This window comes from Micromys minutus, assembly GCF_963924665.1.
Source record: "Micromys minutus genome assembly, chromosome: 1".
Classification (NCBI taxonomy): domain Eukaryota; kingdom Metazoa; phylum Chordata; class Mammalia; order Rodentia; family Muridae; genus Micromys; species Micromys minutus.
Genome location: NC_137969.1, coordinates 71,966,161 through 72,037,831, shown reverse-complemented (window position 1 = coordinate 72,037,831; position 71,671 = coordinate 71,966,161). Strand labels below are relative to the sequence as shown.

The following is a 71,671-nucleotide window of genomic DNA, read 5'->3' as shown; positions in this document are numbered from 1 at the left end:
TGTCCCAAAAGACAGGCACACTCCTGTATATGAAAACGAATGTTCCTCTCTCTACATTCAACAAATAAATAAATAAATAAATAAACAAATAAATAAACAGAACATTTCTATGGCCTGATGTGGGAAATTTTCTTCATATCTCTATTAGGTTTCTATTGGACGCCAGACTTTGTCCTGTAAATCAATTATGGCATAGCTGATGGCATCAAATCCTACAGATTTCCAGTCCCATTATCAGCCCAGCCTTAGCTGCTTTTATGAGCAGTCACGCCCACTGCCAGTGAGCATGCTTTAAGTCACATTTCCCTCAACACCTTCCTTGAGTTTGGCTCATTTGCTCGTTTGGCACAGGGTAACGAGGATAGCACAATTATTATTTATGACAGAAGGTACTACAGAGACCACAATCATCTGGACGAGGAGGAAGAGGGTAAGTTATGGGGATGGGACAGAGAGTCACCATACCTATGCACGGTCAGTCTCCCTGAGCACCCCTACATATATGTGCTCAGTGAGCTCATACTTCTGTGATGTTATGAATTTAAACACAAAAGGGTTAAACTCACTAGTAAAAGACAAAGTAACATTCCACAAAGAGGAAGAATGTGATCCAAAGATGAGCTATGCACATGCTATCCATTTTGTAAAAGACAGTCATTAGAGAAGGATAGTCAACTCAACTAGAAAAGATAACGCTCAGTAAAAATCTCTGCACCCATGCTCATCCAAATATACCTAATTAAACACACAAAACCCCATGAAAGTAAAAGGAATACTTTCTAGAAAGAAGAGGTTCAGCAAGAGGAGTACAACAAGGCAATAAATTCGGTCAAAATACAGTGTATGCATGTGTGAAATGTTCAAGGAAAAATTTAATTTTTTTAAGAAACAAATGCAAGAGAAAAATTGTATAACATACAATTATGAAAACTGAATAAGCATTCTCTGTAAGTCTCCATTATGACTGGTTCTGTGTCAACTTGATAGAAGCTGGAGTTATCACAGAGAAAGGAGCCTCAGTTGAGGAAATGCCTCCATGAGATCCAGCTGTAAGGCATTTTCTCAACTAGTGATCAAGGGGGGAGGGCCCAGCCCATTGTGGGTGGTGCTGTCCCTGAGCAGTAGTCCTGGGTTCTATAAGAAAGCAAGCTGAGCAAGCCAGGGGAAGTAAGCCAGTAAGTAACATCCCTCCATGGTCTCTGCATCAGCTCCTGTTTTCTGACCTGCTTGAGTTCCAGTCCTGACTTCCTTTGGTGATGAACAGCAATATGGAAGTGTAAGCTGAATCAACCCTTTTCTCCCCAACGTCTAGGAATAGAAACCCTGACTAAGACAGTCTCTAACCATCATGTCCGATGCAGGAGCTTGACATCATAGAGGAAACATTTGGGGAAAGAAGGCAGATGTGAAATAAGAGAGAAAAAAAATCAAGCTATTTTCCAAGCTGGAAGAAGGGGGAAGGACTGAAGCTGATGTTGGTTCTTACGGTTTCTCTCTGATGGGAGAGAGGAAGGAAATAGAGGAGGGCAGAGCAACTGCAGGTCCAGAAGCCACAGGAATGAAAGCAGCAAGTAAATGTGTGGGTTCTAAGGGATGGCTGGAGCTTCACTTTCACCTCTTATCTCTCACAAGTAGCTTTTCTTGTGCTCCAACTGGTGACCCACTGGGAGAGGAATCTGGAAATGTGAAGTTCACTTTGGTCAAGCTGACACATTACAAAGCCACTTCAATGCATAGTAACTCCGTAAGGGACTCCTGAGTGGCTTTCAAAAATACTTCTTACTATTTTATCATCAGTAGGTTATGCAGGGGTGAGGTGCCCCAAATTCTCACCAAGGACCATTATAACTTTTATACTTTAGTCACTTGAATATATTTGTTGTAGCTTTTATTGTGATTCTGCAGATTGCTGGTAATGATGAACTCACTTATTGTGTGTGTGTGTGTGTGTGTGTGTGTGTGTGTGTGTGTGTATAGATGCACATGTGTGCACATGCACATGTGTACACAAGCTCATGTAGGAATGCCATGCCTGTGTGTTGGTAATCCTATAACAACTTTCTGAAGTCGGCTCTCTCCTTCCATCATGTGGTTATCAGGGATTTAACTCAAGCCATGCAGCGGGGCAGCAAGTACCTGTTGTGATAATAATTAATCTTAATCAGGGGTTCTACTCTGCCTTTGGTCATTCAGTTCCCAGATAAGAGACACAAACTTTTATATTTCTAATAAGCCCATATAGCACTAGAGCTGGGCGACATCTACCCTCCATGTTCTTATGTCTACTTCCCTGTCAATAACCCGGGTGATAACTTGCTGCGTTCCCTTTGGGCTGCTCTTTATTCCAATTGTCCAGCTCTCATGGCAATGTTTCATGACTTACTTACCCCATGGTGTCTTCTCTCTTCACCTTCTTCCCTACCTCCTCCTCATGGTCTCTCCTCAGACTCCACGAGTGGGAACCAAAACCTCACCTTCCTCTCCTCTGTCCAGCTGTAGGCTGTGGGCATCTTTATTTAATCAATAGTTTTAAATTAAGAAACGAGGTCTGAACAACAAGAGCTTATAAAAGTGAGAATTCACTCATGGGGCCTAGACCTTCAGGTACAGAATTTAGCATTACAATACATAGCAACAGACCAAATCTCAATAATTCCCCTTTTTGTCCAATAAAAAGGTTCTTTCTCTTATAACAATAAACAGCATACTGTAGAAACAATTATAAAGATTAATAAATAGCCATCTCACCAGCCCTGATAAGCACTTTTAAAATGCATACTTATTAGCTATTTGTGAATTTTTCTTGGCTCCATGCTTGTTCATGTTGTAGACAGTTTTAATGCCTTGCCTTTTTATTGTCAAAATGAAATAATTCTATTTATATTCTGTGTGTATAACATTTGTCAGGTTTATTTCAAATATTCTACTGGGGTATAGCGTGCCTTTCTAATTTCTAAAAACTAACATATACTAAGAAGAATTTTTAAATAATATAAAATCACTTCCATTATCCTTCTTCATGGCTCATGTCCATGTGTATGTGTTTAAAGGATCTTGATCTAAATCAGGATAATGAGAATATTGTGGGCCCTAAATGTGTGGGTCCCACAGGCAGGGTTGCGAGTTGGTGGTCATTCAGAGGATGGGGGGAGGTGGCAGTTTGTTAGTGGTTGTGCTCAAAAAAGAAACAAAAGGGAAGAATTAGACTCATGTATCTCTCTCTGTCTCTTGTCTGTCCCTGTCTCTGTATCTCTCTCTTCTCTCCTTCTCTCTCGTTTATCTATGGTTTGAAGGAGGAGGTCAAGGTGCATTTTCATTCATGAGCATACTCAGCCTCCACAGCACCTTCCGTTGAAAATGCTTTCCTCTTCTTATTAGATGTTTTTAGAGTCTTCCTGTAAGCTGTACATCATGGAGATACCTTAATTTTAATTTGTTCAATTTGTATATATCACTATGGAAACAGTATGAGCTTACTTTTATTTCATATTTAAGTTTAAGAATAATATTGAATATAGGCGTGAGAATTGGTTTGCATCCATCCCCCAGTATGTCACATGGTTTTCCTCATAAATACTCACCAAGTTCTGATGGGACTGTGCCATAATAAACTTACTGTATATTTTAAAAATCATCAAGCAAAAATGTGTCTAATAAACCGTCTATAGAATAACATAGCTTATTTCAGCCCAACTCAAGCATACAGTCTAGGGGGTCTTGATTAGGTTCATTTTTCTCTGCCAATTAAAGAATTAAATAGGCTAAATAAATAAATACATACATACATAAATAAACCTGGAGCATGCCAGATAGCAGCAGAGAACCCAGCCAGACAGGGTTAGGATTGAAGAAAGGTATTTATTACAAGTGAGGGAAACACAGGTGTGTAGCAGATGTACAGAGAGAAAGATCCTCAGAAACCCAGAAAACCCGGGCCAGGAGAGAAAGCCTCTGTAGAGTTTTTCCCCCTACTTTAGGGTTGATCTGCTTGAAGAAATCAATGGTTGATTGACCCAGAACTGTTGTGTGACATGTCCTGAGCAGGCCTTAACCTCATGGAGAGAATCCTATGGTGGTTTGAAAGAGAAATGTTGTCAATGGTCTCAGGCATCTGAACACTTGGTCCTGAGTTGGTAGCACCATTGGGAGGTATCTGAGAGGTATAACTTGCTGGAGGAAGTATGCCCACTGAGGGAGGGCGTTGAGATTAAAAGCCTTATCTCTGCCATTTTCTGTTGGATCTCTCTGCTTCCTGCCCTTGCCTTCAAACAGAATCTTGCTACCATACCTCCCTGCTAGAGCAGACTTCCCCTCTGGAACCATAAGACAAAAAAAAAAAAAAAATTGTTGTCTATAAGTTATTTTGGTGATGATATTTATTTTGTTGTGTGTAACATTGAAACACAATCCATGCTATTGCCAGGTATGCTCTAGTAATGCGGCTTCCCCTCCCCCATTGGCAGATGCAAGCCTTGATCTTCCCTGTTCCCTGTAGTTTACCTGCCTCTGAACTGCTTGCTATCTTCCCATCCATCTGCCCCCTATGACTATCTGTCACAAATCCCCATAACCCAGGAAAAAATAAAAACTCTAAAGGCTTGTAATTTATCAGTCAGATTTGTATCAGTAAAATTCTCAACCCACAAAATGCCCACACAATGAACCCAGAGCCAATTGATACTGATACAAGCTGCCCACCTAGACTGAACAAATGGTCCTGTATTATTCCATCCCTTCTACAATATTCATAGCTCCTGTGGCTATTTAACGTCATGTGGATCTGGTTCTTCCTCTTCCTCTATCTTTTTTTGTCCTCCTGTCCTCTCTGTTCCTCTCTGTCCCATCTCTAAAATTTTCAGCTCGACTTCTTTCAATTCCCAATCACTATTTCTTTAGGTGTTATGGGATGGTTTAGATGGTTTATCTGATCCTGATTTAACTTTGGTATCTGGTATCTGTGTAGAAATTTATTTATTTCTTCTAGATCTTCCAGTTTTTTTTTTTTTTTTTTTTTTTTTTTTTTTTTTTTTGAGTATAGGCTTTTGTAGTAAGATCTAATGGTTTTTTGAATTTCCTCGGTTTCTCTTGTTATGTCTCCCCTTTCATTTTTGATTTTGTTAATTTGAGTACTCTCTCTGGGCCCTGTAGTTAGTCTGGCTAAGGGCATATCGATCTTGTTGATTTTCTCAAAGAAACCGCTCCTGGTTTTGTTGATTCTTTGTATAGTTCTTTTTGTTTCTACTTGGTTGATTTCTGCTCTGAGTTTGATTATTTCCTGCCGCCTACTCCTCTTGGGTGTATCTGCTCCTTTTTGTTCTGTCAAGCTGCTAGTGTATGCTCTCTCCAGTTTCTTTTGGAGGCAATCAGAGCTATGAGTTTCTCTCTTAGTACTGCTTTCACTGCATCCCATAGGTTTGGGTATGTTGTGCCTTCATTTTCATTAAATTCTAAAAAATTCTTAATTTCTTTCTTTATTTCCTTCTTGACCATGTTATCATTGAGTAGAGCATGGTTTAGCTTCCATGTGAATGTGAGCTTTTTGTTGTTTTTATTGTTATTAAAGACCAGCCTTAGTCCATGGTGAATGAATATAGAAAATGTGGTACATTTACACAGTGGAGTACTACTCAGCTATCAGAAATAGCAACTTTATGAAATTCCTAGGCAAATGGATAGAACCAGAAACTATCATCCTCAGTGAGGTGACCCACTCACAAAAGAACACATATGGTATGCACTCACTGATAAGCAGATACTAGCTCCAAAATGTTCTGAATACCCAAGAAACAATTCACAGACTTTATGAAGCTCGAAAAGAAGAAAGGCCTAAATGTGGATGCCTCAGTCCTTCTTAAAAGGGAGAACAAAACACAGGAATAAATACAAGGTCAAATAGAGGAGCAGGGATTAAAGAAAAGATTATTCAAAACCTGCCTCACCTGGGGATTCACCCCATATACAGCCACCAAAACCAACCATATTGCTGATTCCAGGAAGTGCTTACTGGAAGGAACCAGATATGGCTTCCTCCTCAGAGTCTCTGCAAGAGTCACACAGATACAGCTGAGCATGCTTGCAGCTAACCATTTGACTGAATATTGGGTCCACAATGAAGGTCCTAGAGAAAGGACTGAAGGAGCTGAAAGGGTCTGCAACCTCATGGGAAGAACAAAATTATCAACCAACCAAACCCCCCACAACTCGAATGAGCTAAAGCACTAACCATTGAACACACATGGAGAGACCCATGGCTCCAGTTGCATAGGTAGCAGAGGATAGGAGTGTCTGGCATCAATGTGAATAGAGGCCTTTGGTCCAGTGAGGGTGCATCTTTCCCAGTGTAGGGGAATGCCAAGGCACTGAGTTGGAGAGGGTGATTAGGAGAGGGTGCACCCCCTGGAGACAAGTTAAGGGAGAGGGAGAATAGGAATGGTGGTGGGGGGGATAAAACATTTGAAATGTAAATGCAGAGAGTATCCAATAGAATAATTAAAAAAGAAACCTTACTCTGTAGCCCAGGCTAGCCTCAAACTCACACTACTCCTACTTCTGTTTCCTCCCAAGTGCTAGAAGTATGCGCATGCATCACTATGCCCCTTGTCATTTTTAAAATAAAGACAATACTTTAAAATTTTAGTTTGTTCAAAGATTTTATGATGATGGAAGGATGATTGTTTTTCAAATACATTTCTGATAGACACATTCTTTCTCTTAATTTAGTAATGAACTGTGAAAGCTTTATGGGGCTAAATCACTTCATATTTTAGAATAAATATATCTAGGATATGATGCTAATTTTTCTCTTGTGAAATTTATTTTGCAATCAATTATTTTGGCATTTTTACTTTTGTTCCCATGTATGATACTTGCTCTTAATTTTCCACTGTTTTATATTCTTGTACCAATTTTTGTGTCAAAAATATGATAACTGTAAACTATGCTTAGAAGTGCTTTCAAAAACCAAACCAAAACAAACAAACAAAAAAAGAACAACAAAAAGAAATGTTCTCAGTTTGTGTGTATTTGAGAAGAAATGAGTGTGATAGGATTTGTTTGTTCCTTTAACAATTGCTAGAGTCTACCATTGGAAACCCTCCAAGAGTAACTCAACTGGGTTATTGCCTTTGAGATGCCTTAGGGTTTTAACTTCTCATGAGCTATCCTCTTGTGTTTTCTGTTAGGAGTGATGTGTGTTCTGGAACATTACATGGTGACTTAAAATGTTTCTCATCACATTTCAGTATCTTCTGTTTGTAGTTGTCACAAACACATACGTATTTTTTCCTGAAATCACTGGGTTATGCTCTCTTTTGGTCTTCCATCATGCATGAATTGGGTTTCTTTTCATTGGCCTTTAAAAGAAACCAACTTATTGGCTTTGCTGCTGGTCCTTATGGCTTAATTATTCTCCTCCACTGGTGTCTGCTATAGCTTAATGACAATTTTCTTGTTACAGTCTATCTGTTCTCTCTTTTGTAACAGCTGAAGTTGGATGTTTATCTCATTATTTTTTGCTTTCATCATTTTTTTAAAATTGTAGCTTCTAAAGTGATGCATCTGCAACGTACTTCTTCAATGGCATTATGCAAATTTTGGTAATAATAATTTTATTGCTATTTAATCTAAGTCAACTTGCTTTTCATTACAGTTTTCCTTTGCTAGCTGTTTGACAGCGTGTGACTCAGTTTCCCCATGTGTTACTCTCATTATTCTTGTTCTTTATTTTCTACCCACTTTAGCTATATTGCTTAATTGTGTGTCATCGAAATTTGTTGAGATTTATTTTTATATTATAGCACAGTGGTTCTCAACCTTCCGAAGGCCGTGGCCCTTTATTTCTGTCCTTCATGTTGTGACGACCCTCAACTATTTGTGTTGCTACTTCATAACTCTAAATTTGTTACTGTTATGAATTGTGATGTAAATATTTGATATGTGGCCCAGTGAAATGAGCCTTTGACCCCAGATGGCTCAGGACTAACAGGTTGAAGACCACTGTTGTATCATAGGGCAATTCTTGGTAGATTTTATAAGGTAGCTTAGCAAGTAGAGTTATTATCCAACATGTTTTTGATTTTGAGAAATAGGGAAGTGTGTTTAGGGTTTTTGGATGGGGAAGTCTAGGCTCTTAAATCACATATGCCTTCCTTAGGTTATTGTGTAACAAACTAATTACCAAGAGAAAGAACAATAAATCATGGAGGAACTTAAATAGACCACTGACAGAGAACAACTATATAATGTGGGCACAATGAAAAATAGTGACTGAACCAATCAAACTGCTGGGAAAAGAAACACTCCGAGGGGGTGTTATATAGATGCCCACACCCATCCATTGCAACTTCCCCCTAGAGAATATGTGGATTCCTGTTACAGCATCCATTCTGAAAAGAACCCAGAATTGTTCCTGTCTAAAGAAAATGCAGAAAAAAAAATGGAGCAGGGACTGAAGCAAAGGCCATCCAGGGACCAGCTAAACTTGGGATCCATCCCATGTGTAGGCACCACACCTGACACTATTACTCATGCCATGTTGTGCTTGCAGACAGGAGCTTAGCATGGCTGTCATCTGAGAGGCTCTACCAGCAGCTGACTAGGGCAGAAGCAGATAGTTATAGCAAACCATTGTACTGAGGCCAGGGACCCCTATGGAAGAGTTAGGGGAAAGATTGAAGAAGCTGAAGGGGATGGCAACCCCATAGGAATTAAAACAGTATCAACTAACCTGGACCTCTCAGAGCCCCCAGACACTAAGATGCTGGTCAATGAGTATACGTGGGCTGGTCTGTGGCCCTTGGCACATATGTAGCACTTATGTCTGGCCTCAGTGGGAGGTGATGAACCTAATCCTGTAGAGACCTGATGTCTTAGAGAAGGAGGATGCTGAGGGTGGGGTGAGGTGGGAGTGAGTGGGTACATAAGGTATTGAGGTTGGGGAGCACCCTCTCAGAGCAAAAGAGGAGTGGGAAGGGAAGAACAGTGGGAGGAGGAACAGGGAATGGGGGATAAATTTGGAATGTAAATAAATATAATAGTTTAATAATAATAGAAAAGGAGGCAAGATAGCCTAGAATTTCATAGCCTGATCACTAAACTGAGAAAAGAAATTAAGGACGGACAGAATTAGATAAGCCAGTAGTTGTGCTAAACAGGAAGGAAACAGCAGAGAAAAAAACCCGACTATATTTTTCCAGGGAATGGTGATAGGCTCCTGGAATGGGAGCCAGGAACCCAGAACAATGCACCTTGAATCTGCTAAGGATAAAGAGTTTACAAAAGAAAATTATGTCATAATTAAACTATCTTCTAAATTTAGTCAATGACATAATTTTCCAATGATTTTTACATACTTTAATGGCTTCCTTTGCTATTAAGACTGACTCACTTCGATGTGTCTTCACGTATGATCCAGGCTAAATTATATTTTTACCATATGGCTCTCCATTTCTTTCCAAACTACTTAATAATCATGTTTTTTTTTTTTTTTTCCCGACTGATTGGATTCTGCGTTTTGTTGAAAACAAAACTGGTGTCTTGAAATAAATATAACTCAAATCAGCCAGACATCCTGTTCTTCCTCTTGTTGCAACGCTGACCCCCCTTCAGGGCTCTCACTGAACTGTTTCCCCTGAGTTAACTTGGCCAGACCCCAAACCTACTGCTGCTCCCTTTTCTCTGCACACTAACTCCTTCTGTCTGCAAATATTGTGTCACTTTAATTTTAATTTGATCCATCAACCTTTTAAGCCCCTCTACAGCTACATCTGTCCAAACATCTAAGTATTCCTTTAAGAGAAGGAAAGGGTGTAGATTTGTGTGGGTGGGGAGGAATGGAGAACCTGGGAGGTATCAGGGAAGAGGAAAAAATAATCAAAATGTAGTGAATGCAAAACTTATTTTCAACAGAAAACATTAAAATTATTTATTTAAAAAAATATGTTCCAGGTTGGATAGATGGCTCAGCAGTTAAGAGGACGGGCTGCTTGTCCTGAGGTCTTGAGTTCAATTCTCAGCAACCACATGGTGGCTCACAACCATCTGTAATGGGATCTGATGCCCTCTTCTGGTGTGTCTGAGGACAGCTACAGTATACTCAAATAAAATAAATTAAAAAAAATTTAAAAATCAAACCATACTGTTGAAGTGGGCCCTATCACCTGGACATTCTTTAAAAAAAAAGAAAGTTTCTCTGAGCTGAGACAGTCTCTTCCGGATCTGTTTGCTCCATTACCCATACAACTTTCACAATGCAGCCTGAGTGGTCTAAAACAGATGTACACTGTCATACATGTACTCACACATTTTATACACACACACACACACACACCATATGCATACATACTCATATACCACATACATCAAGCATATACATATGTACACACATATACCCACCCACACATACATGTATATACACACACAACACATACATACCAACATATATGTACACACATATATCCTACATACACACATACCTGCATGCACATACGAGATACATAAACACACAACACATACATACATGCATGCATATGCCCCCATACACCTATACCTATACACACACACCACATATATAACATATACCCATAAGCATATACACGCTCTGAGTTAAATTTTTGATTAAAACATTTTAAAAACATAAACTAGCTTAGAGATTCCTGATACCTTTTCATCATACTTAGAATTAAACCAAAGCATCTGCCATGACCTGCATGCTGACAGCTCAGTTCCTGCATGTCCATCCTTGCATACTTTCCCTCTAGTAAGCATCCCACAGTTCTTTTCTCCAAGCTTCTGTATCTGCTTTTCTTTCATTTCCTTTTTGTTTTCTGCCAGATGTTCACATGGTTCACATTCTTAGTTCTGGTTTTTGTCCAACTATTCCCTTTTCAGATACTGTTATTAATTACATATATCAATATATATTGCTCATCTCACATATTTGCATCTGATATCTAAAGACATTTTAAAGTATGATATTGACCATTCTACTTAAATACAAATATACTGTCTTTGACATTCTCTATTGCATCTTCTGGTAAATCTATCCAACAACAAACCAGACCCACTGTGTGACTGGCTCATGATGAAAGCTTGCTTTCCTCCAGTAATGGCAAGACCTTCTTAGTTGTATGTCCTTTAATAACCTTCTTCATGAACGTTTTAATTTTCCTGAGCTCAGTAGATTCTAGGATTAGAGAATATTCATTGGATTTGAAGTTTTGATATCATTGAATGTGCTTCTAGTTTTCCATTGTCAGGACTCTGAAATAGAATTGTCTTGAGATGGAATATTAAACTCATTTGGAATGATAACATCCGTCTGATAGAGGTCTAGAGAGAGTTACAGTGTGAGAACTGGATGCAAGGGGCACCAGAAAAAACCAACATCTGAGTGAGCAACACTGTATCACATCAGTGCCTCTAATGCAAAGCCCAACAGGCTCTTGAGAAGATCAAGAACATCCTTGTGGTTTTGCTTCTTACACACCTTCAAACATATCACATGCTTTAGAACTGCTCCTAAACTCTAGCCTGCGACCTTCTCTTTGGGAAGAAACTGTGATTATCAGAAAAACACACTGACAAGATTGAATTTAGAGGCAAAATTCTTCAAGTATCACTCAACACAAACGAGGAAAATGACATAAATTTTATGCCCAAGAAATACAAAATAATGTATTTTGACTTAAGAGTGACCTTTATCTCCATATTTTATGATGTTACTGTTTTCAATGTATGGATGAGTCTCATATATAATTTAAAAATCACTATAAAGAAAAATACACAGAGAAGTAGATTTGGATGCCAGAGGACTAATGGAAGAAGATAGAAAAGGGTATTCCTGGGTAGTTTGGTAGAGGGGCTAAAGTAGTTTTAAAAATGGGGACATTGAATGTGGGATTTTACATTTTATACATTTTCAAATTGACCAGCTCAACTGCCTCCCAACATCTTCAGTAAAATCTTATATACATTGCTTTTGAATAAGCTCTCCCCCCTCCCTCCCTCCCTCCCTCTCTCCCTCCCTCCCTCTCTCTCTCTCTCTCTCTCTCTTCCCCCCTCTCTTTCTCTTTCTCTCCCTCTCTCCCTTCTTACTCCCTTCTCTTCCTTCTCCCATGTGCATGTGCATATATGTTCCTGTGTGTAATTGTATATACCTGTGTTTGTGAGTGCAATGTGTGCATGTATGAGTGCAGATACATGTTTGTGTGTATGTATGCATGTATGTATGTATGTATGTATGTATGTATGTATGTATGTATGTACGTATGTATATATGTATGTATGTGTTATTTAAGAACAAGGGGGAAATTCTAGCTAATCTGTGAAAGGAGAAAAAAACAGCTGCAACAGATTTAACAAAGCACCAGACAGAACTAGGAATGGTCCCTTAGTAGGGTACACAAAGAACTGTGTGAGGGTAATAATCTTAAAGTGCTACCTGAGTTTTAGGACATTTTTTTATTGATTATGATTTCATCTACAGGAGAAGAGTGCTTTAATCAATACAATGGAGATTCTCACTGCCATTTTATGTATCAACACAAGCTTCATGTGAATTCTATCAGTGTGAGTAAGAATAGGCCACCATCTGGCTCGGTCTAGGGTTACCCTTTGATAGTTTGCTCCTTCTGGGCCTCAGTTTTAACTTCTGCAAACTGGAGACAATAGCAATAAGATTAAGGTGGAAATAATTACATGAGATCTGATTTTTCAAAGTCTTTAACACTTTTCCAAGAATATAGCAAGGTCTGGAGGAAATCCCGGCTCACCTTATCAACCTTTGCCAGTGACTTCAGTCCTGAGACATTCTTAAGTGCAGGGTAGTTTTTTTCCTCCACAGTGGAGTCACAGTGAAAGGAAAGAGAAAATTGATGAACCCCGTTGCCTCTAGTTAAACATTGTATTTTTGATGATTTCTTGTCCTCTTTCATGGCCCATGGATCAAATAAACACGTTCAGTCTGCGCAGATATCTACTTGCTTATAGATTATATCAATGGAAATCCTAAGCATCTGGGAGAGAGGAAAGTATCCTCTCTGCCTAGAGACCGAGGCTCTGGAAACGACTGATATATGCGCGGACTGGGCTGTGAGTGGCCCCAAGCCTGAGGAGAAGAAAATCAGGGCCATTAGTTTTGTAGTAACATCTTACTGATTTCTACATTTTAGCTGAGGTTCAAGCTGGCGTAGGCTCGGCTGACTTCACAAGGCTCAACACCGCCACACGGCACTCTCTGTCACATATTGTTCCCTGTTCTGCATGAATACCTGTCATGCTGTTGCCACCAAACCCCTTGCCGAGATTGCTGAGCACCCAGAGAAGCCTCAGGTGATCCCCCACTTTCTCTCCACTGACTATCTGGGGAGAGACTGCCAGGAACTCTCAAGGTGCAAGGATATTGGAGCTGCTTGGGAACGGACTGTCCCTACCCTCATCTGTGCCCAGAGCCAGAGGTGGCTCTGTTCCAGGGCTCAGATAGTAGGAGAGAACAAATGTCAACTTCGAATGTCCTCCGATCTCCACAGGTACGCAGTGGCTGGCATACCTCATCCCCTCAAGTTTAATTTTAAATCTTATTTTAGATTTATAAATTAAATTTTAGAATTGATAAAATTGTACTGTCTTATTTGCTAATCTTTAAGGGTAAAACCTATGTAAATGTGAACTGCAATTTTAAAAACATTTTATTGATTCTTTGGGAGTTTCACAACATGCACCCCTCTATCCCACTCATCTCCCTGTCCCTTAAGATTCACCCTCCACCCTTAAACCTTCCCCACAGAAGAAAAACCATAAGCATCTTGTCAAGGAATCCGTAGTGTGTCACAGTGTGTCCCCCAGCATACCCTTTCATCCACACATCTTTCCTTGCAAATGTTCCCTGCGATGAGTCACTGGTCTTGTTTGAGGTCCGCAGCTTCTCTTACACTATCAAGACTGGATCCTCACTGGGATGCCTCTCAGATATCCTGTTGCTGCCCTGTGTCCTGGAAATCCTACAGCTCTGGGTCTGCAGGACTGACCCCTTCACGTACTTTAGTCATTCATAGATGGGGTAATATTGTAGTGGGCCAACCAAAAGCCCTGGATCTGGGCCTCGGATTTAGCTAAGTTGGTCAACCTGTCAGCTCTCCCATACTACCCAGGTGAGGGATGAGACCATGTTTCCCATCTTGCCCAGGTGGGGAGGCAGGGCCATACCTCCTACACCCACGTCCTCTGGGGCCTACTCTCAGTGCCCTGGGAGGGGCAGGGACAGCTCTCCTGTACTGAAGCCCTTGAGGCCAGATTGCTTGTTCCCCTACCACCAGGGCCAGCTCTCCTACACTGCCCAGGCCTCGGTCATCGACATGTCCCTCATCAACAGTACATGCCAGGACCTTACCATGGCCTTACATAGCATCAATGGCTACTCCCATCAGGCTGTTACTCACGACCCTGTGTGCCCAGTTCCTGTTCTCATCATAGTGCACACACTGCTCTGCTTTACTTTCTCTCCCATCTCTCCAACATTTACTTGCTCATCTTACTAGTTCCCAGGCTTCTGGGTGTCTCTGCCATGGCCAAGTCATATGGCAGTAGGTGGGGGTCATCTATGAACTGTATTTTGATTAGCAATGTCTTGGATATTTTTTCAGAATCCTTGGTTTGGCACTATGAAAACAAGACTCAGAAAAGACAAAACAACTTGGAAAAGAAGCATGAGTCAGCAGGAATGGTCTGCATTGTATTTGTCAGAATGTTAAAGGAATGGAATAAGCCAGGGCTCATTTTCTCATTAAGCAAATCCAACCCTTCAAATCAATGTTGTATTTGAATAATGATAATTCCTCCTCATCAGAAAGAAAAACATACAGATTTGCTGTTTCTTTCCAGCTTAGGGAGTTTAACATATTGAATTAGAAATGTTAATATTTTCCCAGCAAATATTTTTTTCCTGGGAAAATGGAAAAGGTTTACAAAGATGGAAGGAATGATTGAAGAATTTACCAGGTAAGCAGAAGGAAGAAGGACTGAGATTGAACCAATATCATTTAAAAAAAGGCTTTTTGTGCCAGTCTGACAAGACAAGGTCTACCCTAGATCCAAGAGAAAATCAGAGGCTGTTGACTTCAGCAGAGCAGTTGATGAAAATATGTTATCCTCAAGCTCAAACTCTTCAAAGTCACACCTTTTCCCACACCAACTAACATCAATTCCTTTCCTCGTTTCTATCAGTGTCTTTGTTTTTCTGTTGGGTTACTGAGCTGAGTCTGTTCTCAGAACAATGGATTGATAGTCTGGGAGGATACTTAAAACTTTGATAGTTTGCTAGAGAACATATAAAGGAAGAAATTATTAAGAAAAACACCCACAAGCCTATCTTGAAGCCCCACTAGTTGGGACTGACATCATGAAGAGTACCCTTTGAAGCTAATTCAAATATTCCTGACTTTGGTGGACTTGTCATGTCTTGGATTCAATCCCAATAACACAAGGGTCCAGGAGCCGTGGCCTGCCATCCCTGCTTCCAGCCTCACTGTTGACCATCCTTCCCTTGCTGTGTCTCCTCTCAGTGAGTACTTAAATGAACAAGGCTTTCCCTGCCTCTTGTCTATAGCTCCTTAGCTTTAGGGTGTCCACACATGTCTCTCTCACATGCTTCAAAACTCAGCTCAGAGAAGTTTGGCTTCTGATCTCCCCACATGAAACAGGAATCTCTCTTCCTCCTGTCTATCCAAGGCTTGCCTCTGCTCTTGGTTAAGTCTTCACTGAGTACTTGTTTCTAAGTTGTTCCTTGTTATGAAGATGAAGTGCCCTCCACAGGCTCACCAGTATCAACATTTGGTCCCTACCTTGCAGGGAGGAGGCTGAGGGTCAATGCTAAGATGAAAGTCCTGCTCAAGGTTTCCTGCCTTTCCTGATCTGAGACAAGGTGATAAGCCACACCATAAGCTGCTGCCACTAGGACAGAATCCCTGCAGCTGCCTCTCCTACCGTGAAAGACAGTATCCACTGACCTCTGAGTCAAAACAAACCTCCTGAAGTTTGCTGCTATAATGCAATCTGTCTCATTAACAACAACAAAAGATCACCAATCCATTTTCATACTTTTAGTTCATTAATTGTATTCTCTTTCATGTTATACTTGAATTTAAGCCATAGGATAACAGGAATGATAATAAGCAGCTAATAAATATTTATAATAGGTGGAAGATTTGTTATATTGATATAAAAATTTGCAGACAAATGTTCCAAATAGCAGACAAGTGAAATCATTTTCTTACATTTTATGCATCATGTGGCTTCTGAATTTGAATGCATAATGGCCCGAAGACAAAAATTTTCCATTATCAAAAGCTTTATTCCCTAAAAGAATGTTGCCCTTGAGACATACCTTCAATAAGAACTCTATTCATCATGGTCCTAATTCTAGAAACAAAATCCACTATAATTGCTTTGGAAAACTGAATTTATTAATAACTGTAGACAGCTCACCGAATCATTGGCCAGGATGGAAAACCAGACTTGGACTTTCTTTTCAGCCTTCTGAAATGACTTCAACACCATATGGAACCGATCAGCCAAAGAGATACTCAATATCTCTTCCCCAGGAACTATGAGTTAAACATCATAGCTTCAAGGAGTCAGGACCAGGTCACTTTGTCATAAGCACAAAGCTGAAGAATCAGGGAAGTCACCTGGATATGCTGGATCTAGGATTTTACAACCCTGCCTTACCAGTCGAACAAAGGTGTCACATAATTCTATTTAACTTCATTTGACATTTAAGGCTCTCACACTTCTCTCTGTTTAGTAGATCTCAATTCACATTAAAAAATTTTGCTGCCAAGAAGAAAAAATATGTTTTTTTTTTTTAAATTGTTTTCTGGGCTGTCAGCACGGATGCAGCAGCTAATAAATTATAGCATCCAGACTTCACAGAGATTCCATAAGATAGTTAACATTTTGCTCCAAGAATGGAGGAAGAGGTAGAGGGTTAAAAAAAATTCACTCAGAGTCATTAGTGAGGTCATTGGTGTTAGTCAGATTTCTGGTCCTGCGATAAAATGCCTAACAAAAAAATAAACAAAGGAGGGGGGAGGGAGAGAAGGAGGGAAGGAGGGAGGGAGGAAGAAGGAGAGGGAGAGAGAGAGAGAGAGAGGGGGAGATAGATAGATAGATAGAGAGAAAGAGAGAGAGAGAGAGAGAGGGAGAGAGATAGATAGATAGATAGAGAGAAAGAGAGAGAGAGAGAGAGAGAGAGAGAGAGAGAGAGAGAGAGAGAGAGAGAGATGGAGAGAGAGAGAGGTGGAGAACAATTTACAAAATAATTTATTTTGGCTCAGAATTCAAAGGTCCATGACTATGTCGCTAAAGTATTTCTCAGATTGTGAGAAGGCCGAATATTGTGGTGGAAAGACCTTGTGGATCAAAAACTAGGAATAAAGGGAGGAAAGGATGAAGGAAGAGGGAAAGGAAAGAAGAAAGAGAAAACAAAAACAGAGAGACAGAAACAAAGATAGAGAATATGCATCCTTTCAGATCACACTCACATGCATGTACTCATGTACACATATGCACACACACATGTACACGCGCACACACAGCAGGGATCTATGTCCTCCAGCTCAGCCCCACTTTCTGTTGTTCTTACCATCTCGCCATCAAATTAGAACCTCATATCAATGGATTTATGTAGATGAATCCAGAACCCTCATTATCCAACCACCTTCCAAAAGTTTTAACTGTAAACAATGCTATATTGAGGACCAAGCCTCTAATACATGAACTGTGGGGACATTTCAGGTCCAAACCATAGCACATCTAATGAAACATCTTTGGGCCTTCTTTCTAGGATTGTCTGGAGTCTCCTCTTCAGCTAAATAACCTAAATAAAGATTAATGTTTCATTCAGAGTTCAAGAAGTTTGAGTAGAATCTCAAGATTCTATTCTCTAAGTGTAAAAACAGAAAGGACTAAAAATTCAAATATCTTAAGGTTCCATTGTAGCTAGCTAACTTTTAGTAGTACTATAACTTGTGTTATAACATGTGACTTCCTACCACATAAAGGTAAACAATGATCTATTAAGGAATCTTTATGGGGCATCTAATATGTGACATAACCTGGCCAGACACCTTATTTTTATGTCTTGGAATATGACCTCTGTTTTAGAAATAAGACAACCAGGGTTCAGCCACAGAGGACTGCTTAAAGGTACATCAATAAGATGTTAGGGCATCCAGCTGTACCTAGAATTTGAATGGTTAATTCTAAAACTTGGCAGGTCAAAAGTGGATATTTTATGGCTTTTGACATGCTTGGATCAAACACATTTTACCCCAATCAAAGAATGAAAGATAAAATAGAGAAGCATTGCTAAGAGAGCAAGATAGTGATTTGGTTAAGGCAAGATGACCCAGCCAGCAAGCATTATTCTCACGCATGACTCATGGGGGCTGAAGCAGGTTCTGTCTACCTTTATGGAACCACCAACTACATCCCACGCCAGATTAGACACAAGAAACAATATAAGAGACTTTTTAAGGTACAACTATTTTGAACTTGGGTAATTAGTCAAGTCTCTTGCATCCTTACTTCATTTTTCTGGCTCTTGAATGCTAGTGGATGGGGAAGGAAACACACATACACATACACAAAAACACATACACTATTGCCACAGTGCCTCAAAGAGAGCCATGCTGGGTAGACACACGTAGAACTGTGAAGGTGACAGGTACATCTTTATGGTAGCAACAGTGACATCATCATTGTCACCTGCTAAAGAGAGGTTCAACACAATCAAGTGAAGCCAGAGGGTTCTGCCAGTAAGGAGATCGTTGCCAAGTAAAATTCTTGTCCTATTTTGGAATCAAAATAGAGACACTTAGAGAAATCACTTAGAGAAAGAACTGTTCACCTAAAATAAACATCTGAAACAACACCTAAACTTATTTGGACAGACTGAATTCTTGGCAGAAGCTAATGCAAAAAAAAAAAAAAAAAAAAAAAGACTGAAGGCAAGGAGGGGTCTTATTGATTCCTACAGTCGGCCCAATAGGAGTCACTGGATAGATAATTTTCCTCCAAGAGATCTGTGATGAGAAATGCAGGTGAAAGTTTACTCTCCAGAAAAAAAAAGGCTCTCTGGCAGCACCTGTTAATTCAACTGTGTCAACTCTTAACTCACTGGACAGGTGGTATGTTCATATAAGCACCAAATGGTTACCAGGCATACTACATCTGAATGTCATGTTAGCTTTCTTCCTGTCCAATTTGCCTTTATGTTTCATGAAGTCTGTTGTTAAGACTCTATCTTCCCTCCCTTTTCTACCCTCTCTTCTGTCCTGTCTGACTTTCTTCCTTTCCTCATCTCTTTTATTATTATTTTCCATATTCAGTTTCCCTTTGAGCATCAAATAGACATTATTGAGTATAAACTTTATTCCTGTGTTTGTTTTCTAAAAAAGATTATGACTCAGAACCCAGAGCTTAAGGTTTACCATGTGAGAAATTCTGTGCCTTTCTCAGAAACTCTAATCAACATAGCATTTGAACATTACCTTTGCAAGACAATGTCAGTATATAATCCTGTGCATGTCAGTATATAATCCTGTGCTGATCACTAGTGCCTATGGAGCATATAGAAGAAACCTTCCATATGAAGGCTGCTGTCAAAAAAAATCTTACCATTCTTTAGAGGAAATAATAATTTAAGAAGCTTCTACAAAAGACAGGAGGAAGAGTTGAGTTTTGTTCAGCCTGTGCCTGTTAGCATATAGAAATAAGTCCCTGGAAACAGGAGGGCTCATTAACATTTTCCTAGAATAGTTGAACATCTCTAGGATTTCAAATGCAGACAAGAATCTTTAAAAAAGAAGATGAAAGTGTGTACAGCAAGGAGGAGGGACAAAATTATCAAGACAACAAGCAGAGAATGGGTTTACCTTCAATATTTCTTCTTTTCTTACATCTGAGTCTTTCTAGATTTTGTTTTAAAGAGAGAGTACTTTTCTATCTTTTACAGTATAAGAAGCATTTATTAATTTGTGTTTATATCAAAGGCCTATTTGTATGTATGTCTTTTTTTACTTTATTTTAAAAAACAAAGATAAATGTACGAATTTTCAGCATTTTTGCATAAAAGTATATGAATACATTTTTAAGGTTATATTTAAGTATTTGTGGGTACATATACATACACATATGTATATATGTAACAATAATATAGGAAAAAAGGCTATTAATTTGAGGGGATAGGAGAGAAACTAGGAGGGGCTATAGGGAGGAAAGGGGGATGTGATACAGTTCTATTTTAATTAAAATATATTCTTTTTTGTTGTTGTTCTTGAACTTCACAGAGTCTGTGAGTTGTTTCTGGGGTGTTCAGAGCTCTCTGGGGTTAGTATCCCATTATCAGTGACTGCATATTATGTCTGTTCTTTTGTGACTGGGTTATCTCACTCAGGATGATATTCTCTAGATGCATCCATTTTCTTAAGAATTTTGTTAAGTCATTGTTTCTGATAGCTGAGTAGTACTCCATTGTGTAAATATACCACAATTTTTGTATCCATTCATCTACTGAAGGACAGTACATGAGTTTTCTGTATGCAGCAAAATGCTGGGTTTTGTTTATGTATCCAGTCTGATAGCCTATATCTTTTTATTGGGGAGTTGTGTCCATTTATGTTAATAGATATCAAGGAATAGTGGTTGCTGTTTCCTGATGTTGTTGCTTTGGTAAGTTGAATTGTGCCTGTGTGTCTTTCTTCTTTTGGTTTTATTGCTTAGAAGTTTTCTTGTTTTTACTATGAGGTGGTTCCCCTCATTATATTAGGTTTTCCACCTATAATTCATTGTAGTGCTGGGTTTGTGGTCATATGTTGTGTGAATTTAGTTTTGTCTTGGAATATCTTCCCCTTGCCATCTATGGTGATTGAGAGTTTTGCTGGGTATAGCAGCTTGGGCTGGCACTTGTGCTTTCTTGGGGTCTGCATGATGTCTGTCCAGGCTCCTCTAGCTTTCATAGTCTCTGTTGAGAAATCGGGTGTGATTCTGATTGGTCTGCCTTTATATGTTACCTGACCTTTTTCCCTTACTGCTTTTAGTATTCTTTCTTTGCTTTGGGCACTTGGTTTTGTGACTATTATGTGTCGGGAGAAATTTCTTTTCTGGTCCAAACTATTTGGAGTTCTGTAGGCTTCTTTTATGCTTGTGGTCATCTCATTTTTAAGGGTATGGAAGTTTTCTTCCAGGATTTTGTTGAAGATATTTACTGTACCTCTAAGTTGATTTTCTTTGCCCTCTTCTATTCCTACTATCCTTAAGTTTGGTCTTCTCATTGTGTCCTGGATCTCCTGCACATTTTGGGTTAGAAGCTTTTTGGTTTTTGTATCTTCTCTGACTATTTTGTCTATGTTTTTAATGTTGTCTTCAGCCCCCGAGATTCTCTCTTCCATCTCTTGTAGTCTGTTGGAAATGCTTGCATCTGTGACTCCCGATTTCTTTTTTAGGATTTCTACCTCTAGGGTTGTCTCTTTTAGTGTTTTCTTTATTGTGTCCATTTCTGTTTTAAATTCCTTCTTCCATTCCTTCATCTCTTTGGTTCTGTTTTCTTCTAGTTCTTTGAGTTCTTTGAGTGTTTTTCTTGTTTCTTCTTTAAAAGCTTCTAATTCTTTATGGTTTTCCTCCCGTTCTTGTTTAAGGATCTCTATCATCATCTTGAGGTAGGATTTTAGGTCTGCGTCTTCTTTTTCCAGTGTGTTTGCCATTCCACTATTTGTTTGGATGGGAGAGCTGGGTTCTAGTATTGCCAGGTTGTCTTGGTTTCCCTGGGGTATGGTTCTTTTCACTTTCCTCTTGCCATCTTGTTGTCAGTGATTGGTTCTTGCCTTTCCCTTGTACCTGGCCTGTGTCCCTGGATCTCCGCTGTTCCTATTGGCAGATGGTCCAAGCACCTGTTGTGCACCCCAAAATCTGCCGACTGGGAACAAAGTGCCCAATGCCACCGGGTTTCTGGGTCCCTGGATCAAGCTGGGCAGGCACACACTTACCGCGTACTCCGCTGAGATCTCTCTGCCCCCTGGCTATTTGGAATCTGTTCTCACCTGGTTCTTGCCAGTCCTGTGTGTCTGGGTCTCCGCTCTTCCTGGTGGCAGATGTCTGTATGTATGTCTTTGATGTAGATTTTTTCTTTGATTCATTATTTGCAAGTGACCATATTTGATGGTTGCTATGCAGCCATCTTAACATGACCTTTGTCCTAACAGACAAATCCCATGGTTGGTTAGTAAAAGCAAAGTTCTGTCTAACACCCTTCACTGTGCTGCTAGTACTGCTGGCTTCAAGCAAGCCAGCTGTAAACATGCTGGCTGCTAGTGTTCTTGGAGGTTCTCTCTGGAACTTTCCATGACTCAGCTTCCAGGTTCATTGTGTATCAAGCAAGGAATCGGTGAAGCATAGGATAATAGTAATATACACATAGATATATTAAAAAGCAAAGAGAAAAAGAACAGATGCATTCTAGACTGGCAGCAGGTTTAAGCAAGGACAGTGCTCAAGAGCTCTGTTTTGAGATCCCAGGAACTTTTCATTATCAAAGAAAAGTTCTCTAAAGTGATTGACCTTCCTTAGTCTGTTGTAGGAGATGGGTTGTTTATTGTTGGAGGTTTGTCCAATGCTTTTACTTGGACGCAAGGTCCTAGGGTTAATCTTATTACACAATCACACTTGTCTGACCCTGTCTTCCCATCTCTTAATTCTTACCAGATCCATTGTCATGGACTCATTATTGCCAAAAATGTACATGAACACATACGTGCCTTTACACAATACTGTAATCTGCTGAGTGCCAATAAATTCACGTGATTTAGTGGTTTCAATGGTAGCAGTTTGTCAAATATACCAACCTCGGTAAAATGGCCAAGGCACATGCAGGTTCTTTTACCAGGGTCTTAATTGCTAACATAGACTTTCATGTCAAGTGGCACCCACACACAAGTTAAAGTGGCTAGAGCAGAGTTTAGCAGGTTTCACGAGTAGAATGAGGAAGAGTGTATTGACTGAATAACAGTGAACCAGACCAGTGTGGGGAGGGAGCTACTGCTGGAACTGCTGGAGTTGGTGCTTCAGAATGAAGCTGCAGAGTTCACCTGTAGGGTAGAAGAGGCTTGGGTCTAGAGCAGGAAACTAGTCAAGAGCAGGAAACAATGGGTCAGGCCTGGCCAGGAGAACAAATGAAAGAGTAACCTGGCGATTAGGCCCCAGCAATGGCAGGAGACAAAGATAAGCCAGTGTTCCAGGCATAGGCTGGTAATCCTTTGCCTGTTCGTTGGTATGGGGCTATTGTGTCACTGTGTTGTGTGTTTATCTCCTTATGAGGTCCAGGTGATCATGTTCAGTATTTTGGGACCTGCTTTTTCTAATATGATTTTTAACATGCCATGAGTCCCCGAGTTTCAATTTACTCCATTGCCCTTATTGGGGTGGCTAAGTTTTTACTCCCAGAAATATCTTGTATCAGCGTGTGCTTTGTGGGTACTCTCTGAGAGATGATGCAGTTTCTGTGTCATCTCAGGAGCTGCAGCCATCCTTCTCACAAAAATGGAGCCAAGGCTGCTTGTGAAATGGCATTTCCTAGGGCAAGGCTCAACCTGAAAGTCCACCATTTTCTACAGTATGGACCATCTTAAAGTGATGGTGTCAGACATGCAGTCACTTCTGATTGATTGGCTCAAATACCCTGTACAAAACTTTCAGGGAAATGATAGCAAGTGTTGGATTAAATATTAATAAAAGAGGCCCGTAAGGTCTTAGCAGGTAAAAGTACTTGCGGCCACAACTTTAGACTTGAGTTTAATCTCTGGGAACTGAGTAACGGAAGGAAAAAAACCCCAATTCCTGACCTACATGTGTGCATCATGGTATATGCATGTTTCGGCCATGAGGGCCTAGCAGCCTAAGAATACTCCATTTACTGGTATCTATCTCTCTTGCTATGAAGAATCACTGTGCTCTCTCTGTATCTTTGTCCTTGCTCTCCCTCCCCTCCATCACCACCACCTCTTCCTCTTTAGCTTCAATTTATGAACTTGCCCTCTCTGCTCCATGACTTTCATTGTTCAAGTTTTTTAGACAAAAACCCAAAAGCCACTTGTTCAGCTTTGGTGGCCTTTGAGTTTCCAGGACACCAGAAAGGCCCAACGGTTCTCAAAGATTCCTACCATTCCCATATCAGTAGAACAATGACTATACAAACACGACACATGCCCTGTCATCGACTCTGCAGGCACAATCCTCTATGGAAAAAAGCTAGTCTAACTAAGGGAGGTGTCTACAACTAACTTGCTCTCGCTCTGATTCAAAATTCAGTGGGAGACTTTATTATCCTCCTTGGGGCTTTCAGAGTATCTTTATAAGAAGGATTGTGTATTTTGAGTAGCTTGTCTCCACTGTACATTGATTATTTTCAAATACATCTCTCAAAGATGCCTGAAGTACTCCAAAAGGTTTGGACCCATGACTCTTAAAGATATGTCTCTAGAGCTCCCTCAGCAACCATATGCTCTCAATATACTATCACGTAGTGCCCTCTTGCAAAGCTCTGACACTGCCTACAGATAGGGCTGTCCTTAAGTTCATGTAGGCAACAGTGAAGATTCAGAGAGTGGTATCAGCTTACCTGTATAAGTGGGTGCACAGCCCCAGCACCCTACAACAGAGCTTAATACTTCTACATTAAAAGTGGTTATGTTGTTAACTTACTGTTGACCATAGATCTGTTTCCTTCCCCCCCTTTCCCCCTCTGCTCTCTTTGCTTTTCAGTTCACTTCTATTTTTTTCCCTTCCTCATTACTCCATTCTCCCTCCCTCCCCTCTTCTTGTTTCAAACTTACTTCCTGTGCTGGTTAGTTGATACAATCTAGGGCCATCTGGGAAGATGGAGTTTCAATGTGAAAGAATGCTTCTATCAACTTGGCTTGGAAGCAGGCATATTGGGCATTTTCTTGATTAATAATTGATGTAGGAAGACCCAGACCACCGTGGGTGGTAATATCTCTGAGCAGGTAGTCCTGGGATATGTAAAAATGCAAGACGAGTATCTTAGTCAGGGTTTCTATTCCTGCACACAACATCATGACTAAGAAGCAAGTTGGGGAGAAAAGGGTTTATTCAGTTTATACTTCCACATTGCTATTCATCACCAAAGGAAATCAGGACAGGAATTACATAGTACAGGAACTTAGAGGCAGGAGCTGATACAGGAGCTATAGAGGATGCTGCTTCCTGGCTTGCTTCCTCTGTCTTGCTCACCTTTATTTCTTACAGAACCCAGGACCAGGGATGGCACCACCCACAATGGGCCGGGCCCTCCCCACTTGATCACTAGTTGAGAAAATGCCTTACAGCTGGATCTCACGGAGGCATTTCCTCAACTGAGGCTCCTTTCTCTGTGATGATTCTATGTTCTGTCAAGTTTACACACGAAACCAGTCAGTACAATGAGCAAGCCTGGAGGATCAAGCTAGTAAAGAAAGAAAGTTCCTCTGTGGTCTGCTTCAGTTCCTGCCTTGAAGTTTTTTTTTTTTTTCCTGAGTTCCTGACTTGACTTCCTCCCATGATGGACTATAAACGGCAAGGTACAATAAACCCTTCTTTGCCAAGTTGTTCTTAGTTATGGTCTTCATCTTAGCAATAGAAAGCAAAGTAAGACAATCAAAGACCAAACCCCTAAAACACCTGTGGAGTTGGGAAACCTGTGAACCTATCATTCCCATAAAATTCTCAACTTTTACTTCAAATGAGTAATTTTATCGAAGGCTAGATCAGTTTAACATCACATAAAATTGCTTCCGGTGATAGTATATCCTTAGAAAAAGAGCCATTTGAGGTGGTTACTAAAGACACTGTAATTCAAGGGAGGGGACAGTTGGAGCTTCTATGAGCCAAAGATCTAGGGTCTCAGATTGAACTCATTTTAATCCCAAGGGTAATTGCTGGTAGTGAGATTTTTTTTGAGCAAAAAACTCGACCTCATTCAAGTCTTGATAGGTTGATGGAGTAGAAATATTGGAGGAATTGGATGGTTTAGTACATATAGGGCACAATTCCAGTGATAGATTTAATGGTAATCCCAACAAATGCAAAGTATTAATACCTAAAAAATAGAGCCAAAAATTTCTTTTCAATAATTCCTTCATTTTCCATGGATCTTTCTATTTATACTTAAAATTGCCCATGAACTTCAAATTTTTTAGAGTATTTTATTCTCAAAAGTAAGCTGTGCTTGAACCTATTCTCAGCACTCAATTATGCTGCTGAGATCAGAGTATCACGTTCTTTTCTTAATTGTCAGTGAGCTGAAGACTCATAAATCAGGCATCAGAATTGGAGGCAGGTGTGGAGACTGCCCAACCTGCCACTGGGATTTATTCCATGGACTGAGTCCAAATGCTAATGGGATGAAAAGAAATGAATATACATCTAAGTATCTAGCTTATTACAGAAATGCCTGTACAGCTGTGATCTGATTAGTTCAGCATTAAAGGTCTTAAATATCATCAGAAATGTATGCATATCTTGGCATAAATTAAGAAGGGGGATGTGAAGGAGACACGGGGTGTAGGAACAGACAGGTCAATGGCTGGCTGTTCAGAAATCTATTAGAAACTGAAGAAATCCACAAAGGTGAAAATAAAATTGCAATACAAGAGAGCAGAAAGAACTTTCAGAGGAAAACAATTTGAGAGAAAAATAGACAGTGAATTTATATTTCTTTTTTCCCCTATTGACCACCGAACTCCATGCTTGTGTGAGACATACTTGGTCTGTCGGACCATGTTGTCTTGAGACAACCTTGCTTTTTCTTTTCTCATGAGATCCACAGTCTTTGCCTATCTGTGTATCATATTCTCATCTATAAAAGGAAGGCGATGGGCTTTTGCATCATGGTGGTGATATGCATTAAAAGCATTAGAGCAGATAAAGTGATACTAATACAAAATCAATGATGAATGTCAGTGAATTCACTGCGGATGTCACTGAAGGGATGGTACAAGATGAACGACTGAATCAGAACATAGTTTTACACATGTAAAGTGATATATGAACACTCTATGAGCACACTTGACTTTTTGTCGGTTCTTTTTTTTTCTGTCAGTGGCTCCAGCAATATCTCCTTTGCTATACTTCATTTCCAGCCCTCCATCACAAGGCTGGCAAAAACAGCCTTGAGATTTTCAGGAAATGACATGAGTACAGTCGACTTTGGGAAGATTCCATCACTTCAGTACTCAGGATGCAGTAAGCACCCAAGGAAGTGGGAGGAACCAGATAGACTACTTCCTCCTTTCATCCGGAAATATGGTCATTGATGCTAGCCTCTCTGTCAGCAGTCATCCTCCAAGTGTGAGGCTCATGACTTCGTGCTGGCCTTCTTAAGTCAACGAAACGGACTCTTTGACTTTGAGAACTTGGCAGTACAGTTTGGAAGACAAAAATCAGCAATTGCTGAACAATGTTCTGGGAATAAAAGCATCCTGAGTAGTAAGGCAGTGCCTCTGAAACTGGGAGATGGTTTCTCAGTGGGGATAGGTCCAAATCCAAATGCTGAATTTAAGATGAAGGTACGTTAACTAAGGGAAAGAGATGCAGTAGCCAGAAAATGGCAGGAACAACTTATGGTGTTCCACTTCAGAAATTGTCAGTCTCCACGGCGGGGTCAAAGAGAGACTTGTAGAAGATACGAACAGAAATCTTGACAGATATCAATATCCTAAGGTCTGGAATACCAGCCAGGAGAGCTCGAAGCACTGTAAGTTTGCAGAAAGAGTCAGACCAAAAGCAACCCTAAGGAGACAGTGACAGTTATTTGAGATGAACTGAAAGTTCCCCAGCTGGTGGTAGAGAGGCCTGTAGACAGGTTAAGTTAACAACCTAGGCCATGCTAAGGCCCTAGATAAGGTGAATTGCTGCAGGAGAAAAAGCTTTGAGGTTCCATCCAGAGAAATCTACAAGATAGAGGTTTGCTGAGTGAGGAAATTTCAGATGGAATGATTGTAAGCAAGCTCAGGTCGTTGCTAAGGTAGGATATAGTTGAAAGAAACATTTGCCAACATTCCTGACAATTTTACTCTGTAACAACAAAAAAAAAATCAAGAAAATATTAGTTAGGACACAAAATTATCAAAAATAAATAAATAAAAAAGGCCATGTCCTCTGGTGGGGAGGACAAAGGCAAATGTTAGAGACAGTGATGAGAGACACGTCTCCTTTCCCACAGTGCATTTCATCACAGAGACCTTTGAGGGATATGCTGTCCTGGGAGAAGACAGCTACAGGAGCCCTAAGTGAGTTGGTGGACAATCTGGGAATCTTACAAATACTCCACGAAGAGACGCAAACAGCCGCCTCTATTTCAGCAGCACCGAACCCAGAGTCAGTTCTGCAGAGCCCTGGGAGGCCAGCGCTCTCTGGTTCCCACGGTCTCGCTCACCAGTTTGCACACACTGTTGCCTTGACTGAACTCTGTGTGGAGTGGGAACAAGGACCTTTAACCTACTGGTTTCCTCCCAGAGGGGAACGTGAGGAGGACCATGGCCTCAATGCCTGTTTCCAGCTGTGATCCCGGCTCTGTGTAATTCCTACTGGCTGAATGACTTTACTTTGGTGTATAAGGCACTGCACCTCACCCCTCTCCCCAGTAGCAGTAAATTCAAGCCATAGTTTAGCATAGTTTTCATTATTTTAATCTGTAATATGTATATATATGTATGTGTGTGTGTGTGTGTGTGTGTGTGTGTGTGTGTGTGTGTGTGTTTATAATTACTACTCTGGCAATGGTACCAAATCAGGCAAGTTTAGAGGGAAAAAAGGGGACCAGAAAAGTGACTCAGAGAGAAGTTGTCCTTGGTATCTAATGCTTGCTTTTAAATGCGCTTTGAATAAGATCTGGAGAGAATTCTTGCTTGCCCCAACTCATGTAAGTCAAGGGAAACCACAGCAGCTGCTCAGCTCCAGCAAGTACATGGCCTGAAAATGATGGTTAGCACTTTGCTGTGCTATCGCTGCCATCTTTGATTTCATTGTCATTTTCTGTCCTATCTCTCCATTTCCACAGTGTGGTACTTTATCCGTTGACCTCTTCTCTCCATCTTTCCCGTCTTCCTGTGACTCTTCCTGTACTTCCTATGGCTTCTCTTTTCTCATTCCGTCTCCCCTTTTCTTCTCAACTAGAGTGATGAAGCAGGTAAGCTCTGGATGTGGGATGCTGGGCTTGACTCCAGCTCTACCAGTTTTCTTGGTATATGCTCTTGGGTACATCTCAGAACTTTCCTGTATCCAAGTTTTCCTCTGCAATGGGAGGACACTAATCTTACTCCAGGATTAAACAAAATAATGTAAAGCCCTTAGCATTTACTTACCCTATAGAATTCATGACATGCACATAGAATAAGGCTTCCTATGGAAAAATATCTCGCTCCAAGCATTATTTGTCTCTATCAGGCACAGAACAGCCTTTTATATTGGCTCTCTGTTAGCCCTTTGCATCTTCCTTTCTCATGCTATTTCCATTTGTATTTACCATCTTAGGCATAGAAGAAGCAAAAACAATATGAACTGAAACAACAGGTAATTTAATGGAAAATCTTGTGTTTAAGGACCCAAGCATATACCTGGTTTAAATCCAGCCTCTGAATGGGGTGACCAGGGCTCCTCAGCACCTACACTACCAGCTTTTGCAGCTGGATGGTCGCATCAGTTCACTGACCCAACTAGGAATTTTCCAGCATGTGTTTAGCCTGGGCGTAGGTATAACTGTTTTCCCCTTGATGGTCGTTCTTTGTTTCTTTTTTTTCCTTCTTCCTTCTTTCTCTTCTTTTATTTTTACTTTTGTCATCTATTTAAAAAATTAAATCTCCCAAACTAACAGCAGGCATATTCAGAATACAGCCCGAGGCACATGGGGCAAATCCCTCAGCAAAGTCTAGTGTATGGTTTTAGACTGCCATGAAGATGAACAAGGCATCTTAATCTACATAGCTGAGCCTCTTTTTCCAATCCCCAGCCCTCACCACACACACAAGGCAACAGCATAGGGCCAGTGTTGAAAGGACTAATTTTAGTATTGATCTAAGTAGTAGTACTGTACTGGAATAGCCAAGACCTCACTACCAACACTCTTCTATCTGTGCCTGCATCTTCTGGAATGCATAGCCTGAGAAACTGCCAGAGAGGAGAAGGGGGCAATAGAGAATATACTTCTCCGTTCTTGATCCACATCAATGCAAGTGACACTTCAGGGCCAGTGCATGAGAAAGAGAGCAGAAGGAGCTCCTTCTCTCTGTGTTTGGGGGGGGGGTAGGGGTGCCAACATTTTGTATAAATATTGAGAAATCTCAGTTCCTTCATGTATTTTCCTGAGTATATGATCCAAGGTTTCTGCCATATTTTTTAAAGTGTCATTACTTGGGGAAAAAACATGTCTGCAGTCACCTGGACTTACTCCCCTGCAAAGCACTGGTTTCAAAAGTGAGCATTCTGTTACTCTTTTTTTTCCCAGAAATGTACAAAGGACAAAGACAACTCTGAGCAGCTATGGCAGAAAGTTCTCTCATAGGGGCCTCTAGGTACCTTCCGCCTTCTTAGCTTCTCCACAACCTTTCTCACTTTGGCAGGTAATTGAAAGTAGACAGCTGCTCAGAAGGGAAACCTTATCCTTAAAATCCTAATGAATCCAGACAAGAAAAGTTGTACCAGTCATCCTAAGACTTGGGAGGTTGAGAGAGGAAGATCACCATGAATTCGAGCCCTAACTAGTATTCACAGTTAAGTTACAAGCCTGTGGGGTACAGCTTGAGTGAGACGCCATTTCTTGTTGTTGATTTAGTTTCCTTCGGCTCCTTTGGATATTTTTGTGTTTTTGTTTTGTTTTTTAGTTTGGGGTATTCCTCCTCCCACCCCGAGACCCAACTGAAGACCTGCCGAACACTAAAGCTGCCTAGTCTTCAAACCTAGAGCAGCCAGAGGCCTGTGAGCAGAAGCAGGAAGAACAGTGGAAGGGGCCTGAGCCTAAACAATACAACCTCTGCTTTCCTTCCTGGACTGGGCAGGGGAGGGATAAAAGATTCCGTATGAGTCATTTTCTAAAGGCATTCTACACCCTGCTACTTCTCACAGCATGCCTCTCTGGATCATTAATGTGTTTCCAAGCAGATTGTTTTGTAGGAAGCATTTATTTACGGTTATCATTAAGATCTGTGTGTCTCATTGGAAGCATCAGCGTTGAGGCCTATGAAGCACATGGTAGAAGCAGACATGCATATGGAAGGAGCATTCTTTGCATGGACCAGCAGCAGGCAGGCTCACCACACCAAAGAGCAATGGAAATACAAGTGAAAACGCACTCAAGATGTATTACATAAAATAATTTACTTCTCATTCAGAATGACTTTCCACACCTATTTGTGAGTACAGGTATAATCTCAAAGTCATGATAATATCAGGGCAAGACTAAAGAGTTATACAGGCATGACTGTGGACTCATATATAACAAAAAGGGGTTAGGAACACTGATGGGGGATCCTTGGGGACATTACAAGCAAGACTGTCAAGAGAGACAAGACAAGTACCGCTAGACAACTGATTTCTTCAGGACAATGAGACTTGGATACACACTATTCCTTTGTCTTCATTTTGCAGCCCTGCATATTGGCTTACTAGCCACCATGGTGCTCATGCATGTGATTTAAACTGGAGCAGTGACTGCAGTGTGTGCACAAGTTTGTGTGTGTGCCCAAAGGCAGTACTTTTAGAAGAATAAGAAGAAAATTACTTCTTGGGCATTCATTAATAATTCGGGTAATATCCTGTACCTCCATTTATAAAACAATGCAATAATAAAAAACATTGTACAAAACATCATAAATAACACAAATGAAAAATTTTCAAGTATTTCATGTGCCTTGAAAAGCTCCAAACAGTAGTCCTTCCAACTGATATCCTGCCCTCCCCTTTTCTCTTTTCCCTTTCTTTTTTCTTTCCTCTCTTCTTTCATTGGTCTCTGCTAACCTTGGTGTTTGGGATGGAATGAACAAGCTCTTACCTCAAAGCAGAAAACCAAAAAGGGATTTGCAGTTAATGAGAACTTACTTCTTTCTGATAAAACATAGATCTTTCCCCTGATGATGCTTTTAAAATATAGGCATGTAGCTTAAAACCACTTGCAGGTAGCCAAGAGTGGTTCCTAAAGTGAGCAACCAACCCCCGTGAACTAAGGAGGCTCATCTGACAGGTGACATTCTTTAGGGGTAGGAATAGAAGAGCACCTTATCAAGAGAGGAAAGAATTAAGATAATCTCTAGGTCCTCTGCCTTCACATAAGCAGTAGTCCTTTTTGGGCTAGGCAGCAATCCCTTCATTCAGCTCAAACATCCACACTAACCCAGATGCTAATCAGCATGCCCTGAGCACCCAGGCGAAGGAGGGAAGGCCAAGCGCATAGGGACTTCAAAGTGCTAGTAATGATCACTGCTGCAAGGCAGTTCTGTGTCAGTCAGACAGCAGATTTTTTTCAGAGTACTAACCCTTAGCCTAGTGCTCAATATGGAGGCCATCAACGATTAAACACAAAGGCCCTGACTAGTCTCCATCAAGATCCAATGGTTTTACAGAACTCATTTCCCACAAGTTAGTGTTCCTTTCTTAGCCTGCATGGCAGTTAATTTAGTTTGCCCTGTTCAGACACGGAATGAAGGACCAGAAACCAGAACATGCATGCAAGCATGTGTACATACCCCAATGTGAGCACCTAGGATCTTTCCCATCTTTTCTTGAAGAAATGTGTGTGCATGTGTGAACATATACAAATATATATATGCTTATATATTCATGCACATCCACACTCATATTGAATACATATATATATACAGAATGTATATGCATATGTTATATATATTTAATATATACATACACATACACAAATATCACCTAAACATTGAGAGTCCATAGAGAGTGCTGCTGGCTTACATTGCATGTGCATGTGATGTCACATGAAGTGTACCAACTCACTAACTTGAGGTCAAACTGTTGGAAGGGGCGGACTGCCAGCAATCTTTGAAAATCTACACCTACAGGGCCATTATTTGGAGACTTGCTCAGCTGACACCCTTAGAGAAATGTGAGAAAATTGAAAATGAATTGAATCTTACCCCAGTGAAAACCCCAACACCACAGCTAAGTCTAGTTTTACATGGAAGTGACTCACACACGGCAGGCGGCAGGGACACTAGGCTACAATGTGGATAAAGCATTAGTGCTTAGTACAGATCAATATTTGGCCTCAGGTTTTCCAGAGCATAGTCTTGGCATTTCAGCCCTCTGCCTCTGTGTGAGAATTAGGCACACTGAGGGACTGGGGAAGTACAGTCTGCAGAACTCTTGGCTCCTTTCTGCTTCTCGGCCCCGCAGCTGGGAGGATTGGTCAGGTCAAGATAGAATCGAGACTTGAGGAAGCGGCGGTAGGAATCCTTTTCCATCAGGTTGAAAATCTTCTTCTGCGCTTCATCAAAACAGGTTATCGTGGGCTCTAACATGTTCCGGCTTGTTTCCTCTCTGGTGCAAGAATCCAAGTTCACCTGAAGTGCAAAGACCAAGCTTGCATTAGATCTAGAGCTCTGTTGAAGAGAGGAGGCTTGTATTCAACAAGGAGTAGTTAGGACCCTCCCTTTTCCTTCTTCCCAGGAGTAAGACCCGGGACATTTGGGTCTGCCCTGGCATATGTGTACAAAAGGTCCACTTCTGCCTCTAAACGGAAGGAGAACGTTCTTGTCCTTTGCTCTTTCACTGGGGAGATTTACGATTACATGTGTTAAGGACTCATTGAGATCATACAGGCAAAAGGACTTACTTGAAATGTTGTCAAGATTACAATAGCCAGTCCCATTGCTCCTTTAACTAGTAGTTCTAAAAATCGCTAGCCTGGAATGCCTCTCCTCTGAATCCCACTAAGAGCTAGAAAGTTCTCTGCCATGGAAACGTACCTCTTTTGTTGCTTGCACTGAGATGAATTCATTGTAGATCTTCTTGGCCTTGGGACTTAGTTTCGAAGGTGACTTGATTTTCTTGTACTCCTCACAGCTGATCCAGAAGTCAATGTTCTCCTCACTGTATTCTGACTTCAGGAAAGCTTTGAAAGCTGCCAGTCCACCTGTGACAGAAAACAAGGAGCCACGGTTAGCCAGAAATGCCTTGTCTTGTGCTGAGTAATGCTATCCTCAGTGTGTGTGTGTGTGTGTGTGTGTGTGTGTGTGTGTGTGTGTGTGTGTGTGTGTGTAGTGTGTATATGTGATCACACACACATCCAGAAACAGAGAAAGAGAAGCTTGGTACTTACATTCATGGTTAATTAGGTTTTCCAGTGATTCAGCCCATTTCTTGACTTCTTCTTGGCTCACCCTGGAGATATAACAGTAGAAAGAATGATTTTAATACACGGCATAGAATTAAAGAAAAAAAAAACTAAGACAAAATGTGATGTGTCGTTTATTGGGATACCTTTTCATGAAATTTGTAGAGATCTAAATTCTAATTATGATTAACATGAACTGGACTGTGTTATCTATCTTTCTGTCTGTCTATTTCTCTTCACCCTCATGTGTGTGGTTTGTGTGTATGTGTGTGTGTGTGTGTGTGTGTGTGTGTTTGATATATCTTTTTATAAATCTCAGGCTAGTCTTGAACCCATGGCCCTCCAAACCTTCTGAGTGATGAGATTACAATTGTGAATTGTAATGGAGGCCATCTTGACCTAAATCTGGCCCAGCTAATGGTTTGTCTTTACACTCTCTTGTTACATACAATGCACTATTTCTCTACCATCAGATAGTTGACACTCAAGGGCTCTGCGCTCAAGCCATTTCTCTTACCTCTGGCAAGTTACTACTTTCTCCTTCTTGCTGTGTGAAGAGCTGTGTTCACAGGAATCTGATTTCTGCAGCAGGAATCCCAGTCGATGTTTCATATCCTTTGCACTGCAAGAAAGACAAAATTTAACATGAAAACCACATTTCCTTAACAGAGAGACATGGGGGATCATAAGAACCCATGACTGTTGTGTGGGTCAAAAGTAGCCTCTTTAGAAGAGTTGCAGTGGCTTGAAATCCCAGAAGAGTTTCCTTTATGACCTTTGATGTCTTTGGTGAAAGCATGTTAAGAAATGACTGCTATTTTGAAATGTATGCAGTAACTGCAAAACAGGACCCATTCTCCCTATATGACACCTTCTGGAGGCACTATGCTATTTCCCAGAGTGAGCAAGGGAACCACTCCAGTAAAGTAGAAGTGAGTTTAGTTAGCCCTAAAAGGAGTAGCCAAGCAGTTCCCAAGATGTGTGTGTGTGTGTGTGTGTGTGTGTGTGTGTGTATACAGAGCACAAGCTTCAGTGTGTAACCCTGCATAGAGGAGCAGAAAAAGTAAGTGGTACACATGCTTAGGCTAAAAGCCCAGCTCTACCAGGCTTGTTTCTAGGCAACCTCCAGCTAGAGCTACAAACAACAGGCAAGCAAACAACCCCAAATCTACATTATAGTGAGATGCACATTAAAAAGGACGTCTGAGACTTTGGGATACGAGAAGCAAGACAGAGTCACGGCTGAGGTGAGTAATTATTTAATTAAGAGCAGTTTCCAGTTCACAGCTACCACTTAACAGGCAGCCAGAGTTTCTGATTACTTGAACTTCCAACTCTGTCATTCTTTCTTAATACATTTTATATTACTGTTATCTTTTATTATAAAAGCCAGGGAATGGTTTATGAAGAATGGCATTTCAGGGGAAACAAAGGATGAGACAACTTCTCCTTGAAGGGTTAGAAACGAACGGCTGGTGCACAGCAGCGCTTTGGGATGGATGTTAACACACTGGAAACTTCTCAGTGGATTTTCTCAGGTTGTCCCAATCTCAGCACTAGTCTTGAGTATTTAAGGTAGTATTTTTCCATCTCTCACAAGGCTGTCTTCCTTTCTCTTTTCCCCCCCAGCTGATGACTAGTGACAAAAGCTTCCCCAGTGACAGCAAGATAAAATCACCAGAGATGGGACAGTTCTACGGTGACGCTATGGATGCACTGTAATCCAGCCCAAAGAGATATGACTTCCTGTCTCCGTGCGCTGTCTCTGCTGAGCCCGGACAGCTACTGACTAAATAAAGGGGCATTTCCGAAGAGCTGGAAGCATGCTTGGCAAATATCTTGTAACACAAGAGAAGCAGAAAAATCAAAACCAAAGCTACTTCAGCAGTCCCTGGAGACAGGTAACCTGGGCATGGTCTTTCCTCTGCTGCCACCAAGTGATCTTGAGCAGATAAGACCCTCTGGAGACCCTGGCACTGAAGCTGAGAACTGCTTAACCCTTTGAGGACAGACTCAGTAATGCCCGAACACTGTGATTTGGGGGACTGTTTTCAAACTGAGATTTAACATGGTTTACATTTCCTCCGATGGTTAGGAAGGTTTGGTAGACCCACAGATGACTTCTGACCTCTAATTTTGAGAGGAAATCATGTTAACACACACTAACCTTGTGTTTTACTGTAAACCAAATATAAGTACTCTATGAAATCATTCATTTACACGCTTTGAAAAAATGAACCCAAGACCATACAAGTGCCTTTAAAACTTTAAGCTGGTATGTTGAAAACAATTTATTTCTCAGCCACAACTCACTTCAACATCTGGAGGTGGGGCAGAGGGAGAAGAGAGATGTGCTTTGGAAAAGTATCTGCTATTCTCACACTTGTTTACAACTAAGGCAGAGCAGAGGACAGTGAAGAACGTCACAGAAAGCATTCTGATGGTGTTTCCAAAGTTCCTTCTGAGGTTTCCTCCCCCACACAAGAACTAGTTCGCCATGGTTCTGGGTCCTCAGCAATGCTCAAACAAGGACAATAATTACAGAAAGATGCATCCCCCCAAACCTCCTATAACCCCGTAATCCAAAAAAGCTTAACTAAAGGACCCATATTAAATGTCAGAAGCAGTCTCAAAAACTAAGGTCATGTGAAATATAACACACAGGGAGCAAGCAATATGTGAGGAGCCTGATTCCTAATTCAACGTGTCTGGCTAGTCCTAGGGAAATGCTAGCAGGGCTCCCTGGAGCAGATATATCCTATGATCCCAGAGAGAAGTTCATAAGCAAAGCATGCAACTCAGTGAGAAAGTCTATGCAAAAGTTTAGCCTGGCTAATAACAGAAACCAATCTTACCTCCTCAGGCAGGAAGCCGGCAGACCTGCAAGTCCTTTGCACATCTTCTTTAACTGTGGGATTCGGAGCGAGGAGAGAAAGGCAGCGGGAGCAGCGGGAGCAGCGGCGGTTTCTATTCTGAGCACAGTTGCTTCTGCTCTGCAAAGAAGCTGTCAGAATCCTCTGAGCCTCTGGCTCTCAAGCCTGTAGGGGTCTCTTTTATAGCCCAGCCACGCGTCCAGCAGCCAATCAGATGGCAGTTCTGCAGGCTCGGCTCTGCTGCTCTGGCGCTCTGCCTCTCCAGCCCTTAGAAAGGCTGAGGAAGAATCCACTGACGCATCAGGGATGCAAAGGGACCCAGAGGGGAGAAGCTGGTCCAGCAAAGTAGGCATACAAAAAATGAAGTTTTGCTTAACGTTTCTACCGGCGTGTGAAGTTCTGAATTTGTAGGAAAGGATATAGAGAATCCACGGTGCTGAAAGATATGGGGCTTATTTATTGGGTTGTAAAATCAGTGTTTAAGGAACTTGCCTCCCAGAAAGAAAGAAACCAGCAGATGATCTTCATCTTATCTTGCATCTGGCTGTAAATACGCATTTCTCTGTGGGTTAGAAGTGGATTCTGGGCATTGTGAGGCAGGGTTGGTGGTACTAAGATCGCTGGTTTGATGGAATAGCCTGCCTGCCAGCCTGGTAGACACTGAGGGATGTGGATGGCAGACCAGCTGTGTGTCCGGCAGCGTAGCAAAACCAGCCAGTGGACGTTTGTTTAATCCAGTATGACCGGAATCAATTTAACTTCGAATCATTCCTAAGTATTTTACAAGTACAAAATTCAGCCCAGCTTTGGGGTTCTCTCCTGAAGAAGCTTGTCTCCTGCAAAAGCCTAAAACACAACTTAAGACCAAAGCAGGGAGTAGATGAACACATTAAGTCATCAGTTCCAACCTCAGCTGAGTTCATGTGGTACGTAATGCTAAGTCTTTATTATTCAAAAAGGAAGAGAGAGAGAGGAGAGAGAAGCGACAATCCAGCAGGCAGAAAGATGTGTAGCTTGTCTTGAATGTTGACAAGCTGTGGAAACGATGGGAGAGTAGTCGTTCCCTGCCCTTGCTTCTGAGCTTCCGAGAATCTTTCACGTTCAGTATCATGGACTGAATTCTTCAGGCTCATGAAAGAACTCCACGTCCTATAATCATGTTGAAATACCCAGATAGGCACTACCCAGGGACCGTGCTGACACTGGGGAGCTGTGGTTGGAAGGGAGAGGACTGCTTCAGCATGTGGCTGCAAAAGATTTCATCTCAAAATCACCCAGGTGCCTGGTGGTTGTCCAGTGACCTGGAATTTACACACAAAGATAACACTGCTTCTCAGCCTTTCGGGCTGAAGGCAAGTAAAAGCAAAATATCAGACAATCTCCACAAAGAAAGAAAACGTACCAATACCTTTTTTTTTTTTTTTTTAAGATGGGTTTCTCTCAGAGTACCAAGAATATGGAAGGGGAAATAGAAACACATAATGTTCTATAATGTTCTATGCTCTGGACCAGGAAAGCTGTTGCCCCAAACATCCATCCACTTCATCAGACACATCATTCTTGGCTAGCTGAGTATGGAGCCAGCAGACAAATGTAAAAGAGGGGAACAGGCATGTCAGTATAGGGAAAGTCCCCAACTCTCTCCCATAAAGTCTAAGCCACTAAAACCTCTCCCCACTTTCTAACATGAAACCTAGGAAAGACTTAGCTGTCCTTGGCGGTGGAGTGGGAGGGGGCAGGATGAAGTGAGAGAGACCTTGGACTAGAGAGGCAGGCAGAATTTGCAAGAAAGGAGATCAACTGAGAGTGATCTGTTACTAGAATGCTCTTTGCTTACCTGAGCTTACCTAAGACAGGGACCACTCAGACAATCTGATTATAGGAACATCAGTGGAAGACTCAAAGAGGTGTACTGATGCTTGAAAAACAATCCCAGGGTAAGAGCATTTTACCTTGGCTCTAGAAGAAAAGAGGTGTGGCATCAGTTATAAATGACCTAAACAGGCTTTAAAAACAGCACAGCCTGTACCTCACTTCATCCAAAGGTAAATAGAATTCCAGAGACGGAAGCAACCTTCCCAAGGACACGCAGTTTTCTGTCAACTGCACAGGATGCAGACCCGGGCTTCTTGACACTAGGTTGTGTAGACTGTCCACAGAGCCATCCTGTCATTCAACGCTCTTATCAAAGGAGATATGCTGTGTACATAGAGATATTTCCAAACCGTAAAGTGCTTGGCAAATATTTTTATTGTCAGAATATACATAGCAGATAATAAAGCTCAGTATTAATTAATTTCATACATTTCAGTCAAGAATATGTCTCTGTCTCTGTCTCTCCCTCCCCTCCCCCTCTTTCTGCCTGGATTCCTCTTGTCCCATGCAAACAGGAACTACAGCAAACTGCATAAATGCTTCTCCAAGAAAACCAGGTCTTTAACTCTTTATCTGCCCAAGTATATCGCTCACTTCTTGGACAGTCCCATGCATTCCTAATGGTTCTCCTACTTCCACAGAGTATTTGAAAAGCTTCTCATACATTAGCTTTTTTTTTTAAAACTATGTGACTAGCTGCTTGGTACATCATGATACCCTGACAACGGCCCGCCTTCCCTCTCCGATACCCACAAATTATCAACCCCTATTATCTGATGGTTTGTCATTTCTGCATGATTCTTATGTGGATGAGATTTGCTCTCAAAAGGTCTTTTGTGCACACATTTACTTCAGGCAAACCTGAGCAGCTCCTCTCAAACGGGGAACAAATAGCACAGTTTTTACTTAAGCTCAAGGGCAGAAGTGAGGTGGGGAACAAGGAAGCAGTGACTTGGAACTGAGATGCAGGTGGAAGCTGTATGCTGCCAGGATTTTGGAGCGGTGGCCAGGAGGCAGGACTTAGTCACCAAGAAGAGACTGGAGCTGGAGCAGGTCCTCTTGAGTGCCATGGGAGGAAGGGCTGAGGTGTATAGGCAGGGAGATTAGTTAGTAGTTTGAATGCAAGTCATTAGTTTTTTACAGAGCAAAACGGAGGCTTATTTCTGAACTTAGTATTTATTAGATGCTGGAGCAAGGATTCTGTTAGGCCCTGGTGATTTAAATAGAAACCAGAAATGGTTTGCGCCTCTCTACAACTTACCTGATAATGGGAAAGGAGAGTGAATCACTGGAAAATTTCAGGCTAAGTGCAGTTATTACAAACTTGTTTAGTATCTATCTACAGGATTATAAGAAAACTCTGGAAGAACATGCTCAACCTTTGGGATTTGGAATGACTTTTACAAAGAGATGGGTAAGAGATAGATGGAGGCACAATTGTTATACAAAGGAATCAAGGGCATCGTAATACAGGGCACAGTAGTAATGACTATTGTTTCTGTCATTGATTTTACAAGACAGTATTTTAAGCTGTTTAAGTATTTTATAGCTCTCATCTCACTCATTTCCCACAATTATGTCTGAGAGAATGTTCTCATGGGTCCTCATGGATAATCTGAGTAACTTTCCTAAGATTTCATATCTGAGTGTTGGCGGAGATGGCATGCGGTTCAGGCGATCTGATTCTAAGGTTCCTGTGATATAGCCATGTAAGACGAAGGAAAGTGAGCTACTTGGAGATCCTGGATTTCTTAGGGTCAGAACCTGGGCCTTGGTAGCCCTAACAAGCTAGACCTGCCCACTTCTTAGTGTGCACTCAGATGAGAAGAGTGAAGGCAAGGATCTACTCACTGGGACCACATTGGGAAGAAGACCAAGTAAAGAAATCCAGGGAGCCCTTCAAGTCCATGTTGAATCCTGCCTTGAGGTTCAAATTGAAGACAACCTCAGTCAGGGCATGGTCCTGACAAGCCTTTATCTTCACTCTAGCATCTCCAAGTGTTGGCATTAGGATAGCCCCTTCTTCCAGCAATGGCTCTACCCACAGATGACAGGAACATAGTACATCAATTGCCATGGAAACATCCAAAGCATTCCCAGAAGATATCAGTTCTGAATCCCATCTCCACCTGGGAGCAAGTGACGTCACTACCCCTACAAAAGAACAAAACCCCTCTTCCTCTCTCTCTTTCTCTTCTTCTCTTCCCCGGGCCTTGACCCTTGCCCCATCCCGTTCTATTAAACCTCTCTCACGTGGAACCGTGTTTAGTGTGGTCTGTCTGGGCATGGGCGAGAAATCTAATTAACAGCACCAAGGTGATGTGATAAAGTGTCAGTGTCGGAACTAGGTAAAATCTCTTCCTGGGAGACAAATTCCACCTCTGGCTGACACCGGCCTTCTATCATAAGGCTCCCAGGGGGAATTCCAAATTTTCAGGGCCCATTGTCTCGATAATCTGATCACCAAACAGAGATAGTCACAGGTGTCTCTTTAAATGCCATAACATTTTCTAGGAAGAACAGTATCATTACTATCAAGATGGCTTCTTTGGGAAGGAAGCATAGGGAAAGGTACCTTGTTTTGATAGCTAGTCTTAAAGGCCCTCAAAGATAGATTAGAGGACAAAAGGAAAGCCAAGAAAGACCTCCCTATGCACTCTGGAAATCAAAAGGTTTGGTTGATTGTTTATTTGGTCACTCTGAGGACCTCCATGTATTTAATAAGGTTCTGAGATGGCCAAAGTACTCATCGTGGTCACACGAGTGTTGGAGAGAGAATTTCAGAGTAATGGGAGCCATAGTAAGATTGTATGGGAGAGAAACAACATTGAACCAGGCTGCTCTGAACATGGTGGCCATAGTCTCCAGCCAGGCCGCAGGGATCAAACAGCAGCCAACAGTGGAAAAGAGCTCCTTAAGCTCCTGTTCATTTGGTAAGAACTGTGTGGTCAAGAGGTCCAGGGAGCCACTTCCTACTGTGTGGCTGTGAAGTCACACAGCAGGGTATGGGCTCTGCCTGGTACATTGGTAAAATGTGAAATTTCTCAGATTTCTCTCCTGGTGAACAAAAGTCTTTCTTAAGTAGTTGTGTGACCTAACACAAATAAATAAGCCACTGGGGCAAGGCTTTTTGAATTTTCTTGTTTCTAAAAGGTTCTAAAAGGGCGATTGCAGCCTCTCCAGGGCAGGATGTGAGTCAAAACTCAGCCTTAGGCTGTATTTGCTCTATCTCGGATTACAATTTTCTCTAAGCTGTGAGAAAACCTCTTCTCTCTTTATTGTCTCCTACAGTGGCCCTGACATCAGTGAGAGTTCATGATTATTAGTTTTTAAGGATAAAAAGCAAACAGACCAGGCCAGAGTGTGCTGTATGCCAGGAAGACACAAAGGGACTTTCCCACTATCCGTGGCTTTTGGGAAACACGTTTGACTTTGCAACCACATGCAATAAACCAAGGACTCTGACCCTGACACTTGACAGGAGCAGGTGATGCATCGCTCTGGAAAAACTGTCACACACTTAACTAGCTGGGGGGAGAGAGTCTTTCTTTTCCAAGAAGTGGAGGAGGAACCAAAACAATCTTATTCCAAAGATTGTTATCTTTCTTGGGAAGAGCTTAGCCCAATATAGAAGCAGCAATTTCATAAGAGTTCATTTGCATTGTGCAGGTGGGAAGACACAGTGTGCCTGCACCTCACCAGCAGGCAGACTTACATTCTAACTCTGGCTCCTCCCTGGAGAGGCTTGGAGGATGGTGGCAATGCCGGATAACCTCTATAATCTCCACTTCCCTGGACCCTGTATTTCTGCTTGTCCAAGCATAAACATTTTAACATCTTAGCATCATGCTTTTGCAATTTGACCTCAGTCCCACCTGATATCTGTCCTTCCACTCTGGGTGAACTGAGTCTTATGTATGCACTGGGTTTGGTACAATGTGGTACAAGATCTCCACAGTGTCTTCCACAGTCTCAAAGGCTGTCTTTGTTTTGACTCCCAGAGTTTATAATTAAGTGTTGCTGGGACTGGAGATTGTACCTTGGTTGGTAGAGTGTTTACCTAGCAGGCAGGAAGCCTTGGGTTTGGTGACACTTGGGAGGTGGATTAGAAAGAGGATTAGAAGTTCAAGGCTGTCACTGCAAAAATTAGATTTCATCTATTAACTATTAAAGGTTTACACATGAACAATGGATGAGTGAGAGTGGCTTTGGAAACATAGATTAAGGTCATGACAAATAAAATGGTGCACTAAGGAAGCAGTTTATTTCATGGCTTCTTTTTTCTTTTTTCTTTTTTTCTCCAACAGAACAAAGAAAGTTAAATGGAGGTATTTTTAAAACTACACTAGAAACAGCTTCTTTCCAGGAATTCTCATTACTAAAGTCATTCTTGTTTATATAAAGAGTTCAAGGCCATCCCGGAATACATGGTGAAAATAAAAAGTTTGATTGGGATCTAAAAACCAGGAAAATGCTGACTGAGGAACAGCTTAGGAATGATTGTAGAGTGGGTTAGAGAAACACTTAAGGGCCACCAGGAAATACCATGCTGGCCTTGGATCCAGGGAAACCCATGGTGTGTTATGAACGGATCAGTATCAGCCCAGGACCCACAAAGCCAACTTCTCAGCACACACACAAAAAATTATTTTTCTCAGAGAAACAAAGGGTATGGGATAAGAGACAAAGACAGGTGACCGGGGTGAGAGAGAAGGGGAATGGAACAAAAGAGAAAGGAAAAGGATATTTGTCTCAAAGTGGGACAGAGGACCACCTCTGGATAGAGAGGAGACAGATGTGGCATATAGGAAAATGCTGGTTTATAAAGGTAAAAGGGGAAACCTCTTGTTAGGAAAAGGCACTAATTTTAACTGAGCATGTTAATTAGGTGAGCCAAAGGGGGGCTTTTGATTGCTGGACTTCAACATTTTGATAGCTGGACCTTGGCAGTCAGCCTCAGGATGAGGAAGTAGCTGAATAAGGGGCTAGACCTTGGGAATTAGCTTTAAAGATGTGATATAATAGTGTTTAGCAAGGCAAAGAGACTGGGAGAGAAGGGCAAGGCCTGCCAGAGCCATGCTTGCCAGCTGGGCTAGCCAGAATCTTTTCAGGTTACAAGGAGAGAGGATGAAAAGAGAAGGAAACAGAATGGGGGCTTGAGCTAAGTGCACATCCTTGATTTCTCATCCCCTTCCAAAGCAGGGTCAGACTTTAAGTAACACTGGATTCTCCTATAGCTCTATGCTTATCTTTATAGTTCAAAGTCAACTTTTAATTCAAGCTATTGTGATTTTTATGAACTTATGAGATATACTGTTTTGGCTTATAGAGCCAGATCCTGACATCTCCATACTGAGGTTTTTAATCCTTTCTTTTTGTACAATGCTGACTTTCCCTAATTTTTCAACACTAACAGGCTCAGAACATTTTTAGCATCAATACTTCCACTTGAGGTAGTGTGCCACCCCATTACTAGGTAGCTGATTTGGGGCTTGTCACTCTTTCAAAGATGCCTAGCTTTGGAATCTCTGTCCCAAAGAAGCAGTATAACATCTTTTTTCTTTAAGTCAAAGCTCTCAAGTTTTATAATGCACAAGTAGATGGCACACTAAAATGCCCAGCGCTATTTAAAAGAGAAAACCAAGACAACTTCAGAGGCTGGTCTTACAGATCTGTAGAATAGTTCTGCAAGAAGAAAGCCCACAAAGAGCATAGCTGGCACTTAGAAAGAAGTAAATGAGGCCTGGGAGGTTCAGCACAGTGATAAATGCACACACTGAGCATGCACTGGGTCATGGATCCAATTCAAGCACCATTCCTGGTCATGATGTACAGCATCATGATGCTCTTCTTTGGATGCCTTACTTTCCATGGTTTCAATCACCTCATAGCCAACAGTGACTTGGAAATATTAGATGGAAAATTGAAGAAATAAACACTTTATAGCTTTTATGTTGCACATGGTTCTGAGTAGCATAATGCAGTCTCCTGTTGTCCCTTCTAATTTTGACTGGGACTTAATTCTACCCTTTGTACAGCAGGCCCAGTATATATTCACTACCCACCCATTAGTCAGTGACCATCTCAGTTTTCAAAATGAAAGTAAGATCACCAGGCAGGGACAATTTCATGTGATACTTACTGCCAGTGGGTAAATTTCCCTAAGTAAAAAGCATCAGATAAAAGAAACACTTACAGAATTCTTCTCTTTGTATCTGAAATCCCCCTTCATCATAGCACCTACAGTGATATTCCTCTTCAAAACCTGCCTAGGTTCCTATGCAAAAAAAAAAGCCTAGTTCCTTAGCCAAAGCAACTTCAAATATGGTATCCAGGAGCCATTCTATATTAATCCCCAACCCCTTCTCAAGTGCAGTATTTTTAAAAATAATTTCTTACATATCAGTCATTTTTATCTGGAAGAAAAACTCATCCTCTATTCTATCTTCCCCATGTCAGGGATGGCCAAAGCTCCATGTAGAGATAGCTTCCCTCTTTCCCTTCAGCCCAAGCTGCTGTCTAACTTAACACATATGAAGCTATAGAAACAGCTACCCTTTGTTTCAGAGAAAAATAATAGGAGTTGGAAATAATATAATAGCATGAGTCTAACCTAAAAATACAATAGGGCTATCCTACAATCTACCTCTCATGTGCTCTGATTGTTTTTGCCAGTATTGACGGGTGTATGGTGAGTCACAAAATGGTCTCAGCCATTTCCTCTTAAAATAACCCATCCATTTCTAAAACACTTCACAGGTTGTGAAGCACTTTTCCCCACATTATCTCATTTGCCTCTCACATCAAACTCACCGTGTCCAAATTGCAATAATTTCCCTCTCTCAGAGATACTCAACCCTTAGGGCTCTCTATTACCGTAACCACCCCCAATCCCTAGCACTGATAATGTTCTTTATTCTGTTCCTCCTCTCCATCCCTTAGCACTCACTAGTTTAAACCTCCCTACCCTGCCCTGACAAACACATACCACTATTGCATTTGTTGAGTAGTAATGTTATTGCTTTAAATAAAGTCATTATCCAGAATATTAGTTTTCAGTAGAGAGTGTCATGAAACCCTGGTGGTGAAGAGTAAAAGGTTGTCAAAGGACACTGATTCCTTGCCCTAGGGCCCTCTCCTCTGCAGGAAATCGCTTCGGAACTTTCTTGAGATTTGAGTTCCCAAAATAACCACAGAAGGTCCGGATGACCTCTGTGGAATGTTTCAACACCCTAGGTGTGCCCCGGGTGTACTGACAAAAAAATGTATGATTCTTCCCCTTTGAATTTCCTCATTGTCCCCTTTGAATTTCCTCATTCCCCCTGTCCTCCCCCTCTTTTGTGGTTTTTGCCTTTATAAGCCCATTAAAAGTTCAGGCCGGGGTCGAACTCCTCTACCCCTGCGTTGTGTATGAGTCTTGACCCCAGCATGCTGGCCTGAAATCTCACTCTGTTTCACTTTCAATAAACTTCCTCGTGCGATTGCAGCAAGTCTGGTCTCGGTGCCTCGCTGGGTGCGCGCCTCTCCTGAGATTTGAGTGAGGGTCTCCCTTCGGGGGTCTTTTAGTGGTTGGGGGAAAGGAAGAAAAGGGACACTTGTTATCAGCCCCGAACATCTCCAGAAGGGCTTAGGGTTTTATTAGAATATTACTACACCCACTGGATCACCTTCTTATTTATTGTGCTCACATCTTTTGCATCATAGGGCCATAGTTGTGTAGTCTTAACATAGACCATAAGACACCAAAGGTGGAAATACTTAATCTTTGCTCATTGGAAAAGTATCCATAGAAACTTCAGTGGCTTTCCATGTTAGTGAAGTGCCCAACTTATCACTCCAAACTCCATTTTGCTTTGAGACTCTATTTTTTTTTTTTTTTAACTATCTTGTCTTCTGAATGAACTCAGCTACTAAAAATAAACAACAACTTTATTCGGGAGTCATGTCACCCTGGTAATAATCACAATTCCCCTAGGCAAATAGCCATTCAAAAGGAAAGTATCCAGTGTCTTAAAGTAGATTGATTAAGCTTGCAATCACTGTTTATATCAAGCTGAGATTATTACTAGCCAATAAAAGTGCTCCAGGGAAATGTCAACCAATCATGTAACCACCAAGCTGGAAAGTTCTTTACCCTGCTACAACAACCATGATAAAGAGGCAAAGCTTGTACCAGCTCAGATTTCCCACACTATCCACTATCCTGGAGAACTTGGAGGGTCCCAGCTTGAGCTTGAATAAGGACTCTTTGTTTTTGCATATGAGTTGGACTCTTGGTGGTCTCTGGTAGTCTGTAAGGAACTTTCAATCTGAGCATAACAGTTAGTTCTTCTCTTTCAAATCTATTTATCAAACCATAGCCATAATATGCTTCTAAAAAACTAATTCTATATTTCTTCAAAATAAAAATCTAATTTCCTATTCAAATCTAACCAAGACATGACACCCAAGTACCATTGATATCCAATTTGCAGTCACTCCACACTCAGCAGTATTTGATTTGATCTCTCAATGACCCATGATTTCCCACAGCTAAGTTATTTTTATCTAGGGAATAAAATGTCAAGAAATGTCTCCTTCATTCTAGCTTTCTAAGTTCAAGGCCACCTAATCTTCAAAGCCAAATATTCATGTAAAGAGAGTTTCTTGAGCACCCAGTTGAAAAGAGACTACTTTTAAAATTTCAATGATATATACTAGTCATGTCAGACTAAGGGACACCAAACAACTTCTAATATAAATTCAGATTATACTATTATCCCTTGTTTTACTACCCTATGAACTTATTTGTGACAAGAGGCTATTTCCATTGCCTTCTTGGGTATAGGTGAGACCTATAGGTATCTAGAAAGCATGTTGCATTTAAAGATCTTCAAGCTAAAGGGAAAGAAATGATTGGATTTGTGAAGAATGAATTATTATATAGCTACATTTTAAAGAGGAGAATAATCAGAAATAAAATTGGTTTTAGTGAGGATTTTTTATTTTTATTTTTTAATTATTTTATTGGATATTCTCTGTATTTACATTTCAAACGTTATCCCCTTTTCTCCCTGCTTCCCATCCCCTCTCCCCCTCCGCTTGTTTCCATGAAGATGCTTCCTCCCCTCATCAACCTCTCCACATGAGAATAATTTTAATTATGCTGAAGCACACACACACACAAAAGCCCACTCCCCAAACACACACACCTCAGTCTTATTTCTTCTTAATACTGCATATTATATTTTAAGTATCTCTATGCTCACGACTACTCTTAACTGCTTGTTGACTATAGTGCCACGTCTGAAATATTTCCAGTATTCATGATAGAAAAGGAGAAAACAAAAAATTACACTCTGGAGGCTTCCACAGAGAAGTGACACGTTAGGTCTGTTTGTATTTTATTGACCAATTTGATGTGAAAGAGCTGGAAGTAATTAAGATTTTTTAAAGAAATTTTTTTAGAAATTAGTAATTAATTTCTCCTGTGTGGTGTAGAAAATATGTTTCTAATAGCAAGATCAATAATGAGAAGTTTAAAAAAATGTATCAAAAATCATAAGCAGGTGACAAATAGGAACTCAAAAGGCAATCCCGTTCTCTCTTCATCAAAAAGCAGACAGTAGCAGAGGGGTCTGGAGCTGGGATGTTCAAAAGCAACTGTGTCCTAATGATGTAAAATGGGCTGACCTGCTGAGAATTTCAGAAGGGAAAGAAGAAAAAAAGAAGATAAGAGCTTGCTTAATATCACCTCTCTCCGAATATCATCTGCAACCCGAGGAGCATCAACTACTGTAGCCATAGAAGGAAAAACAGGAAGTGACAGCCACTGTTACTGTCAATTGCCTTTAAAGGATGCTAGACAAAGCGAGAGTGCTGTAAATGGCATAATGCTCTGACCGAATTACCTGGACTCCAAGTTCCATTACCAGCAATCAGAAGGCAAAGGGCCTTGGGAAATTTGACAGAACAGGGGTTAATGGGGCAGAGAGGAAGCTAAGAAAGATTTTACTCACATTCTTTTTTTAAATGACATTAATTTTTTGATTATTGGGATTTTTATTTAAATTTAGTTTATGTGAGAAGAGCTTTTTTGCTTTTTTTTTCTATTTTTTTCCTGATCCTGGTGGTATGGGAGGTCCATAGAATAAAACAGGTACAGCCCTCTATTGCTCATGGTTACTATGTTGCCAGGTTAAATACAGACATTAAGCAACATATCTCTTTGAGGGTATTAAAAACTGAAAAGGAAAAAAATGTAGCAGGTATGAGTTTGGCTGTAGAAGAATTCTTCGGATCCCCTTTAACTGTATATATGAGGTTCTCTTCCAGCGTCTGGTAGCCTAGCTCTTAATGTCTGGTACCTGACTCTCCTTTGTCCTTAATCTCTGTGGAGTTGCCTGCAAACTTGGAGATGGGAACTAGCTAAGAGATCAAGTGCTTTCTTTACCAAGTAGTGGTTAGGAACATCTGAATGTTCAGCTTCCCTTCCTTCTCCTAACACAAAGGGGAATAATTTTTGCTACAGAGCTTCCTTCCAGTGGTAGCTTGAATGATAAATGTCCCCCATAGGTTCTGATTTGGCTCCCAGTTTGTGGTACTGTTTGGAGAAGGTTAGGTGGTATAGCCTAGTTGGAGGAAATATGTCAGTGGAAGTAGATTTTGAAATTAAAAGTCTCGTGTCACATATAGTTGACTTCCCCTTTCTAAGGAGGATATGAGCTCTCAGCTTCCTGCTCTGGCCATCATGGCTGTCTTCTGCTGTGCATCCCCGAATGATAGACTGTTACCCTCCTGGGACTATGAGCCAAAATAAATGCTTTCTGTGCACAAGTTGCTTTGGTCATGGCATTTAATCACAGCAACAGAAAAATAAAACAACAACAACAACAACAAAACAAAAAATAAAAACAGTTGGTCAGGTAGAGCTTGATATAACAGATATATGACTATGATGGGCACAATTGACCTTTTGCCCTAGCAGCTGCCCTGAACTCCACTGTGGATGTATTTATACCAAGGTTACACCTGCCCAGACCATTCCTACTCTCAGCTGAAGACGGCAGGGTTTCTGCAGCAGGCTGTTGTAGAGAACCGCAGGGAATCCACTCTTAATGTTTACTTGAAAGCTGATCTGAATGTTACATGTTACACAACATGTACATGTATCAAAATATCACACGGCAACCTGTAAATGTGTAGGATCTCTTCTAAGTCACAAAAGGGGAATGAAAGTGGCAAAGGTTATGAGAATGGGCTCTGGTGAAAATCTGACACTCAGTGAAGGAAAAAGGCAGGCAAGAAGGTAAGAGCATCCTAGGATACTGACCAGGCTGAGGGAAATCCAGTGCAGACAGTGGATTCCTTCATCTCCTTCATTGCATCATCTTTGACTGGGAAATTTACTCCCAGGCAAGGAAGTATAGCGTATATCAACTATAGAAGAATGTCACTTGATAGCTCTCTCTCTCTCTCTCTCTCTCTCTCTCTCTCTCTCTCTCTCCCTCTCTCTCTCTCTCTCCCTCTCTCTCTCTCTCTCTCTCTCCCCCTCTCTCTCAGATTTATGCCTATCTTACTCTCTTATACAGATCAGGGCCACCCTGCCTAGGGAATAATAATAACCACATTGGGATGGAACTTCTAACATCAACTAATGATGGATATATGTGCCTTCTGAGCTCACAGACAGACCAATATGGCCCTGGCAATCCCTCAGTTAAGACTGACTTCTTAGGGCTAGGCACTGGTGCTCTTCTGGAAAACACAGGTTCAATTCTGAGCACATAGATGGTGAATCACAATCAGCTGTAATTCCCACGAGATCCAACACCTCCTCTGGCCTCCATAGGTACCAGGTATGCATGTGGGGCACAGACACACCCAGGCAGAACATTCTTACACATAAGCCTAATAAAAATTTCAAAATAATAGATTTCCTTCTCAAGTGACTCTAGGCTATGTCAAGTGGTAATTAAATCTGACTAGGGTAGGATACTGTATCTGGCAACTCTAGTAACTTCAGAGTTCAAGAAAAAGGTAAGAGGAGAAAGCAAGGAGATTTTCTTAAGAAGTGTGATACACCTTGAAAACATGGCAAAGAGTAGACAGAGATGCTGGACAAAAAGCAATACAGTGGTCTGGATGAAAGGGTAGGCTGACACAGACTAAAGCAGAGTTGGAGAACCATAGCTCTTGGCCATTATTGAAAAGCATCTCACTTTGAAGCATTGTAGTAATGCATGAAATGTCTCAAGACAATTTACAGACGAAACCACTTCCCCAGTGTGACATTTTAGAAGTGACATCCTTCGTCATGTGACTAGAATCTTTATTCCTGGATTTATGACCTTTCCAAAAGAAAATACCTGGAGAGCACCCTTTGCTATGAGAAAATACAGAAATCACCCGCCTGCAGCCAGGGAGAATATACTTACCAGAACCCAACAGGATGGCACCTTGATCTTAGGTTTCCAGTCTCTAGAACTGTGAAGAGAAATCAGAATTTTGATCTACATTTTGGACATTAAATGGGGCAGTCAAGTATTTAGCCAAGTGTTTCTAACTTGGGCTATTGGATGAAAGGTTCTACATGCTCACAGAAGGCAACATGAGAAGCTATTTTGGAGGAGCCCATTGAATACTCATGCTACACCATTTACTTTCTCTCTTTTTAGCAAAATTTGATCCAGCAGTGCAGACTGCACAGGTGAGTGGACAGTAATCTATCTTTTGGGGCACTTTCCAGGAAGCTGCAGGAGGAAGCAACAGTGTATGGAAGAAGAAAATACAAAAGTAGAGAATGAGAGTCACAAGAGAGTACAACTGGCCATGGAAGTTCTAAAGGGGAGAGAAGACGAGCAGATTGAACTATTGAGCTAGAACACATTTAGAGAGGAGCAGGAAGAATCTTGTAGAATGTGTCATTTGAACCAGACCTTGGTGAATTACTGGGTTTTCAAGAGTCAGAAGGTAACCTGAGTTAAGCCAGATCCCTGAGGTGCCATTTTCAGACACCCCAAGGAAACCAAGCCAACATCACTGAACACTAATTCTAAAGTGAAATATTATCCTGTTTGTAAGTGATCATTGTCTGTTTGAAGTCCCATTCTCTCTCCCCCACTGGGTCTACATCTTTGGCGATGCTGGATCTTACTCCACCGGCATCCTTTCTAGATGCTCAGCTGCCTCCAAAACCTTGCTGTATTCTCCCTCATGCTCTTTCTTCTATGATAACAAAAGAGGGACTAAGTATCTCCATTTCTCTGATGCAAGATGGAGAACTCCAGGGTTGGGATAGGGCTCTTTGAAGTCCATGTGAGGAAGGGGTGGAGGGACTGACTCACCTACTAAGATGACTTTCCGGTTTTAAGAAGACAGAGTAGGCAACATAGACAGCTGTGTTCCAGAAGGAAGAGGAGGGAGAGAAGAAAAAAATGGGAGGATGAAGGGGCATACAGAGAGAAAAAGGAAGCAGGTATGTTTAACAGAGAACTAAGAGCATAGCTGAGGATACCCTGTAAACTTGTCTTAACAGGGCCAGTTTTAGGTACTACAGTATGGGGTTGCTTTCCTTGGATACAAAAATAAATAAAATAAGTAGCATTGACTGTGCTTGTTGTCATGAAGAGGGACAGGGAGCAGTTACAGCCTACATTGCTAGACCTGATCAACCTCTACATTTTGTCATATTGTTATCTTTTGAGAGTGAGCAAGGTCATAGGAGAAAAAGAATAGAAACCTAGTTGTTTTTGAAACTTCTAGAGCAGTATCTAAAGCCAGTATTAAATTGTCCCAAGCTGTGACAGAGTCCCCTTCCACACCCCAGGAACTCTACTTCTGCACCAGCAAAAGGAATTGTCTTCTTGTAATGCTGCCTTATGCAGCTGAGTCATCAGATTAAATTGTGTCATTTTCTGCCTCCCCCCATCCCACCAAGGCAGAAAGTAGACTAATGCAGTTTGGAAAGATTTGTGGATAGCACATCTTGAAGCAATTTTTCTCACTTTAAATTTCAAGTAATTTGGAAAATGAGGCCATAATAATTATTAACTAATTTTTTTTTTGGCTTCTCATTCTCAGTGCAGGAGCAAAAATCACAGCTTGTGAGGAGACAACGTGATCTAAAACATAGGCCTATGTATAAGTAATGACGTAGAAATGGGAGGCAGGATACTCAGGATGAGGCAGAAGCCCTCAATGTCTTCTTTGGGACATCGGGGTTACCGATGGTTTCAATCTCAAGTCAATCCCGATTCTAGAAGGAGCCATTCATTTTACAAACCCAGCGCTGGACATTAATCACCTCGGGACTATTTAATCACTTTTCCCTCTCTTCTCTGGCCTGCTATGCTGGCAAAGAAGTGGGATGGAAGGGAAAGCATTGGCAAGAACAGAAATGAGTTTCCCACCCCATGTGTATGATGTCAGATTCTTTCAAGTGTAGCAGCAGCCTGGCCCTGCTGTCGCTAGCCTTGACTGTCAGTCTTCCTGCCCACCGTGACTGTCCACCAAGACAACAGGCATGTGCTGAGTATCTGCTTCACTCCAGCCCATTCAGACTCAGAAACACAGAGATGGCTTTTGCGGTGCAGTCATCAGCAATGGCCCCCCATATATCTCTCAGGTTATGAGGGGATTTCATATTTTTATCAAGAGAGTCTCATTCTTTTCCCCTTTGGAAAAAACAAAGATGAATTTGCTACTGAAGAATCTTTTAAAAGGAAGCACGCTGTTTCCAATAAGTTTTCCAAGATATAAACCTGGAAATTCTTATTCTGTGTGAAATTTTTGTCTACAGATCAGAATTCTGTCCATATAATAACCAGGGCTGGTTTATATTAATGATTGCAATTAAATTGGCACAAAGGAGCTTTGTAAACCCCAAGAATCAGGAAGCATGTAAGGGCCATGTCTTAACGGATCACAAAATCCAGCTCCATTTCACTGCCCTACCTCAGTCCGCAGGAGCTCTCAGTACAGTCTCATCCTTACATCATGAGAAAACTAAGGTGGAGAAAGGAAAGAATCTTGAGCCCATTTTCCAGATCAGAAACCTGAAGCCAAGAAAAAGTCTATTAAAAACCTGTCAGTTGTTGATACTGGAGTCCCAGAAAAACATCACAGCTCTTCTCTGAAATGTGACCTGTGCAGCCTGGCTAGAGACATTCTGAGACCTAAGGGGCCTTACTATCAACAGTGGACATCCAATGAATGTCCAACATCATCTCTACCTGACAGAAAAATCAAGAAGAAAAAATGAACCAGGCTTTTAGAAATTATGCCACAGGAGCAACATTGATGGGGACTGTGGGTGATTTAATCTGCTTGGAGATAGGAAACAGCATCCAACAGCAGGTTGTTATGGCAACGCTACTCTTATCTGAGTGGCTTCAAACAAAAATATCTCAAGGGCAGAGTAATTAGGTAAGTAGAGCAGAGAATCTGTGTTTCATACAGTCATTTTCCAGTGATTACCATTTTATTGTGCCCAGTGCTCATAGGCTTGTTAATAAGGCAGTTTGAGCTTGTGTGTGTGTGTGTGTGTGTGTGTGTGTGTGTGTGTGTGTGTGTGTGTGTGTCCCACAGGGGAAGGGTCTTTGATTAGCACTTGTCCTCCAAACTCCTTTACCAGCTTTTACCATATGGCAGGCTCCCACTCAATGCATATGCAACAAAGTAAGAATATGGGGGCCTGCAAGACACGCACAGCCTCCAACTGCGTCCGTCAGGGACTGTGAGGGACTATGAGTGTGTGCTGTGAGAACAGTGTTTGCAGTACCTTGCTTTTTTTTTCTTTTTAAATTAAATTGAAACACATCCCAGTGTTGCTTGTTCCAGCTCTGACTCACGTTGTCATCTCCCAACGCTCCCAACAGGTCCTCTGCTTCTGTTTCTGTGCCTGGCCTCCCTTCCCACCCAACCAGCCTCCATCATAACTCTCCCCACTGACTCTGCCCCGGAAATACAGAACTCTCCTGCTCAGTGGCTTATTCATGCTGGGGGAATGTTGCTGTGGAGAATGTCGTTGGGGAGAATGTCTCCAGATTTCAAACTTCCTTTGCTTTAGATTTCATCCCACCTCCACCACCTCCTCCCACCCCCCACCCCACCCCCGCAAAAAAAAAAAAAAAAAAAAAAAAAAACTGACATGAAGGTAAAGAAGAAATGAGCTGATGTTCTTGGAACACTCACTTTGGGCCAGGGTTTAGTCAGGTGCTTGGGGCTATACATCCTTATAGCACACGTGAGAAACTGAGACTCATTCGCATTGAAACCAAATTCTAGATTCACTTGGCTACTAAAGAGCAGAGTCAGAATGTACTCAGCGCTAGATGAGCTCAGTCTCCAATCTTTACCACTCCACACTGTCTTACTGAAGAAGGCTCATGAATTTTGATATGAGAGAGCCAATATCTCATCCCCCAAGTCCCGCTTTGGTTTGTTATCTGTTTCTAGGACCATTTGTTTCTACACTCTTAAATCAGTTACGCATAACTAAGGTGCTTTGTACAACCCCTTCTTGGGGAAGCACACTGAGCAATGTCTGAGGTCACTTTCCATTGTCACAACCAGGACTCTACAACTGATCTTTAGTTGATCAAGGCCAAGGTTCAACTAGCCATCCTAATACCTGGATAATAGTCTTCACAAGGAAGAACTCTCCTTTCCAAAACATTAATTGATTTTAAGTTGAAGATGATCCTAAACATTGTCCCCGAAAGAAAGAACATTTCTGTCCAGAGTATCTATAGTGTTTATCATGAAGACAAAGCCTGTGGCTTCTCAAGAGGTAGCTAAAATCCTGTAGGGAATTTTAGTTTGATGATTTCTTTTCAGTCATCAGGCACGTGGGACAGGACTGGAGCTCAAGCCTGTTGCCAGGAGGCATCTGAACTCTTTCTTTCATTTGATTGAAGAGATGGGTAGTAATTGTTACACAGTGACATGGTAGTGGACCCTTGGTGAATTTGTAGGAAGCCAGGCCAATTTTCCTACACAAAAGTTGGGCCCCTCGAGCCGAGTCATAAAGAGTACACAGCACTCTCCAGATGCACATGGGATGAGACAAGCCTTCCAAAAATGTATGAATAATGTGCATCATGCGTCTAAAAGGTGGTGCAAAATATAAGGAGAATATTAGTAGTTTTAAGGATCTGACACAACACAGTGTGGCCAGAAGAGGTTGAGCAAGTAAACAGGAGCCAGCTCTCAAAAGGCCCTGTGGCACTTCCATTTTGTTGTCTAGATGACAAGGAAGAAACCTAAAGCAAGCACTGGTTTCTTCTTTCCTTTGAATAGAGGCCTGATCATCCTGCCCCAAAGACCAGTTGAATTCCTCATCTGTCCTAATTTGCTTCTCTGTTGCTGGGTTGAAATATCAAGCCAAAGCAACTTGGGGAAGAAATGTTTGTCTGATGGGTTATAGTTCCTCATCAGTGGAAGCCAAGGCTGAAATCTGAGGCAGGATTTGAAGCAGACTCTATGAAGATGTGGTTCTCACTGGTTTTCTCAGCCTGCTTTCTTGTACAGGCCAAGAGTACCTTCCCAGGAGTGGCACTGCCCACAATGGGCTGGGCCCTTTTGCATCAATTATTGATCAAGGAAACCACCCAATAGACACACCCACAGTCCAATCTAAGGGAGGAAGTGCCTCAGCTCCCCTTTGCTAAGTGACTCTAGTTGTATAAAATTGATAAAAGCCACCACGCCTTTCAGTAATGTATTATATGGACAAGTTGAAATGCTCATTTTCTAGGACTCTATTTTAGTATGTTCCATGTTGTTATAACAAATGTTCAAGGTTTGTTCTAAGGAGTCCAGATCCTGGCAACTCGCCTATGCTGTGCTCCGGAAGGCCTCTGGAAGATGCATAAAGCCACAGTGGTAGGAACATTTGGATAAAGGATTACAAGGAAAGACAGGGAGTTATCCACTGCAAATAGACCAGGTTATCTTTCATTTTCCTTAATGAAAATCCATTCTTGTATAAGTCACTCACTCTTGTAAGATCCAACTCACTCTAGGAGAATATGAATCTCTTCTGGCAACACCATCCTTAATATCCTAACCTTTCCCCTGGCCTACACTTCTTAATGATACTATGGTCTCAGCATGGCTACTTTGAGAATGAAACTTTCAGTGTATGGAGCTATAGGAATAAACTCAAGCTATACCCTAATAATAGCATGTAGATAGAGAACCACACACATTGATTTATCCATGATTATAGACATTAGCAGCCAGAAATCGATATGCCAGCTGGTCAATGCTCCTTGGGAAGCCCCACGGGAAATATCACTTCCTCAGACTCTGCCATTCTTTAGTTTAAGTTCCATTCACTCCGATCTCTGTCTGTCAAATGGCTTTCTCTCTCTAGATCTCGGTGTCCACATTGTTTCTCTCTTCATATGTGGGTACCAGTCATATTACTGTGCAAGCCTTCATAATCTAGTGTGTCTTCATATTGACTTAATTAGACCTTTAAAGACCTTATTTCCAAATAATGTCATATTCAGGTATTGGTAGATAGCACTTCAAAAATCTTCCTCTCATTGTTTCTCTCCCTCCCTCCCTCCCTCCCTCTCTCTCTCTCTCTCTCTCTCTCTCTCTCTCTCTCTCTCTCTCTCTCTCTCTCTTTTGGAAGGGTCACACAATGGAGTTATGGTTGGCCTGATTCTTGCAATTTAGTTTCAGGCTAGCTTCAAACTCAAAGCAACCTTCCTGAGTATTGAAAGTACAGGCATATGCTACCATACACAGCTTTCTACATATCTGGTTGTTCTTGTTTTAAATTTTGCTTATTTCATATTACTTGTATGTTTATGTGTCTGGTTGCATGAGTTTATGGGCACCACATATGTACAGGTGCCCAGTGAGATCAGAAAAGCATGCTGGTTCCTCTGGAACTGGAGTTCAAGGTGACTGTGAGCCTCCTGATATGGTAATATCAATAAGCACTCTTAACTAAATTATAATTCCAGTCCCTCAACGTATCTCTTGAAGGTATTACTTTGGGCATTTTATCAGCACATGTTAACTATGGTAGATTTATATATAATAAATTATGATATTAACCCTCATTACCATCTTCTGCTCTTCCCCAATCCTGTTGATCCCATCCCTTACCAACTTCCCCTCTTCTGCTTTATCTTTTGTGGGGAGTGACCCAGTGAGTTCCATTAGGCATGGATGAAGAATTATTTACAGAAGCAACTTACCAATAATCACAACACTGAAGAAACCATTCTTCTTCCTACAACCACTGAGTGCCTATAGAGCCTGGGGGATGACTGGGGCCTTTTGAGCTTCTCTGTGGCCCATGACGAGACACCAGCAGGCTCATTGTTGTACAGGTCTTCTGTAGGTACTCACAACTTCATCATGTTCATAAATAAAAGGGTTAAATATATCTTTTTCTGAATGAAAATTTCAAACTACAATGAGCTAGTGAAAAATTTCTCTTTAGATATGTTAAGTTTCTCTAAACTGGGACTAACATCTTTCTTGGACCATGACTCTGAGGACACTCTGCCTTCATGTTTGTGTTGGCATTAGTATGAATGAAATATCTCTAAAATAGGACAAATGACGTGTGCAAGCTTTGTGGATAGTAAAGAAAATCATGGTTGTAACAGTTTGAACAGGACATGTCACAGAGCCGAGTCTGATAGAATAAAATAGTTCTGTCTTGCTAGCCACATGAAATGTGCTCAAATTCTTTTTTTTCCAAAAGAAATGGGTTACCTGGAGGAAATTAGAAGAAGTTGTTATCCTGATGGTCTGAAACAACATTACTACATGCCACTCAATAGTGCTTTCAGGGTCTCCTTGTTTAGTTCTGGTCTCCAGAGAGGTCATTTAAGCATAATGTTGCTTTGGGAAACACCTTGTAAGATGGTTTTATGCCCCTACTTAAGCCACATCTTGTCAGAGAACACTAAGGACACAGAAAAAAAATCTGGAAGAATTCTGGCTTAAGACCCTGAGGAAATGTCTTATGGCTACTAGTAATTTGCTATATGATCTGAATAAGTCAACTTTTCCCAAACTTGTTTCCCTGTAGAAGTTATAAGGTCTCACCAAGATTAATACCTAAGACCATGACTCAGAGAAATCTATTCATGTTCAGCTTTTTCTGTTAGAATCCAGACTGGTCCCCATTCAGGACATCTGTGCTGCGGCCCTCATTAATGCCTGAATGTTCTTACTTCAGTCACTGCCTGTGAGGACCCGCAAACTCTTCTTTCATCCCTCACGTTGCTAAAAGGAAGTTGACATCTCAGTTTAGATTATCAATTTGGACCATCAGACAAAATTTTCTGCATCTCCCCAAGATGTCCTAGACCTCAACTTCAACATTCTCAAATTTGGATGACTTCATATCAGGTCTTAGGTGAAAAGGAGGATGAGGTTTTAAAAGCAAAGTAATACTGAATTCCTAATGCACTCAGATCACTGATGTGCATGCATCACAGGGCTTGGGGCTGTGCTTTCTTATATTGTATATAGCTAAGACCACACCCTGATTTTTGCCACATAAAATAAAAAGTTTATACATAAAAATTGTGCAAAATTAAGAATATCTTTTGACTTTACCTTCAGTTTTCTTTCCCATGTATCTTCGATATTCAGACTTACCTTTTGCCTGAAAACCAAAAAGTACTGGCTAAAATGTATGTATTTAAAACAATTGCCAAGTACTTCAACTGTGTTGTGTCCATGTTTCTGTTTCTAAACACATCAGCCATAGCTTAGGAGTCATCCAAGTCAGTCTGAAACATTTCTCATAATCTCACCTTCTCTTGGCTACTAGCCAATAAAAACACAGACAAGTTATGCAAATCAAGCAAGTACAATCTGGAGCAAAGAACCAAGAAAATCAACCAGGCAATTTGTGGGTAATGTGTATCAGTTGGAGACCAAGCCAATTTACTGTACACATGAAGGTCAGTTGTTTGTCTTCAGGTGTGTAAGTCTTGCAGTATTCTGAGAGACAGGTCATCTTCAAATGTCAATCATAAATTGAAAAATTATTTCAGACAGGAAGCATTCTTTAGAGAGCCAAAGACATTAAACTACATGTGAATCCATGGACAGCAAGTGGTTTGGATCATAAGATAAACTTACAGTGGAATAGGAGGCTAGTGTCCCCAGGAGTCAATTGTCAGAGGAATACAGACATTTCCCTGCAGCTCTGAGTTTTGGAAGGATGTCTCTGGAAGTACTTGAATCAGAGAATACCAGTGAAGGCAAGAAAATAGATTAAAAAAACAGACATTTCAGACATTTAGATCAATAATGTCTGTATCATATCCTAAAATGAATACATATTCCCCAAGTAAGCCTGTGTGTTTATCATTAAGTAGACATCAACCAGAGTGCCAGGAACACAGGGTGGAAACAGAGTAATAACGCTAACATACGATGCCAAGAAAATTTTATTCACATACAATAGAATGATCTTTATCATATATCAACTTTAAACGTATTCCAGATTTAAGACTGAAACTATACGACCCATGTATTAAAATGTATGAGAAGCTTTCTTGGCATTAATTATAGCAATGGTTTATTAGATTTGACCCTAGAAGCACACAGCAAAAATTTAACCAGGAGAACATTAGACTAACAGCTTCTGCATAGCCAATAAAACAATCAATAAAATGAAAAGACAATGTTGATAATGGAAAAAATATTTGCAAAATATAAATAGTTAATATATAAAATGTAAAGAGGCAATCAAATTCTATAACAAAACCATAATAATGTGATTAAGAATAAACAAGAAACATCAGTAGTATTTCTCAATGAAGGACATTTTATGGTCAACCAATGTCTAAAATGGTCAGATCCAATCACCAGGAAAATTAAAGTTGGCTTTCTTTTGTTGATTGTCTTACATGTGTGTCAAACTTCTGCTTGCCAGGATGACTGCTATTTAAAAGATGATAAGATAACTAAACTTGGTAAGGATGTGGGAAGAAACATGTCTGTACAGTACTGGTGAGAAGCTGAACCAATGAAGCATTATCCAGAATAGTACAGAAATTTCTCACAATCAAGTAGAAATGCCATACATTCTAGCAAACACACTTTGGTGTCTTTCAAATCCATTCAAATTGAAAACTGCACTTCCATACTCACTGCCCAATAATCAAGACATAGAAGCATCCTGAGTGAACAGGATCATCAACCACAGATAGGCAAGTCTTAACTACTAACAAAGGCAATGAGCCTGGAGGACACTATGCTGGGTTAATTACGTCAGAAACAGAAGAACATTGGGTTTATGGCAATATGTATTCAGTGCTTCTACAGTAGTCAAACTTGTAGAAACAAAAAGGAATGTTGAGTCATAGGCCAAGTACTATGGGGCAGACAAACAAAGACTCATTACCCAGAAGGTATCATTATATAATAATGAAACTGTACAAGTCTCAGTGGTCTGTTGTGTAATATAGTGGCTATAGTTAATGGTGTTGATGCATTATATACATGAAATATGCTCAGAGGGCAGAGTTTTTGCTGTGTTCTTGTTAAGCATGGTAATAATAAATTAGAGGGCAGGAGGAAATTTGGGATTTGATGTCAGAGGTTTGTGATACTTCCAGGTTGTCTTCAAGTGTGTCCACTTAGATGCTCTAAGGAAGTATATCTGTTCCTTTGTCAGTCATGACTCAGTGAAGTGAACGTGCAGAGAGCTGTATAAAGCGACTTGTCAATATTGAGAAGAGCGGCATGAACCAGAACAACAATGCTTTCTAGAAGACTGATTCGTGCCGTGATAAACCTGAGCAGTTCTTTTCTATGGTTTCAGATTTTTCAATACAGAAAAATCTTTACAAAATTACTACTTGTCAGATTTTGATATAGATGAAAAGAAACTTCCCAAACATATCAACAAGTATGTGAAAAGGCTAGCAAAATACCCCCCTTTCCCTCAACCATGTATCTACACTAGGCTGGGTCTGTCAGTCAAGACTACATATTGGGGTGGATGGAACACTGAAGCACATAGGTCCCAACTGTCTTATTTCAAGTCAGGCACTAGACTGAAAAACTGCAAAGCACTCTTTGCCCTCACTTTTTATGAAGAAAAAGCAGGCTCTTTCATAAGAGCATGCTATTTATACTAACGTAAGTGTAAGAGATTCATTGGTGTTATTTTAGAGAAATTGGTAAGTAAATACATTTAAAATTTGGCTTCACTTTTCAATGTTAAAATATCAATAGATACTGCCAACATCTTTTTTTAAAGGTACTAAAAGTTTATTTTTAAGATTTTAAAGGCAACTTGACACTAAAATCTTTGAAATAACCAAGGTCAAGGCACTCAAAATTGTCAGTGAATTACCTTACTATCCTGACAAAGTTGAGTTTAAAGCTTTCTTCTCAGAAAATTACACTGGAATATGAAGAGGGACAAGTCTTTACTCATATCCTGACAGGAGTCCTTCTCATCCTTTATACTTGAGGGGACTCTAGGAAATGCAGGTGAGTCAATACTCAGGCCATATAGACAAGCATAGCTACCTGCTGCAAACAGCTACCTAGCAGCCACTATCTGCAGCTACCTAGAGCCTCTCTCTGAACCTCAACTTTGTGCACAATACAGCGATGTTCAGTTTCAGAAAGACAAGCATTTTGAAGAGAACAGCAGGGCCCTGGGGATAGACTGTGGGCCCTTGGATCTGGAAATCTTGAGTTCTAAGTACCCATGGCTTGGTATGGATGGTGATGTAGGAGACCAGATTCCAGCTGAACACTTCTGCCTCTCCTGTAGAATCCGCATTCCCAGGCAAGTGATGGAGGTAAAGGACACAGTGGAGACCTTGAAGGCAGAAAGGCCTCTTTTCTCTCTCATTTTTATGATAATATCATGTATCAAATTAATTTGCATCTTCCACACTTCTGTTTTTCTCTCTATAAACAAATGGTTAGAGGCTACCATATCTTAGACCAACCATTTACATCTCTTTTGATTCTAATCCAAAGGAAGGTAACAAGTGTTTACTAGGAAATCAATCCTAATTGGAAAAGCACAAAGCATTCCCTGAGAGTGATGGAGAACTTTCCCTTAGCCAGCAAACCAAAAGGGAGACATGTTAAAACAACTCCTTCCAGTCCTTCCCTGTACTGATCCTAAGTTTGAAATATCAACGAAGAAGAGATTTGCTTCCAATGTCCTCTCACCGATAATCCTTCATGTCTGTCATATTGTGGTAAGAGAAAGGAAAGAGGTACAGTAGTACCACCTAATGGCTAATAAATTGGGATAAACCATATTCATTTTGTCACCTATTCTATTTTGAAGTTTGTCACTGCTGCCCAGAAACAATAGACTAATGAATTCAGATGCACCTGAAAGCAATGGAATGCAATTTTCTGTTTCATTTTCGATTTTTCTCTCTCCTTTCGAAGACTCTTCCCTCAGCTCAGTCACCTAAAACAAAGACAAACTCCCTTCTTTCCTATCCCGGCTTGCTTAGTTTTTATTCACAGCACACATATGGTTCTTTCTGTTATTTCTTGCAGGACTTTCTCATCATTGAGTTATCATCTTATGTAGGACAACAACTGGTTTTATCTTTAGCTCCTCCATGAGTTGGTGTGTAATGAATTTCCAGTGACTGCAGCAGCCACAGATGGATAGGAATGGCAGTGATGGGGACATCATTGTGTATGAAAGGCCTCAAATCACCGCTCTTGGGAATGGCCCTCCCTGTTTGCCAGATACCTGTTCATCTTTCAGGACTCAGCTTAAGCGCTTTGTCTTCCTCTGGTGCCATTTTATATGCTCCATACTGGATGGTCTTGGATGAGCTATGATATAATGATCCTTTTTTCATAAGCCTTTTGGAAAAAATACTTGAGTTTGAACAATTAGAATTTATAACTAGATCGTGTGTGTGTGTGTGTGTGTGTGTGTGTGTGTGTGTGTGTGTCTGGGATTTTGTGGTTCCTGGGTGACCTAACTCATGTTCTCATACTTTCTGGCCATGTACTCTATCTGCTGAGTTCATGAGCCTGGAACTTTCTTCTTTTCTATGTCATTACTGAGCTGCTCTGTCCAGTACGGAATGCAAAGCTTTCTCAGTGCATGAAATTCCTTGTTAATAACACATCTGAAATGAAGATGTCTACATCTAAATGTCCATTTAAAATATATGAGCAACAGAAGGCAGCGCCCCATCAGAAAGGCGTCACTGTACCAGGGGAAGGGAGATGATTCATGGTGCTCGTTCATTCTCTGCCCCAGAGTGACGTTGCGGTGGAGCCAGCCCGTCTATGCCGCCATACAAGATGGGAAGAATCGCATTTCCTGAGGAGCATAATAGCTGTCGCTGCATACTCACTGTGCACTGTTCCAAGTGCTTTAAATGCATTACCGCTAGCCCTAATCACAATCTAGTTTCATAAATAATATTTCCTCTGTAAAGACACAACAGTGGTTAGGTTACAAACTCAACTATAAACTGCAATAGACATTAGTGTGCATATGTAGATGACAGATAGATAGATAGATAGATAGATAGATAGATAGATAGATAGATAGATAGATAGAGATAGATAGATAGATAGATAGATAGATAGATAGATAGATAGATAGATAGATCTGCATAACTGAGCAAGGGCACCTTCAAATTTGTGATGGTGCCTTCTGAATTGCACTGTATAAAGGGTCGTATAAAGTCAACAACGTTCCAGTGATAGTTAGGTTTGATTTTCCCCAGACCCTGTTTATATTGTGTATTATATTATATTATGTACTTCAATGTTCCCAACTAAGCAGGGAATATGATACCCTATAAGGAGAGTTTAATTTGTATTTCCTACATATGAGGTTTAGTTACTCCTTCATGTACATTGAATATTTAGAAGTTTTCTCTTGACCTCAAGTTACATCATTTCCTTTTGACTTGTTTGTCAAAGAGAAACTGACCCTGTCAAGTATTTGAACACTTATTTTTGTTAAAGCCAGGTGAAAACAATCCAGGTTTCCATCAATAGGTTACACATTCATAGCTTGTGGTCTAGCCACACAGCGGGACACCGGGATGATACTTCTTGGTATTGGCAAAAAGAAACAAATTGCACAGCTTTGAAAAGATGCCTAAGATACAGCATGTGATTCAGAAAACGGCAAGGAAAAGCATGCTCTGTACACTTCCATCTTTGCATCTTCATAGAGTGTAATCCAACAGTGCTCCTGATACATACAAATGGCCCGGGGAAAAGAAAAGTTTCACTTCTCGACAATGACCACTTATACTTTGATGATGATGACGATTATAAACTTTACATGATTGCGTTGTTAATTTGCTTCTTAGGAAACACAGTAATAGGCTAGTCAGACTCCATTTTCTACATCATGTAACCCCTGGGCAGAAACAATGAATTTCTCAGCATATTAGATTTCCAAGGGCAGGCACTGACGTTTTCCATCACGGGGAAATCTGTGTCAGAGCCTCGGAATGGTGAAGTGGAAAGCCGAGCCGAGGAAATACCTGAGATCCACCTCCACACAGAGCGAGGGAGTTGCCATACATCGATTTAGCTTACTAACAATGATTACAAGGGCGTTTTCATCATCTGAAAACGAGGCTTTCACCACAATTTCAAAGCTAAGGTCAAGGTAACTCCAGCACAGAAAGAACAGACCCACAGCAGAGGACAAAATCCCCAGAAATGAGACATTGATGGAAGCAAGGGGAAACCTTTAGTGGGCAGATGATTCAGCAGTAAGTCACCCAGGGGACTGTCCCATCCACCACAGGCTTCTGGCTGTGTAGAGAGCAAGAGAATCCAGAGAACCACCCCTGCATCTCAAGAGGCAGGACTTGTGCTATGCTGATCTTGCCCGTGAAGAATTCCTATTGAAAGATGCACTTCTATAGAAATTTGTATTTGTTTAAAAATCAACATGTATTTTTATTCTATTTTCTAACTCATCTGTGATGCTCATATCTGAACAATCATTTTTATTCTGTATATTTTCAGTAAAATCTGCTATGTCATTGGAAAAGAATAGTATGTATGTCCTAAAATGTTTTCAGTAGCGCCTGGGAAGGGCAGTAATCTTGTCCGTGTTATTTAGTCTCTTCCTTGAAACTTCCTTAGCTGGAAAAGAAAAATCACAATCCCATTACTTTGGAGTCTTGTGACAGCTAAATGGAGCAGGGAGCTATGAAATGTATGCTGGCCCAGGTGACATGATAGAGGTTAATTTAAACGCTAAATTTCTGGCTTCAAAACTGTTTTAAAGTATGAAAAAAACCACTTTCAATATTTAATGAATTACTTTTCTGCTCTATGCCAAAGGAAGCAAGATAGGGTTTTCCCAGAACTTTAGAGCATCAATGTTCACAGCCATTATGGAAACTAGTCTCTAAAATCACTTCTTTGTTTCTGCTCTGCCATCTTTACTACCTTGTTTCCTGTCTCAGCTTGTATAACGATCCAGTCTGGTTACTTTCCTGGCAGTTACCATTTTTAAAATTCAGGAAGAAAGAAAACAGAGAGAAAGGGATAAAGGCCATATCTGAAGAAGATCTTTGTCTAAAGATGGTTCTGGAGGCTTCCTCAGTAGTCAATCTACCTCCAAATTTGACTGCACAGTTTAAGGTTTTAGTTGAAAAAATGATGTTAACATGAATATGAAGTGCTGTTAAAAGAGCACAGAGAATTAATCTTGAGTGGGCAACATAGTAACTATGCTTCAGATATCAACACTAATATGTTAATATCAATCCTTGGTAAGTGGACACTTCTTCTGGGCTCATGATGAATGTAGTATCTTGGTTATGGTTAGTCTTTATTATTAAGGTGATACTTTATAATGTATCACGGACTTAAGAAGGTTCCTATAGTAAGTGTCAGAGTTAAAGTGTCAATGGAGAAGGCCAGCAGAAGAGCAAGCTCTTTAGTGAGCTGCTTCCTGTTACCTCAAATAGAAACTCTCATGTATCATTTTAGTAAATTTTTAAATAGAATAAGAAAGTTGAAATTGGAGAAAATGAAGTGCTCCATTGTCTGATGAAACTGGGGATCTCAGTAAGTCTCACTTCTGGAGACACCAGTTTGAACTGAGTTTTTATGGACTTTTTGGTTTCTCAAAATATGAGTTTCGAGCTTTTATATCACTACTTTTTTCCTCTTCATAGATAAACTTCTTCTGACTTGAAGACACATTATATATATATATATATATATATTATTATATATATATAATATTCTTTTATTATATTATACTATTATACATAGAATCTATTCTTTTTTTTTCACTAAAGAATTTTTGGGTTTCCTACTTTGGGACAAAACTTGATTCTGTTAAAAACTGTAGAACCAAAGGGTAGTAAATGTATCCTTATCCTCAAAGATGAAATTTGGAGCCATGCTTTCTAAGCAATTCACTTGCAATACAAAGCAAGAAATTTACTTTATATTACACATTATACTCCGTGAACACACAACACATTCAAGCTCTCATAATTCAGTGTTATTCTTGCCGCACATAATGCACTAGTGCTTTTCTTTATTCCACCCTTTATCAACTTCCTTTGAATGCTGAATGCCACCAATAAAATTATTTTAAGACATTAGTAAGTAAGAGTGGATAGCATTCATCTGTAAAGAGATAAAGGCAATTAGATAAAACCATTGTAATGTGGACTATGTCAAAAGTCACACACAACAGTGAGCTGAATGATGGAAATGGTGAGACCGAATCCTCAGAAAGCCAAGCAAGACCTGTGTATCACAGGGATTCAAGGGAAGAATCCAATATCCTTTGGGTGGAGGACTATCGTGCCATGAAACAGCTTCAGATAAACTAAGGATTCTTCCACGTCTGAGAAAAGCTGGGTCATTGTGGTGATCTGCCAACACTGGGCACAGGATGCCTAATAAAGGATGGCCAAGGTTAATTACTTGATTACTGACTGAGTGGATTGCAATATCCTGGGAGATTAGTGAAGCACATGTCTAGGTGTGTCTGGTAGGGGTTTTTCAGAGATGACCTGCATTAGGAATCAATGAAGGGCTGAAATCTACTTAGAATGTGGGCAGTACCATTCCACAGCCCCTAGGTCTAGATGGAACTTTAAAGCCAAAGGGGAGAGCAGCCAGCAATTGGATGTTAGCATCTCCTGAGCAGCTGAGTTCTGCTGCCTTTGTCTACCGGCAATAGAGTGCAGTTTCTTTCTCTTTTAATATGGGCTGATTCCATCAGCTCTCCAGGGAGGTTGAAAGTATTAGAGGTGGACCGTTCATTCTTTCCATTCTTTTGGATGGAATGCCTATTGGCTTCCGTGGCTCTGTACTGTGCTGCTGGTCATTGTAGGAATACATGACCTTTGCTCATGAAAGCCATTCTCGTAAACACCAGTATTTTAATATGTATTTTAGACACACATATATAATTGTTATTTCTGTTCTTATACAGAATCATCATTGATATTGGATTCAGTAACTAAATTCTATGCCATGATCACAGCAAAGAGACAGACTTGATTCTGACCCTCAGAGAGTCAGTTTAAAGAGAGTAAACACAAATGACTCTGTGCCATTGGAGCAGTTCTGTAACTAACAGTGTCTGCAAAAGGCAGGCATACAGAGGAAATCACAACGTGTCCTGATTGTAGGGTGATGGGCATGTTCAAGTGTGAGATATATGTCACAAACATATATGAATGAATATATAAACAAGTAGGCTTTCAGCTCAAGGGTCAGTGGTTGAGAGATGGACAGCTAGTTTCAGTGCTGATGAGAGTCTCAGTTACTATGTTATAAAACTATGTTAGCCACATGCTTCCACAAACACAAAGTGCACCACACTTGGCTATACACCTTCGCTTGTAGGAGGCTCTCTCAAGTGTTTGATGATTCCAAGAGCCAAAGCATCAATCCTGGCGACTCTTCTCATCTTGATGATAGTGCATTAACAAAGTACCAAGCACACTTAAAGTTGACCTGAGTCTTGACTGTCTCTCTTAGACAAATTCTAACAGGCATCCAACATACCTTCAGCTGAAGCTCTCATCACCCAGTGGGATAGTGTGTATTCATCGCAGAAAAGTCTTTGGATTCTTATCAGAGTTTAAGGAATGGGAAGAGACGCACAAAGAAAAGAAAGAAATGCAACCATCCCGTAATTAGATTAATATAGTGACAGTGTAATAAAAGGTAGGAAAGCCAGGACTATCCATATGACTGTCATACCTATAAAGATATGGCCAACACCAGAGAAAAGACTTCCAGAGAGTGAAGACCTAGGCAAGAAAAGCTTAATCAGTTCTTATCAAAAATACCATGGGTAACATCTGGTTTTGAAAGTCTATAGATGAAACATTTCTGCAAACCATGCAAAGTATGGAATGGAATGATTCATTAATGTGTGTGTGTGTGTGTGTGTGTGTGTGTGTGTGTTCGTGCACGCGCATGTGTGCGGTGTTGTATGTGCTTGTGTGCAGATACACTCACCTATAGCTGCACAGAGGTGCAGATCCGGTGTTTTGTCCTGTCACTCTTTATTCTTTGAAGTAGTTTTTTCCTCAGCCTGGAGCTGTTTCAGCAATGCTGGATTGCTATTGAGCCTGTAGCATACAGATGTTCCACCTCCCCATGACTGAGCTAATTGATGTGCACCACACATCTGGCTTTCAGGTGAGATCTAAACTCAGGCCCTGACTTTATCCACCAAGCCATCTCACCAGCCTCTTAAAGGATATAGTCTTATATAAATGGGAAACTAGCATTTAAAAGTTGATATGTAGTATCAATGATCCAGTGTTGAACAGAATATATTTATGCATAAGCACGTGGGAAATAGTAAAAAATATAAAAAATATTAATAGTGGATCAGAATATTTAGCTTTATTCTTTTTGTAGCTTTCATGTTGTATATGATTAATATACTTTCTGAATTTTGACAGTGTGTGCATATATGTATATATATACATATATATATATGTACACACACACACACACACACACACACATATATATATATGCACATGTGTGTACAGGCTAATCAGTCTATGTACTCACATGTACAGGCCAGAGACTGGCTTCTGAGATGTCTTTCTCTAGCCTTCTCTCTTTTTGTTTTTGTAAGAAACAATATCCTCGTGGTACCTGAAACTTCCTATAATGTCTAGGCTGAATGGCCTGTGAGACCCAGTAGCCACGTATCTGGCTATTAGCACTGGAGTTATAGGCATGCAGCAACATACCCTTCTTTTACATGGGTGTCAAGAACCCATACTCAGACCCCATTGCTTGTATAACAAACAGTTCATCAACAGAGATGCCTCTCCAGACTTGGACACTGTTGAGAAAACAGGCCTTGCATGCTGGCATTAATGTCACCATCCCCCTGCCTCTACCTCCTAAGTGCTAGGATTACAGGCACACACTACTATGCCTGGCAAGAAACTTGTATTTTTTAAAGCAATTGGCTAGACACAAGAACCTACTAAAATACTACTAAAATAAGGAATTAGGACATAATTACAGTTTCAGCATTCAAAAAACCCATTAGGCTTTGTAATTGTGTTTCACTGTTGTAGAAACTGGTGCCCAGGGATCTGGCAAGATAATAACAATTATGTAAAATGGAGCATTGAAGCCTTGTTGTACAAAGTATAAAACGTGTTATTTTAAAAAGAATATTACAGTTAAGTGATTATTTTGTCCTTGTTATTCAGGAGTAGGATTTAGAAATCTTTTACATTGATAGTAATAATTACAGCAACCACATTTCTTAATAATAATAATAATAATAATAATAATAATAATAATAACAGTAATAGTAATAGTAATAATAACAGTAACAACAACAATTTGTTCCCACAGCAAACTCATGAGTTGGATAGTGTCTCAGTGTCAGATTGGAAACGTAATCTTGTGATAACAAAGGCAGGTCTGCAAATAATTGCTGAAGTCAGATGACTGGTCCACACTCATTGTTTTGGTTCAGCTACATCAGAGACACTTCAGATCATTTATAAGAAGAGAAAACCAAATGCCTACAATTAAGCAGAAGAAGTGGTGGAGGCAAGAAAATGAACAGAGAAGTCAACCCTTCCATCTCCTGTGTGCTCTAGAGGCAATTGAGCTGAGAAATCTATGCTATCGAGACATGTATAAGAAGCACAGATTCTGTCTAAATTGCCACATGATCCCTGAGTTTTTCCTACATTTTCTTTTTTGTGTGTGTGGGTGCAGCGGAACTTTATTGATGGTATTCAAGAGAATAGGGAGGGCTCCCTAGGCCCTTATTATTATGGGGGTCTGGGATGGAAATTGTGAGGGAGATGCTCAGTGTTGGGGGCTGAGTTGGGATGGGACTCCTCAGCAACTAAGGGCCTCTCGTGCTCTCAGTGTCCTTGCTGAGGGGGGTGGTGGTCCAGGGTTTCTTACTCCTTAGAGGCCATGTAGGCCATGAGGTCCACCACTCTGTTGCTGTAGCCGTATTCATTGTCATACCAGGAAATGAGCTTCACAAAGTTGTCATTGAGAGCAATGCCAGCTCCGGCATCAAAGGTGA

The 71,671-nt window shown here is 40.8% G+C and overlaps 1 protein-coding gene across 1 annotated transcript; it reads right to left on the bottom strand.

Moving 5' to 3' along the window:
- Positions 1-31,321: 31,321 nt before the first annotated feature.
- RGS4 (regulator of G protein signaling 4) lies at positions 31,322-37,397 on the bottom strand. Its single transcript, XM_080915051.1, has 5 exons — positions 37,249-37,397; positions 34,911-35,015; positions 34,379-34,440; positions 34,026-34,192; positions 31,322-33,620 (listed from the first exon to the last, which is right to left on the bottom strand). The coding sequence occupies exons 1-5, from the start codon at positions 37,290-37,292 to the stop codon at positions 33,381-33,383; spliced, it is 618 nt and encodes a 205-aa protein (XP_080771177.1). The 5' UTR covers positions 37,293-37,397; the 3' UTR covers positions 31,322-33,380.
- Between the last annotated feature and the right edge of the window lie 34,274 nt (positions 37,398-71,671).

Coding starts and splice junctions, on each gene's coding strand:
- RGS4 (XM_080915051.1), bottom strand. CDS start 37,292: ATGTGCAAAGGACTTGCAGGTCTGCCGGCTTCCTGCCTGAGGAG. Junction 34,441..34,910: donor AAAGTAGTAACTTGCCAGAG/GTAAGAGAAATG, acceptor TTATATCTCCAG/GGTGAGCCAAGAAGAAGTCA. Junction 33,621..34,025: donor CAGTGCAAGCAACAAAAGAG/GTACGTTTCCAT, acceptor TTTGCACTTCAG/GTGAACTTGGATTCTTGCAC.